The following is a 71716-nucleotide window of genomic DNA, read 5'->3' as shown; positions in this document are numbered from 1 at the left end:
AGTTTCACTAGTTTATTAGTCATTTCCTTTAAAATTTCTATATGCAAGATCATGTCATCTGAAAATAGAGATAGATTTCTTCTTCCTATCCAATCTAGATAACTTTTATTTCTTTTTCTTGCCTAATTGCTTTGGCTTGAAATTTCAGGACAATGTGGAATAGAAGTGGTGAGAGTGGACATCCCTTGCTTTGTTCCTAATCTTAGAGAACAAATGTGCATTTCACCATTAAGTATGATGTTAGCTGTGGCTTTTTGGAGATGCTCTGTATTGTGTTAAAGAAGTTTGCTTCTATTGCTGATCTGGTGAGAGGTTTTAGCACGAATGAGTGTGGGATTTCGTCAAATTTTTTTCTACATCTATTTTGATCATCATGTGTGTTCTTTATTCTATTAATATGATGTGTTATGTTAATTTATTTTCAAATGTTCAACTAATTTTGCATTCTTGGGATAAACTCCACTTGGTCATAGTGTATCATCTTTTTCAGATGTTGCTGGATTCAATCTGCTAAATTTTAAAAAGAATTTTGCATCTATATCTATAGGGAATAGGATCTATGGTTTGTCATATCATTGTCTAGCTTTGGTACCAGGTAATAGTGGCATCATAACATGAGTTGGGAAATGTTCCCTCTTCTTTTATTTTTGAAAGAGTTTCTGTAGGATTGGTATTATTTCTTTCTTAAGTATTTGGTGGAATTCACCAGTAAAGCCACTTGGGTCTGGGCTTTTCTTTGTGAGAAGATTTTTAAGGATTAATTCAATTCATTAACTTGATAAAGTCTATTCCTTTTAAAGCTTTCTTCCTTAGTGAGTTTTTATAATTTGTGTCTTTCTAGGAATTTTTCCTTTTCATCAATCTTGTCTAATATGTTAGCATAAAGTTGTTGATGGTAATCTCTTATAATTACTTTTAATTACTGTAAGGTCTGTAGTAATGTCTCCTCTATCTTCTTGATTTTTTTAACTTGTATCTTCTCTCTTTTTTCCTGCTCAGTATAGCTCAAGGGTTAGCAAACTATGGCACAAGGGCCAGGTCTGGCCTGCAGTCTGTTTTTGTAGAATCAGGAGGTAAGAATGGTTTTTACATTTTTAAAGAGTTGTAAAACAATAACAACAAAAAAGAATATGCAGCAGAGATCCTAGATAGTCTGCAAAGTTTATAATATTTATTATCTGGCCCTTTACTGAAGAAGGCTGCCAATCTCCAGTTGATCAAATTTGGTGATCTTTTCAAAGAACTGACCTTTACTTTCATTGATTTTTCTCTATTCTTTTTCTGCTTTCTATTTCATTGATTTCTGCTTTGATATTTACTTCCTCTATTCCGCTTATTTTAGGATTGATTTTTTCTTCTTTTTTTATCTTCTAGAGTTCAAAGCTTAGCTTATTGATTTTATATTTTACTTCTTTCTAAATATAAGCATTAAAGTATAAAGCTTCATCCAATAAAAGTTGATATATTGTGTTTTCATTTTCTTTCAGTTCAAGAAATTTTCTAATATCCCTTGTAGTTTATCCTGGCCCATGGATTATTTAAAAGCATGTTGTTTAATTTCCAAATATCAGGGGATTAGGTTAAGGAGGTTTCCTCCTGTTACTGGTTTGGTGAGATTTCTTTCTATTATTGATTTCTAATTTAGTTTTCTTTTAGTTGGAGAACATACTTCATACAATTTCAGTCCTTTTAAGTTTCTTAAGACTTCTTTATGACTTAACATATAGTCTATCCTATAGAATGTTCTAGACACATTTGAAGAGAATACGTATTCCTCTTTGTTCTGTGGAGTATTCTATGCATGTCAGTTCGGTCAGTTTGGTTCACAGTGTTGTCAAGTCTTGTATATCCTTACTGATCTTTCTGTTCAACTGTTCTACCAATTATTGAGAGAGGAGTATTAGAATCTCCAACTATAAATGTTGAATTGATTTCTTATTTCAAATCAAGTTTTATTTCATGTAATTTCAGGCTGTGCTGTTAGGTGCATATCCATTTGTCATTGTTATTTCTCCTTGATGTAGTGACTCTTTTATCATTATGAAATGTTCCTCTTGGTCTCTAGGAATATTATTTTTCTTGAATTCAATTTTTCCTGATGTGAATATAGGCACTCTAGCTCTCTTATGGTTACTATTTTCATGGTATATCTTTTTCTATCCTTTTATTTTAACCTGTTTTGTTTTTAAATATAAAATATGCCTCTTGAAGATAGCGTATCATTGAGTCTTCCTTTTTTAATCCATTCTGACAATCCGTCTTTTGATCAGAGTGTTTAGTTCATGCACATTTTATATTTTAATGTTGAAGTTGGATTTACATCTACCATTTTGTCATATATTTTCTATATGTCTCCTTTCAGTTTTGTTCCTCTGCTCCTTTTTCAAAACAAACTTTTTATGTTACAATAGTTTTAGATTTACAGAAAAGTTGCAAAGATAATACAAAGCGTCTGTTCCCTTTACTGTCTTCTTTTGTGTTAAATATTGGTGGGTGTGTCATTTTTATTATTTTATTTTTAGCTATATTTTTAGTATCTTAATTATTTTTAGTGGTTGTTCTTAGAATTGCAATATGCATCTTCAATATATCATAATCTTCTTCAGGTTACTTCTAAGTTCCAGTAATATATGTCCACTTTACTCCAGTATAAATCCATTTCTTTTCCACTTTTTTTGTAGTATTATCAATCACATTGTTGTATTTTAATAATTGCTTTAAACACTATTACATCTATTAAAGAAGTTAAGAAATAAAGTCTTATATTTGCCCATATATTTACCATTTCTGGTGTTCTCTATGCTTTCCTATGGATTTAATTCCTTGCATTCTGAAGAACTTTCTTTTATATTTCTTGTAGCTCAGTTCTCAATTTTTCTTTATTTGGAAATGCCTTAATATCACCTTCATATTTTAAGGAGAATTTCACTGGATATAGAATTCTTGGTTGGCAGCTGACTTTTAGCATTTTGGCTATGCAATTCCATGGCCTCCTGTTTCTGATAAGATGACAGACATTAATCTTATCAACGGTCCACTATATGTGAGGAGTCATTTTCTTTTGCTGCTTTCAAACTTTTCTCATTTCTTTTGCTTACAACTGTATGACTGAGTCTAGGTGGAGATCTTTCTGTGCTTTTCCTATCTGAGTGTTGTTGAGCTCCTTGAATCTACAGATTAATGTTTCTGATTAATTTAAATTGTGACGTTTTCAGCACCTTTTTTTTCAAATATTTTTTTCCCTCTTCTCTCCTAGTAGGCTTGATTTTGTCTGGTAGAGCACCAAGGCTCTGTTCATTTTTCTTCAGTTTTATTCTCTCTGTTCTTCATATTGAATAGTTTCTATTTACCAATCCTTGAATTCACTGATTCATTCTTCTATGATCTAAAATCTTCCGCTGAGCCCATCTAGTGATTTTTTTCATTTTGTTTATTTTTTCAACTTTAGAGTTAACTTTCAATTTTTTTGTAGTTTCTATTTTACTATTTTGAGTCTTTATTTGTTGAGTCATTTTCATATTTTCCTTTAATTCTTTGAACATATTTATTATAGGTGCTTTGAAATCTTTGTCTGCTAAATCCAGAATTTGAGCCCATTCAGAATCAGTATATATTGCTCTTTTTTTCTCCCTGAGTATGTCACACTTTCTTCTTTTCTTTTCAGTCAACTAAATTTTTAAACTGAAACTAGACGTTTCAGATAAAAATGGTAGCACTTCTAGATTCTGTTCTATTGTTTTTTTTTCTTGTTCATTATTGCCTGGACTTAAACCATGAATCTGTCTCCCCCATGGTGTTCTTATGGTGTTTTTGTTCTTATATTTTTGCCTGCTTTTCCTAAGGGCTGCCCCTGTGTCTGCATAGCTCTATGGCCAACCAATGCTTTAAACATAGCATTGTGCTCAGTTGCACAAGTGTTCCACAATTGAATAAGTGCTCAAATGCCTGGAGTCTGTAAAGCTTACATCCTCTGCCAAGGGGCCTATGTTTGGGTTGGAGAATGCATTTTGAGTTGCAGCTGTACCTTAAGTTTCCCTGGACTTTCCCTTTTTATCAAGCTTTCTTGGATCTTTCCCATGCTGAATAGTTTTCCAGTCACCCAGGGATGTGTGGAGGGCTTATCTTAGTCCCTCTATGGCTCTCTCTTTTCTAGGAGTTCCTTGTTAAATTTCTGGTTGGCCTGCTGTTTGCCCTAACTGGGTCCTTAGTGTCAGGCCAGTGAAGCTGCAGGTTTTCCCTTGGTAAAGAAACAAGAGCTGGACAGTAGTCAAAGTGGTAAAAATAGATTTTTATTCAGGAACAATTGCTACAGGGGAAAAGAGACTTCAGTGTAGAACTGGACTCAATCATGAGCGCAGTAAGGACAAGTGGAGAATTACAGCAAAGAAACAGGGTTATGAAGATCAGTTAATGGAAAGTTACCAAGAGGAGACTTCAAGGAGGAGGACTTGCTAAACTGACCTAACAGAATTCTTGCTGAAAACAGACTAGGAGTGATCAGATGTCATCTGAAGGATGGCAAGGGATAAGGAATTTGATCAGATAGTGGGGGTGATCAGATATTGAGAGTAGGGGATCCACGCTAAACTGACTTAGCAGGATTCTTGCTAAAATTTGGCTATGTAGGCCTGAGGACAAGCCCCAGGAATGAGGCCCAGGTGAGAAGAGCTTAGAGGAACCTGATGAAAGTTTGGTCAAGGATAGTCTTTGTCAGCTTCTTCATTCCCAATTGAGTCGACCACTTTTTGCAAACAAAGTCATAGGGGGTTTTCACCATAACCCCCAAAAGAATGTCCATTCTGGCAACAGAGCTGCTATTTTTTGCAGCCAGCCCCACACCAGTCAATCTACTATTCTTGTCAACTGAGCCGTGGGTGAGACTATGGGAGCATCCCCAGGCAACAAGACCACAGACTTACTCAAAACTTTAGGATTTTTTTCAAGAATGCTTCTAAATTTGTCATCTGTCTTTGTTTGATTTTTAGTACCCTGAGATTGTTATCAGATAATTCTGTCCAGTTTTATATGTGTTTTTCCAAAGAGGAATCGCCAAACTCTTCATGCTGTTATAACTGGAAGTCCCTCTAAAGGTTCTTGGTCAGAGTCTTTTATATACCAAAATGTTTTGTAAATAACCAAGTGGACAATGCAGAATTCAATGTTTTTAAACCAATGGCAGTGGAACTCCTTTTTTTTAAGGAGCACCCTGAAATATACATATAGTGTTTCTCAATGTTTAATGTGCAGAAGACTTACCTGGGGAGATTGTTAAAATACAGATTCCTGGGCTTCCATCTCAGAGATTCTGGTTTCATAGATGCGGGATGCACACATATGGCTTTATACAGGTTGTCTGAAGACCACACCTTGACCTTGGTTCTGTAGATTGCTCCAGTTCTCAGGGTCCCAGATTTTCTCAGCAAGAGGCATTTACTTCTTCTCACAGCTTTTAAAGAGACTGATGCGGAAGAGACGGTGCTATGTGTTCACCAAGTCTGTTTTCGTATCCTTCCTTGATAGGACCCCATTAAATTACACTTTTCAGCCGCTTGTGGTTGGGTGGGGCCATGTGTTAGATCTGGCCAAAGATTTATGCACAAAAGTGATGAGCAGATCGCTTCCCAGCCGCAGCAGTGAAAAGCTCACGTGCTACGCTTCAATCTCTCGCCTCCCTTTTGGCTGCGAGGGTGAGCGTCTTATGTGAAGATGGTAGAGTTATGAGTTGACAAAATCTCGATCCCTAAGTCTCGGATGGACACAGCTGCCTTTGGACGATAAAAGACTTTGAGTGAGCAAGAAATGAGCTTTTAAGTGCTAAGCCGTTAAGATTTGGAGCAGTTTGTTACCACATCATGAACCTCGTCTAGTCTGACTTAAGGTTACAGGAAGGGCAATGGTGAGATTACCTTCTGAAGCAGCTCAAAGGATTGAGGAAAAAAACGTTATTAACAGGAAACCTACACTCTCAAAAATGGCTGACTGGCATACCCTCGTGTCATTTGATCCACTTCCTTCCACAGTGGGGTAATATTCACAATCCACATGCCTTTCCTGCAGTTGTTAAGGTCTGACCTTTTAAGTGGAAAACAGTGTTGTAGACCTAATCCAAAAGACAGATATAATTGAATGTCAATTAACTAGAGCCCGTCTATCCAGAACCTTCACCTGTAAAAATATTTTCAGCAACCGGTGTGAAAACAAGAGCCTTTCTATTTTAATCTTCAGTTAACTAGAATATTTTGTTAACTAGAATCCATAGCCTAAACCCTCAACCTTCTAATTATTTGAGGTTTTACCTTATACGCAATGATTTTAGCAATATGTAAACACTAAGAAGGAAGAAAATAGATGGTGCACTTTATAAGAGAAAAAGAACAAACAGAATTAGTAAAATTGCTTTCAGCAGGGAACTATTTAAAGCTCTCTTTATATCTAGGAAAGACACCAGTTAAATTAAATGTAACTAATTATATTTTATCTTTAAACACTGAATATTAGCCTTAAAGATTCATGGCTTTCTCAAGCTTGCTTCCTGCCACCTGCCCCTACACCAGCCTGCTCCTCACTCACCCTCAACTCCACTCGCCCATCAGAAAGGAAAATGGGGAGCATGTGTTCCTACCACTGAATTAATAATTGGGGAGCATGTTGGTTTTAGGGTAGAGGAAATTAAAAGCCAGCTTGAAGTTCATGGAAAATATTGTGAACCTGTTTGCTGAGAATAACATCCACTGTGAAAGTGAAATTGTCAAACTTTCCTGCTTTGCCTCTATTAACTTTGACATTTACATGAAAACTGAATCCTGGTTTCCTGGGGGTTCATCTGCTCCTGCAGCTTCGTCCTTACCTGAAGGCTTAATCCTCTGTTGGTGACATGATAATCAGGTCTCCAGCAAGCAATTATGATGTCACAAAGAGGCAATTATCACTTCAGGTGAGAAAATAAACAGCCCACACAGATGATCACTTGAAATTTTCGTGAGGATCTTAATGCAATTTTTCCTTGCAAAGACTTAACTTCATATGAGAAAATGACTATAAGCCTAGAAAAAGAACCCATCAGGCAATGGTAAAAGTCTGCATTCTAGGCCCTACGCCACGTATTAGTACGAGTCTGCGAAATCCTTATTCAACAGTTCTCGGAATATCTTCTCCCCTCCTCTGATGTCCTTTGCAAAGTGTGGTTTACTGAATCCCCATGGAGAGCCATCTGTTGGACCTAAATGCTCCTTCTCTTTCAAAGCAAAGTGAACAAAAGTGGATCTAATCGGAATCATGTCATGAAATAATACCACTAATTAGGAAAAAATTTCATTGCACAAAACCTAGACAATGCATATAAGCAAAAGGAAGACAATAAAAAATCATCTAGAATCCTCCCACCCAGAGAAAAACACACTATTTTGGTTCCAGTCTTTTTTCTTCCATGTGTTGGTGTGTGGGTGTGGTTTGTTTCACAAGATTTAAATCACGAAGTACATAGTGATTTGCAATCAGCTCTTTCATTTGACCATATGTCGCAAACACCTTCGTACTGCAGTATTACATTTTAAATAGAGGAAACCAATGGTCTTTGTATAAGACGTACTTTGGATGATTTTTCAAGGTGGCTAAAGAGACAATGTTTTATTCTGGCCAACCAGAGTGTTAAACATACTTGGTGGTCCCTTGACTGATAACCGGGCACTTGAGTCAAGATAGGAGTGCCTAACAGTAACCACCCATCAAGTGGGACAGACTGAAGTAAAGAGGGCCCTTTAGGCTAAGAACATCTGAAAAGTGCCTGGGGCTTAGACCATTGCAGTCCCAATAGGAAACTCTATTCACCAAATCCCGCCCAACAGGAGCCCCTGTTCTCCGTAAGTGTTTTCTTTTCTAATACATGATCACAATGTTTTGTCAACTTTAAAAGGCTTCTATAAGTGCTGACTTCCCTTTGGAATGTAATTACCTTAAAGGAAGAAGCCTTCTCTATAAAACTATCTACAGATTCTCAACAGCTGGAGCAAAAAAGTAGAGAATTTTGCCCCAAGAGCTTATCACATGGCTTCAAGATTTTCTTACCGTGCTGAAGGTGCCTGACACTGTAGGATTCTGGGAGAAGAAGTCCCAGTACCTAACACAGGCATGACTATGTGGGATAGAAGGAGGAGGAAAGAGAAGAACCCACTCGGGCCTGGTTTCTGAGAGAGCCAGGGGTAGAAAATCAGAGTGAAAAGCGTAAGGAGTGAGAAGTGCTGGAGCAGTTGCAGTAGGAGAGCCGTAGAAGAAAGGAAATTTATAAAATTGCTGCTGGGCAGAATAAATTGGATCTCTTAATATTTTTTGAGGGAAGCAAGGAAAGAATGAAATTACTTTTAATATGCTTTTGGTTGCTGGACCCAAAGCGTTTCTTTGAATATAATGCTGGGATGAAACTGGGCCATATGGAGCCTTGGTTTCCACCTAGGCTTCTTCAGTAGAGAACAACGAATGTCTGCAATGGGTCAGGGTAGACACATCATGGTTCTGTTACACCATATTTCACATTGTCCTGCTATTATTTGCTCACAAGGCTACTATTTCCACTAGACTCTGACCTTTTCCAGAGTGAGACCTTTTTGTTATTAATGAGTCTGTCTTCCTCTTCCCCATAAGCACATAATTAGGATAGTCCAGGTGGTTATAAAAAAGACTATCTAAAATATAGCTATACAGAGCCTTATATAAGTTTGAAGTTTATTTCTTTTTCACATGTTTGTCAGGCAGTGGGGAGTCCAGGGCTGGCTGGACAGTTCTGCCATCCTCAAGATACAGCTCTTACCTCTGGGCCCCAGGTGGTTTCTTCAGCTCTTGTCATCACATACACACCTGAGCCAGCAGTAAGCAGAAAAAGAAAGAGAGGGGATATCCTTGTATTTTAACAGCTCACCTCTTGTCGACGAAAATAATCCATAACCAAACTATAAATGAAAATTTGGGAGAGTTTATTCTGAGCTAAAATCTGAGGACCATGGCCCGGGGCCTTTCTTCCGGAAGGAAGAAAGGGCACCAAAGAAGTGAGGTATACAGAGTGGTTATATAGTCCCAAACAGGATATTTCACATATGATTGAAATGTCCCTCCTACAATAGTCAGGAGATTGCCCTGTCGGCACAGTGCTTGATGGACACAGCAGGTAGTGGGTCTGCTATCTCGGAGGGCGTAGCAGGAGGCAAGTCTATTGTCTCGAGCTGGGTGGTCACAGGTGAGCACAGCAATCAGTTTCTAGCCTAAGGAAAGATGCTTAATCCTTAAGGAAATGCCAACGTTGGGAGGGGGAGGGGAGTTGCACCTTCATCTCAAGGGCATTTGTTCTTGCCATAGGGAATGTCTAAAGCAGATATACAACGCATGCTCAACGGCCATGGTCAGGCCCTTTTGGAAAGACAAGGTCAGGCCGAATTAGGTTTACAGCAAATGTCTTCCTCATATACTCCAATATATCCTATTACTTGCCATTTTTATTTGTCACTCTGAATTTGTACACATCCCTCTGTTCACATCCCATTTACCAGAACTTAGTCCCATGGCCACACCCAACAGCAAGCCAGCCTGGGAAATGTCACCTTTAGCTATTTGATCTAGTGACCAGCTAAAACTTGATTACTGCAGAAGAAAGAGTAGATATCAGAGGGACAACTATACGTCTTCCAGAGTCCATTTCGCGTCCAACCTCTCCCCAATGCCTTCCCTAGCTGTCTCCTCAATGACCTCCGTGCTCTGAGTTCCTGTGCACACCCCAGCCCCGAGCATATGTGCCCTCACTCTGGGTACCTTTCCTCTATTTCACATATAAGGTTTCATCCCTTAACTTCTATCTTGCCGATTATACCATAATTTGCTTTAAAGGCTTTTCATGTAATTTACTGTAGGACTGACTCTTTGGGTTACCCCTCAGTGCTTAGCACAATGCTCAGCACCAAAAGACACTCAAGACATACTTGTTGACTGAGATGGTGGGGAAATTATCAGAGGGCCTACAGAGCATGAGGCATTTGAAGGAAACTGAGTCCAGTGACATACCCACCTCTACGTACGTGTGCTTTCCTTCTCCGAGGTGACGACTCTTTGGGTCAGCGAATGCAAGCTCTTTGGTTTTGGGGCATCCATCCTGCAGCCCTAACTGTGACTGTTTTAGCCCTGGCAATGATTTCGGTTAGTCAGATATTAAGAGACTAACCCAATTATGGTCCCAGCTGTGACGACGGGTGCCTGCCTGTGCGACACTTGCCTCGGTTTTAGCAATCAATTTTTCCAAATGAATTAACTCTTGGACAGGCCTTTCTAACCTCAAGTTTTGTATTGTGGAGCCATAAGGAAACTACTTTTACATTTTTTTTATTCTTCAAAGGCAGAAGAAATATTCCACTTGGACTTTTCAAATCTCTAGTGAAAGCCTATTCTACATTTGGGGGCATTTTTGTGGAGTATATGGTACCTCTTTTCCTAGACTCCATTTGGGGTTGTAGTGTTCCTGAATTTGATAATAATTATCCAATAGAGGACAACTGAAAGTGAAATTTGTCCTGCATACGAGGTCTAGTATGCCAGCCAAGGCCCTCTCTTGGGCAGACACAGCGAGTGAAATCATCATTGGAACTAGCGACAACTGGTTAGTAATTCTAGTTACACCTTTACTAGGAGGTGGAACTTTGGAAAGTAACCTAACAACCCTGAGCCTCGGTTTCTTCCCCTGTAAAATTTTGACCATAATATATACCTTATTTTATGCGTTAAATTAGGTAAAGTGTGGGTAACCAGAACACAAACATAAAATATAGTCTTGAATTTTCCAATCACTATTCCTAATTATGTGGTATTGAATCTCTTTCTCCAGCTGGGTCATGCCTCCGTTAATGACTTCTTGAGAAGATTCTATAATTTGGCTGTCCTTTTCCACTATAAAAATTCAGTTCAGTTTCAAGGTAACACTTAAATCTTATATCTGATTCAAAATCCTCTTCCCCCAGCACAGGACTGATCTGTGCCTCCAGGACCCAGCGCAGGATGTGGGTTGGGCTCTGTTCCCTCACTTCCTGGTCTGGGCAGGGCTGGGGGCAGCCTGATGGTGCTCAGACGGGCCTGGCGCTGTCTGCTGCTCCGTGTGGGCGATGTGTGTGCTGTCCTTGGAGGTGGTCCTCAGCTTCCCAGCACCCCCACGACTCACGTCATGGCTCACCCTCAACTCCCGCTTCCGGTTGGACATCCCCTTCCTCTGAGCCCACTTCATCTCCTGGCAGTCAGCTCTTCCTTCCTTCTGCTGCTCTGCCCTGGGGCTCCTCTTATCTGCATCTCCCTCCATTTGGAGTCAGTCTCTCCTCAATAATCCAGGAGAGGGGAAATCTTTCCTACTCTGACTCCAAATCCAGAAGCAATATGGGCAAGATTGAACACTGAATTATATACAATTTTTTAAAAATGAAAAGTCTTCATATGACAAGAAACCCTCCAGGCAAAGAAAGAAGACTAGCAACAAACTGGGAGTAAATACCTGCACCTTATGCCTCAGACAAAGGGTGGGTGTCTCTAACATATAACGAGCTTCTAAACATACAGAAGAGATCAATAACCCTATAGAAAAGGGCGCCAGAGAAGAGAAATGCAAGTAAAAACTACAGAGTTCCCGAGTCTCACCTATCAGACTGAGCAAATCCAGAAGTCGAACGCCGAACCAAGGCCAGGGCAGAGGAGAAACGGGCCTCTGGTGCTCGGTGTAGAGGAAGGAAGTCTGACCTTGGCAATATCCAACAAAATTCCCTATGCATTTGCCTTTTGATCCAGCAACGCTACTTCCTGGAAGTTCCAAAAATTCACAAGCGAAAACCAAACAAACCAAAAAGACATTTGCGCAAAGGTCTCACGAGAACACTCTCTGTGGGGGGCGCATTTGGGGTCCATCTACACGGGGCTGGTGGAGGACTGTCCAGCTTTCAAAAGGAGGGAAGAAGATCTCTAAATCCTGCTGCACCGTGAGCTCCACGATATGCGGTGAAACAGAAGCAGCAAGCAGAGGAAAGTGAATAAAACACGCTGCCATTTATCTCGGACAGGGAGATATAAACAGACATTTTAATAAATGGAAGAATAGATCGTATAATGAATAAAGGGACTTGCCTTTAGGAGAGGGAGAGAAAAGATAAAAGAACAGGGAGAGAAGGTTGACTTTCTTCAAAATACCTTGTATTTATACTTGACGAAAGAGATACAAATTAAAAATCAAATCAGTAAAAACTCTGTAATACTAGTTTTGTAATTTTTCTTTTAAAAAAAGGGAAGAAACTGATTTCCTACATTTTTTTAAAGCCTGACTTTAGTGGGTACGTGGTAATTTATTACAGAGCTGCCCCACGATTTATTTAACAAATCAAACTTTATTTCAGAAGTATTTTGGCGTGATGGAAAAACATTCAATTTGGAGTCAGAAATCCTAAATTCTGGGCCAGCTTCCAGCTTCCACTGGGTTGAACCATATGCTATTGCTGTATTGGCCTCTTTGATCTGCCAACACGGCCATGCATATGGCCCAACCTCGAAGTTATTGCTCCTCTGACCCTGCGCGAGCCCTTGACCTCTCTCACCTCGCCTGAAAGACCGGGAAGAGTTCCGCCAGGCTCAGGGGATGGTTGTGGGGACCAAACAAACGCCGGGCAACAGGGCTTAGGTAAGATATTGCCACAACCGAGAAGAGGCGAGTGTGCGAGGTGGAATGAGAAGGTATGCGGGTGAATCTGTTTATAACTCCTTGCAGAACAATTCTAAAAATAAGGCTGAGATCTATTCCCCAACTGTGCCGGGGCTGCAGGCACATCCTAAATTATACCAGTTATGCACACAGAACTTTTTACAGGGCTAATTTGCAATTAAAGGACATTTGCATGGAAAGAAACTTTAGTTTTTTCTGCAGTGCTGTTGAAAGAATATCCTTTGAGCTGTATTCCCGACTGTGCAGTTTTCTCCTCTCTAAACGGCCTGTGCGCTTCCCACATTGGAGCAGCCCTGGCAGGAAGGTTCGGAGCAGCCCGGCTCGGAGAATTTCAGCAGAGGTTTCTCAGGGCTTCCACAGGCCACACGGACAGGAAACTGCCTTTTGGGACCCCTGCCAGATCCTCTGGGAAATGGGAACAGCCATCCTCCAGGGTAGATTTGGTTGTTCAGTGACCCGGGGTACCAGAAAGACAGAGAGCAAGTCTGCAGCCTTACCTGCCTTCCAAGTAAGGCAGTGTTGTGTGCACTCCACGCGGTAAGGTCAGCGCTCCTGGTGAGATGCTGTTTGGAACTGAGAGAGCCATGTCAGCTCGGCCCTTTGGGATCCTGAGGTACAGCTGACTGGAGGTTAAAGCTATGAGTGGAGCCTCACACCGCGGGGAGCAGGCCGGGCTGCTGGCCACCTCGCAGGGCGCCCAAATGTTGACAGTGGCCTGATAATGCTCCTTGCATTAAGACAAGGGCCATAAAACACGAATTAGCTGGAGACAAATGTGCCAAGGAGGCAGGAAGAAATCGTCAAGCAGATGTGTGTGGAAATTAATGGCATGGTGATAAAGTTTGAGCCCCGCACACACGGCCACCGGCTGAGGAAAGGGCCCCCTGCCAGCTGTTCGTGTTACGGGGCGGGGGGCCTCCTGGGAATGGAAGGCAAAGTCGGGGGTCAAGGCTTCTGGACTGGACGCACGAGATACATGTCAACGAGCTCCTCCAGCCTGTTCCAGAAATACGGTTTAACTGATGCAGCCAACAGCGTCTCTATAAAAGGTCCAATATTCATGGGAAAAAAGTGAATTGTCTCCTCCTTCTCTGCTTTTGCTCCTTCTCAGTCTCCTTCCTGTTTCCTCACTGTCTCCTTCCCAGGAAAAGAACCAGAGTGACTTAAGTGGAGGAAAAATAACCGGCTCAACCTGAAGGCCACGCTGCGGAAGGATGCGCTCCCGGGTCGGCCCCTGGCCTCCTCTGTGGCTGGACGTCCAGAGCAGCAGTTTCACAGGGAGTGTTGTAGGCTTAGCAACATGAATGCAGCTCAGACCCAAGCCGGGATGCCTGGGCAGGCTGGCGTTGGCGTCTAAAAAATCCTTGTTTGTACTGGAGGGGAAGAAAACAAGATGAGAAAGACACTACTTTGATGACTGTGACAAAACTCTGATATTTCAAATTGACACCAAAATATAGATTCTGCAAAGTGTAATTACATAATTGCAAAGTCAGAACTTTATAAAAAGTAATCCTTGTTCCCATCCTTACCCCTTACACCATGACCCCAGCTAACCCCAGGTTTCATTGGTTTCTGATTTAATTTTCCTGTGGTTCTTTTTGAAAAAAACAAGCAAATACAGAACTATTTGCTTATTTTCCTCTTTTATACACAAAGCATAGCATCTTATTTACACTTCGTATCTTGCTTTTTTCACTAAACAGTATATTTTAAAAGTCATTTCACGTTGGTTCAGAGGTCTTTGGCATTCACTGTTTACAGTTGTGGACTATTCCTTTATGTAAATATTCCCTCGATTATGCAGTTGGTCCTTTAAGGGAGGGCATTGAGGTCATTACCAATATCTGGCTCTTAGAAACAACAGCGCAATGGAGAAGCGTATAAACGTGTTGTTTTGTATCGCTAGAGGTCTACTTTCAGCATCACTTCCCGGAAGTAGGATTACTGGTTCATAAAGTCGACATAGGTGTAATTCTGTTAGATATTGCCGGGTTCTCCATGTTGATTGCACAGTTTGTCCTCTGTCCAGAATACATCAGAGTTGTGCCCTCGCTGCCTCCTAACAGAGCGTGTTGTGCTTTGAATGTTTGTCAATCTGTCAGATAAAAAATGGCAAGTCAGGATGGGTTCACGTGCATATCTCCTATTGTGAGTGAAGTCAGCCATCTTTCATATGTTGAAGGAACATTTATATGTCTTTTTCTATGAAGTGATTGTTCACGTCTTTTCCTAATATTTCTATTGGATGTTTAGGGTTTTTTACTTCCCTATTTCTAAGAGCTCTTTATTTATTATGGAGATGAGTCTTTTATTTGTGATGAATGCTGCAAATATTTTCTCCTTATTTCTCATTTGTCCTTTGACTTTGCTTATGGTATTTTTCTTACGTAGTTAAATTTATCACCAGGTTATGAAAAAATTTCTTTCACTTTTTAAATATTTAAAACTTTGATTCCCTTGGAGTTTATCATGTTACAAGGCATAAAGTAGGGATCAAAAAAATTTTTTCCCAATGGCTATCCACTTCTGCTAACAGAATATACTGAAAAAGTCTGCCTCTTCCCCGGTGATTTGGGAAAGCACATCTATCACGGAGTGAACTTCCACATACATTTTGGTCTACTTCCGGACTCTCTGCTCTGTTCCGTCAGTCTATCTGTCATGTACCATGCCGTTTTAGCTATAGAGGCTTTACGTTATGTTTAGATATCTGATAAGGCAAGTCCCTTGTGGGGAAGTTTTTGTTTTCTAGGGTGGCTGGAGATTTCACTGGCTTTTAGGAGTTAGGGCCTGTGTGTTAGATATCTGGCAAAGCAGAGGACTGTCCTGTACCATGATAAAGCACCCAGCATCTTGGACAGTTTTCAAATGGCCACTGGATATCATGTAGATGAAAACTGTTTCTAATTATCGAAGTCTAGAACCTAACTCTGATGTACATATAAACACAAAGTATTTTTTGCATGGTTTTAATGTGCAATCTACATTCCAGACTTAAAAAAAAAATTATCAAGCATCATCAGGATTTCAGGAAAATGATGTCACTGCTGGTGTGTGAAGTGACTACTCCAACAGTCACTAACAGGACACAGCTGAATCCCTTTGTCCTGGAGGCCGCCGGCCCAGGAGAAGTCTTTGTTGGGGTGCAGGTATCTGACTACCCTATTATGTTTTTTAGTGTAGTTAATTCTCAAATATTTACTATGAAAATATATGCTATTTTTTTATTATAAATTACTTTCCTTTTATTTCTCTTTTTGACTATAGTTACGGAATTATGCTGATTTCTTAAAATTATGTCTATAGATAGCATGTAATCTATGCATTTCATTTCAGGGTACTTTGTAAGTTACTTGTTCTGTATAAGGAGGGTTTGGAGTCTGATAGGGCTAATCAAGCCTAGACTGAATCCAGCGCTTTTAGCCGTTTGCCAGGGCACACTCTGATTTCACCGCAGGGCCAGTGGGAGAATTTGAGTGCATCTTTGCAAACCCACTAGTGATGCTGGAAAAACAATTCAGACTCACACTCATCTGATGTGGATACAATCGTTTCCCCTTGGGTACCAGGAATAATCTATTTTTCAGACGGTAGAAGAAGATGTAAGAGATGAGGACAAAATCCATAACTCAATTCCAGTTCCCACCCCAAGATAAACACTGTTTTTAGTTTGGTGAGTGATCTTTCAGACTTTTAATCTTTTCTACACCTTTGCAAATGTATGTGTGTGTGCATACAAAGAGAATGCTGCATGGAATATGGCTCAAATGATATGCATTGAGCACCTATTATCTAGAAAGTAGACACCAGATACTAGATACTAAAACACAGCCCCTGCCCCCAAGGAGCTTGTAAGTGACACAGAACACCAGACAAAGTAGAAAGCAATGGATTAGAAGCAAGCACATACTGCAGGCAATGGGGATTGGAAGGGAGACGTCAAAGGAAGAGAGCGAGCCCAGCCATGGAGGGGTGGCATTCAACAAATGTTGAAGGGTAATGTGGTGACCTCCAAAAAGAAATGTCCACATCCTAATTTCTGGAACCTGTGAATGTGACCTTATTTGTAAAATGGATGTTAAAGATGAAATTAAGTTAAAGATCTTAAAAAACAGATCATCCTGGATTATCCATTTGGGCCCTAAATCCAATGGCAAATGTCCTCGTAAGAGACAGAAGAGGAGAAGGCAGACACAGAGGGGAAGGCCATGTGAAGACAGCAGCAGAGAGGGAGTGACGCAGCCGCAGCCACCAACCTCTGGGAGAGGAGAGGAAGGTCCTTTCCTGGAGGCTCCAGAGGGAGCACAGCCCTGCCCGCCCCTCATGTCGAGCTTCTGGCCTCCAGGCCGGGGAGAGAACACATTTCTCATGTTTTAAGCCACTTAGTGTGGCAGTTTTTACAGCAGCCACAGGAAACTAATATGGGCAAGTTGGTTTCTGTTTTGTTTTGCTTTTTTACAGTTTAAAATTCTAAAACATGCCCGTATAGAAAAGTGGACACACTGCAATTGCACAGCTTAATAAAGAATTGCAATGTGAACACCATGTAACCATGATGAAAATCACAGCACAGAGCGCTGCAGCTCCCCAAGCCCCCGTGTGTCCCTTGGCTCTTCCTTACAACCCCCTCACTCCCTCGTGTCTTCGCGGCTGTCACTCTGGGCTATCACCTATAGTTTCATCACTATGTACGCATTTCTAAGCAACAACGTACTTTTGTTTTCACCTGCTTTTGACTTTATAAAGGGCACGCAGCCTGTACTCCTTTGTCTTCTTTCGCTCCAGGCTGAGTGTGCACAGTTCCTCACGTTGGTTTGTGTGGCTGTACTTGTTCATTTTCACAGTGACATAATGCACCATTGTGTGGGCGTGCTGTCATCCATCACCCGGTCTACCTTTGCTGGGTATTTGGATTGTTTTCTGTTTCGAGACATCACATTTTTATGCCTGTACCCTGGTGTTCACGTGCTTGAGGGTCTCTGAGGTACACCCAAGAGTAGAGTTTCTATGTTTGATCATGTCAGCTTTAGTGGATAATGTCAAATTGTTTTCCAAAGTGGCAGTATCCATTAATAGTCCCTTCGGCCCACATCTTCATCCATCCTCGGTATTGTCCCACTTTAAAATGGTTGCCAGGGGGCCGGCCCCGTGACGTAGCGGTTAAGTTCCTGTGGTCTGCTTCAGTGGCCTGGGGTTCACCGGCTGGGATCCCGGGTGCAGACCTACGCACCACTTATCAAGCCATGCTGTGGCAGATGTCCCACATATAAAATAGAAGAAGATAGGCATGAATGTTAGCTCAGGGCCAATCTTCCTCAGCAAAAAGAGGAGGATTGGTGGTGGATGTTAGCTCAGGGCTAATCTGCCTCAAAAAAAAAAAAAAAAACTGTTGCCGGTCTAGTAAGCATGCAGTGGTATTTCACCGGGGTTTGTGTGCATTTCCCTGGTTATTAATGAGCTTGAGCATATCTTCATGTTTATTGGATATTTGGATATTCTTTTTAGTGAAATGCCTAATTACCCATTTTTATTGGGTTATTTGCATTAACCTTATTCACTTGTGGGGGCTCTTGATAAATTCTGAATATGACCCTGCTGTAGGTTGCGTTCCCCGGGAAACAGACTCTGAGAGAGAAACGTGCCTGCGGGAAGTTTATTGTGTGCCTTGTTTCAACACCTGTAGGAGGGTGAAGGGAGAGGGAGCGGGCACAGGGAGAAGTCGGGCTGTGGTGGAGTCACAACAAAGGCTTCAGCCACCCCCATGGCAGCTCAGGCTGGATGGCCTTGCGGAGCTGACAGGAGTTGGGGCAAGGCGGCGGCTGAGGCTTCATGCTCACACGTGGACTAATCCTTGGGAGCAAGCTCTTGCTGGGAAAAGCGCATGATCTTAGGTCAGGGGCTCTTCAGTCGTCAAGGACAGTTCCGGAGGCTCTCGGCAGTGAGAGGAGTGAGCTCTGCTGTCCTGGTGGTGGGTGGGGCGGGGAGTCTGGGTGGCATACGTCAGCATCCACTACAGAGCCCTTTGTCAGCTATATGCATCGACACTGGTTTTCTATTCTGTGTCTTGTCTTTTCTCTCTCTAATAGTGTTATTAGGGTCTGAGTTATGTCCATGTTTTTGTCTTTGACAGACTGGACCCTGGACCCAGGTCTGTCCCACACTTGGGCTGATGCACCATGACCTCACGCTTCCTGCTAGCTCCCACTCTCAGTGTCGGCTGAAGTCTGACATGAAGGTCCATTGTCAATCAATTTTCATTGGAATTGTTAAAATTTCCTTGCATCTGTATCTGAGTTGTTGTAAGTTGAATCATGTCCCCCAAAATTCAAATGTTGCGTTCCTAACCCCTGGTACCTCAGAAGGTGACTGTGTTTGGAGATGAGGTCTTTGTAGAGGTGACTAATGTAAAGTGAGGTCATTTGGACGGGCCCTAACCCTGTGTGACTGGTGTTCCTGTGAGGAGAGGAGATGAGGACACAGACATGCGCAGAGGGACGGCCACGCAAAGACACAGGGAGAAGACAGCTGTCCGCACTCCAAGGAGGGAGGCCTCAGAAGAAACCAGTCCTGCCGATGCCTTGATGTCAGACCTCCAGCCTCCAGAGTTGTGAGAAAGTACATTCCCATCATTGAAGGCCCTCAGTCTTTTGTGCCGTTACAGTAGTGCCAGCAGACTAACCCAGGTGTCTTTTCTTTTTTAATAAACAAAAGTTTTCAGTTTAATAGCATTGAATACATCGATTTGTCCCTTTATGCTTTCTATGTCTGTCTACGTCTTATTTAAAAAATTGTTCCTGCTGTGAGTTCAAGAAGATATTATTCTATGTTGTTTTCTAGAAGCTTTAGTTTTGTGGGGAAAGGACGGAATTCATGGTTGCCGGTTGGAGGGACAAGGAAAAGAGATGTTCCGGGGAATGGAGTAGAGGCAGAAAAGAGAGAACAAGGTTACTGCATGAGTTTCCTGCTGTCGTCATAACAACTTATCACAAACTTAATAGTTTAAAACAACACAAATTTATTACCTCATAATTCTGGAAGTCAGACATCTGAATTGGATCTCACTGAGCTAAAATCAAGGCGTTGGCAGGAAGTTCTGTTTCCTTGTCTTTTCTAGCTTCTAGAGGCCACCTGCATTTCTTGGCTTGTGGCCCCTGCCACCATCTTCAGAGCCAGCAGGGTCAGACTGAGTCCTTTTCATGCTGCCACCTCTCTGGTTCTCTCTCTTCTGCCTCCCTCTTTGGCTTATAAAGACCCTGTGATTGCATTACCCGCCTCTCCTCCCCTGACACACACATATCCAGGATAATCATCTCTCCAGCTCAAGGTCAGTTGATTAGCAACCCTAATTGCATCTGCGACCCCAATACGGCTTTGCCACGTAACCTGATACATTCACATTGCTTCCTTTCTTGCAGCCACCTCAGAGGAGCCACAATACTTTCCCAGATGAAGTCTGGGTGTTCTCTGCCCATCTGAGGAGGTTTTCTGCTCATTGTAGTATTCCTGGTGAGATCTGAGATCTCACACTCCTGAACTGCTGGCCTTGGAAGAAAAATGGCCCGTTGTCAGGGCTCCCTCTGCCTGCCCCGCATCAGAGCAGCGGCCACCAGGGCTCACAGTCGCCCCTGTGAGGATGGCGACAAAGCCAAAGCGGGAGCATGAGTTTCCTCACCTGGAACTGGGTGATTCTTTCACCCAACTCAGTTCATTCAGTTATAAATCTGTGAGTGCAAACTTGGGACTAAACTCCCTAAAACCAGCTAAGTTAGTCCAAAGTTGGAAAGAAAAGGGAGGAGGAGAGAAATAATTGTGATTCTAAATGAAAACGAGGTTGTCCCTTGCTTTCCACAGTTGAGATCTGGCTGTATTTCCGGATCAGAGTAAATAAGGCTTTCTGTGTTCTTCTGCAAGGTAAGAAGCAGACTTAAAAATGTGTGAAGAGATGGCTGCTCCCTCCTGTGCCTCGTCAACCTAAGCAGCATCGCTGACGTCTCTCTGGCGCCATTTGCCTCCTTCCCCACCTTGGGCTGCTCTGTCCTACGTGGCAGGCGTGTGCCCGAGGCCAGGGGGGCTCTGCAGTGCCTCAGGGCCTGTGAAATAGGGGCCCCAGGAGCACCAGGCATGCGGCTTCACTGAGTATGTGGAGTACAGAGGGACCCCCTCGGTGCAAGTTAATGCATGGAGCCCAGTTTAGCTCATAATGGTACGTCATTAAGCTCTTCTTACCTGGCGCTGGATTTCTAGATGTTTCACTTCCTTTCTTTACTCTCTTTTGTTTGGGGACGTGGAAGGGGGCTGCGGGAAGGAGACCCCGGGGGAGAGAGATCTTTCTTACTTGTTCAGTCATCTTCTCTCCTTCTCTCTCTCTCCCGCCTCTGGCTATAAACTAGATCTAAATTGTTTTAAATCCTGCTTTAACTTTGTGATTAACCACCATTCACTGCTTTGCATTTTTTGAAATTGGAAAAGCTGGGCGTATGTTCCCCTAGGCGCCAGGAAAAAGCATTTTCTTGTTCACAGAAATGTCGCCTCTTTTCCCGTCCAAAGTTCCGCCCTGGAGCAGAGCTCAGCTGTGCGCCTGAACAGAAATGGGACTAGAAAGTAATAATGTGGGCACTTTCTTTAAAACCGATGAATATTGTCTCCTTCAGAAGGGCCACTCTAAGGCTGAGCAGCGATCCCGGCCGCCTCCTTTCGGACTCTGACTTTAGACCCTGCCTCACGTTTGGGGGTAGAGTAATTCCCAGGATGAAGCAACCTTCCTCCCTGAGGAACGTTTTCTTTTTGGAGCCATCTGAAAGTTCTTTAGAGCCATGGTGAGAAAGGCCGGCCATCAGGCGTGATAATGCCACGCTTGATAAAGAAATGAAAGTGCCATCATTCCAGTGACTCTCAGAGGAGGCCACGCCGCCAGGGGCAGATCCGAATCCTGGGGGGAAGGATGCATACATTTATATACAATATTCTAATTTTATATTTGAAAAATGGGAAAAGATCTAACTGGAACTTTAAATAATAGTCAAGAAAGGCATGAGATTGTTTAGGTTTGTAAAAAGGAGAGTAAGGTTATTAATTTTTGAGAAGTTGCTGTAAAATAATAAAGGAAAAGTTCCTGTGTCGCCAGAAAATGAGCCGTGGCCGTGAGTCCCAAGTCTCCAGCTCGTGGCCACAGGAGCATTGCGGTGTAGCGCCCCTTCTGTGAGGCCAGTGCAGAAGCACAAGGTCAGGCACACGGCGACTCCGGAACTGCCCCACACGCAATCACCCCCGGGGCTGGTCAGGGCTCACTGACCCAATGGGCTCGGTTCTACGGGGAATTTTAATGGGGTTCATTGGAGGGGCCATGGAGAAGAATCTGGAACATATCGAATCTGTGGGAGAATTGAGGAAACTCACTTCGTGTCCAGTCTGGAGAGGAGGCCAATGTGGTCCATGACATCTGCCTTCAAATCTCTGACGCGGTTGATGTGAAGAAAACCATTTTGACTTATGCTGTATCTCTCCAGGGAGCATTTTCTTTCTTTCTCTCTTTTTTCCCTTTAACCTGCTTTATTTCAAAAAGTATTTGTGGCAACTAACAAAGATTCATATGATACAACACGAAAAAATGAAATTTCAACATTTAGGTGATAAAATTAGGGTAGAGAGAAATTAAAGTTTGAAAAAATACATAGAATAGAAGTGAGATTAGGACGCAAAGTGGGTTGTGAAATAGGCCACAAATTGGGCTCTAATATTTTCATACAGTAGAACAAGGTCAATGAATTAAAGAGAATTGAGCTTGGGAATAAAACAAAGAGGAACTTCCAAATGATCATTGTCCACTAACAGGGGGGTGTGGTGAGCACCTCGTCACGAGAAGGTGGTTACACCCAGCCTTGATTGCCCATGTCAGCCACACTGTGCAAGGGAACCCCATCCTGGAAGAGAAGAGGGGCTCTCAAGCTCATGGAGATTGTTGTTTAGGAACGGGCCTCCGTGTTTCACCGAGACCATGTTTTCCAAATATAGGTCAGCTGAGCGGTCTCTGAAACAGGAGAGAGATGGCAGTCCTCAAAGTCCCTCCCAAGCTCTCCCCAAGGCCCACAACCCCAAAGCCAAATACTCATTCCCTCAGGGGAGAGAAGGCTGAAATGCAAGACCCAGGAAATCGCAGCACGCTTTAAGAATCCACATCAAGTTGTAAACGGCTGACAGAGAGCCTTCCTGAAGATCAGAGACCAGGGGAAACAGAAGAGGCACGTGGGGCTCTGGGCAGCAGAGGGAGGGGCTTTAGGGCTGAATTCCATGCTGTCAGGAGACCTCTCACAGCCGGTCATGGGGACCATGCTTTTATCGGAGAAAACATGTTTTCAATGTTTTGAGAGCTCAAGGCATATCCCCCTGGATCACTGCATGTTACTAGCATGTCTTTGGTTAGTGTCCTATCCAGGGGGGCTAAATCTGGTCACAAACAACTTCTAAATCTCTATAGCTTAACACAGTAAAAGATTTTTTTTTTTGCTCATGTCCCAGTCAAATAAAGAGGCACCGCTCTCAAATGAGTGACTTGTACCTGCGCTCCTTCCATCTTCTTGGGCTGCCGTCTCCCCCTGACCTCCAAGTTTGCTACACCAGAGGAAAGAGGGAATGGAGGCTTATGTGTGGCCATACTCTGCTCACACCTCTGTCACCCACTTCCTATTCTAAAAGAATGATAATCTCACCGGCTGGCTCCAGACCTCTCAGAGAGCAGCTCTCTTGATTAACCAATAGGAGAAGGTGGGACGCAGAGGGAATGGCTGTGGGCAGGAGCGCAGGCTGCAACAGAGGCGGCTCAGGAGCCCTGCCTGGGAGGAGGAGAGACGCTTGGCTTTGCTTCTGAAGGGGAAGGAATGGCCAAGGAGCCAGCCAGGTCTGGTGATCCTGGGCTTCTTCAGGGTGGGGTGAGGATGGATGACTGGTGAGAAGTGCCTGCCGGAGCCTCCCCAGAGACCTGCGAACGCGCGAGTCTCGTGTTCACTTGGAATGTGCTTGTCTGCAGGGACGTGATACAAGCAATCCTCCGTTTCCTCCAAATCTTCAACAGGGTTTATTACACACGGAAGCACCAGCATCTAGCAGGGTTCCAAGTTGTAAGCAACAGAAACCGACTGTGGCCAGGTGAGAAGCAAATGAATTAGGAAAGATATTAGCTGGCTCAGAGATCTCCCAGAGTCCAGGGAAATGAGATGGAGACCACACAGGAAAGGATCATCCTCCAGATCCCCCCCAGAATGGGCCCCAGGAAGACCAGACTGCAGTCGTCTCTGGGCACAGACATCAACACCTCTGAGGGGGGCCACAGGTTCCTGCCCTTGGAGCCTGCTACCACTCTCTGAATTCTGGATGTAGCTGCCACCACCTGTGCTGGCCTCTCTAGCTTCAGATACAGTGTCTCGTGTGAGTTCATGGGGTTCTTCAGCTGAGACACTTGCCTGATCCCGGCTACAGAGAGGCTGGCAAATGAGCTTTAGGGAACGAGCTTCAGAATGTAGGGGAGGTCTCCAATCTAGGAAGGCTGGACCAAGATGAATGACAAATGTCCACTCTATGACTCTGTGTGGAAAGCAGGAAGAAATTAGTGGGGTTTTTTGTTTTGTTTTGTTTTTGAGGAAGATTGGCCCCGAGCAAACATCTGTGCCCATCTTCCTCTACTTTATATGTGGGTTGCCTGCCACAGCATGGCTTGACAAGCGGTGCTGGGATCCAAACTGTAAACCCTGGGCTGCCGAAGTGGAGTGGGAACTTAACCACTGTGCCACCAGGCTGGCCCCAAGAAATTGGTTTTATTTTTTACCTTTTTTTCTTTGAGGAAGATTAGCCCTGAGCTAACATCTGCCACCAATCCTCCTCTTTTTGCTGAGGAAGACTGGGCCTGAGCTAACATCCGTGCCCATCTTCCTCCATTTTATGTGGGACGCATGCCACAGCATGGCTTGATAAGTGGTGCACAGGTCCACACCCAGAATCTGAACCTGCGAACCCTGGGCCACCAAAGTGGAATGTGCAAACGTAAGCACTGCACTATGGGGCCAGCCCCCAATAAATTGTATTTTTTGCCTGGGTCAGTGGAGAACAGAGACATGGGACCTTACAGCACATGAACTGAGGAGGGAGGAGTAAATCTCGACATTGCCCCAATCCCAGGTTTTCTTGCAGAAATCTCAGGGATGTAAGAAATCTTATATCCACAGATTGTAGTGGTAGGGCGTTCACCCTATTCTCACCTAGGTCTCACTGAGGAAATGGACCCCAGATGTGGCATATGATCAGCCTTTCCAATAAGAAAATGCCTTAAATCCTCGCTTTGAAGATGAAGGAAACTGCCTAGTTAGGGACAAATATTCCAAACCATAGTTAGAGGGGTCACGTGATCTGTGACGTCTGTATCAGAGTCTGGCCCTCACTGACTGTGTGTCTATAGGAAAGCCATTTAACCTCTCCGGGCTTCTGTTAAATGAAGGGTTCGAGGGGAGTTGGATCTAATATTTTAGGCTCAGCGTTCAGTTTAGCCCATTCATTTTAGGAAAACTTTTTTTCCTATGCTTTATTGAGATATTATTTATATAAAGTACAGAAATGTAAAGTACACAGCTTAGTGACTATCTTAGTCGGTTCAGGCTGCTATAACAAAGATGCCGCAGCCCGGGTGGCTCAGACAACACACTGTCTTCTCACAGTTTTGGAGACTGGAGAGCCCGTGGTCGAGCAGCCCACACACTGGGCATCTGGGGACAGCCTGCTGTCTGGTTCAGAGACGCATCTTCAGGTTGTGTCCTGACAGGGCAGAGAGCATTGACCGGGAAGCAGGCTCTCGTGTCCCCTCCCATCAGGGCACCAACCCCATTGTGAGGGCCCCTCTCATGACCTAACCACCTCCCAAGCTCCCCCTCCAGATTCCGTTACATTTAGGGTTAAGATTTCAGCTTACGAATTGTAGAGGGGGTGCCAACATTCAGTCCACACAGCGACTTTTACATGTATACAAACACACACACATAACCACCACCTTGATCAACAGGCATGGATTATTTGCTACATCCAATCGCTGCTTTGTGCCCTTCGCAGTCAATGTCCCCCCAGACTTAGCTCCTCTTCTGACTTCCAGCACCATAATTTAGCTTTGCCTCTTCATGAACTTCATACGAATGGAATCATACCATGTGCTTTACTGTCTCTGGCCTCTTTTGTACAACATATTTTGAGATTCATCTATGTCATTTTAGGTAAACTTTAACAACTGGAGTTGATCATTTTGGAACAGAAAAATATTATCAGCTTTTAAAATAGATCCGTGGTGCACCTGAGAATGGGGAGATTTTCTAGGTCAGCAGAGGGTAAGGTGACGTCTGCTCAGAGATCTGTCACCTTGCTGTAAGCTGCAGAGTGTGACTCCAGGGCTGATTCCAGAATTCCAAACAGTAAGGAGAGGAGGGAGGAGGGGCGGGGAGGGAGGGAGGAGGGGCAGGCGGCGCCCCCCCCCCCCCCCCCCCCCCCGGCTGGCCGCAGGCCTCCGCTCTTCCTCTTCTTTTTCTGGCATAGACGTCCTCTCGTCCTCTCAGAGATGAAGCACAGTTGTGTAGACAGATCTGTGCTTGGAACGTAAGGAAGGAGGGAGGGGAGCCAAGTAAGGCAGAGACTGCTGGAAAACAGGAAGAACTTGCCTGAAATAGAGCAGCTCACGTTTCCAGGATGGAGCTTCTTGAGAACTCATCAGGCTTAACTAAAAATCAGAGTGCAAACAAAAGCATGACCTGGCACCATCCCGTTCACCCACCTGTGACGTCACTGTCCCTTATCCTGGCCCCACGTGCCAAACAATCGTGCAGCAGTGGGCTGACGGAAGAACAAGATAAGCTGAGGACCCGACAGGTGAAGAGCTCGTCATTCACTGGGGAGGGGGTGTGGCGTTGGCATGGGTTGGTATCTTCCAGTCCCCACCTGACCCCGCTGCTCTCAGCAGAAACGTGTCTAACTTTCAGCAACCGCAGAGGGTGTTGTATTTGTGAAATATTTCATGAGGGATGGAGGATGGATTTTTCACCTTTTGGATCTTTGTTCATGAACAAGTGCTGTACACAGTGAAAATGCCCCTTCGAACCATCGTCTCCCAATGTAACAGATTTTTGCCTCTTTACCTATATTCTCCTTAACTGTGAACATTTTAAGAAGGTATTTAAAACTTTTCGTTCACCCTGACCAAAGCTGATCTTGCGTTTCAGTCCAGTCTCTGGTCACTTCATTTTCCCCTGATCTCTATGCAAAACCCCCTTGAACAACCTGATGCTTCTGTTGACACACTAACAAATTCCCCAGGCCCAGGGACGGCTAAGGACAGGGTGCTCCTCCTTCCTAGGAGCCCTTTGGCCTTGCTGAAGTCATATCTTTAAAAAACAACGTAGAATCTAGGGCCAGAGGAAAATCGTTCCAAATTGGCCATGCTCCAACAGCGATTGCCGAAATGGAATGAACAATGAGATACCAGTACCTGCTTTCAGAATGGCTAAAATCCAAAAAACTGACAATAGCAATTTCTGGCAAGGATGCAGAGCAACAGGAACTCTCATTCATTGCGGGTGGGAGTGCAAAATGGTACGGCCACTGTGAAGACAGTCTGACAGTTTCTACAAAGCTAAACAAACTCTTAGCATGTGATCCAGCAATCACACTCCTAGGCATTTACCCTGTGATCTGAAAACTTATGTGCACTCAAAAGCCTGCACATAAATGTTTACAGTGGCATTATTCATAATCCCCCAAATCTGGAAGCAAGCAAAGTGTTCTTCAATAGGCGAATGGATAAACAAACTGTGGTACATCCATACAATGGACTACAATTGAGAGATTAAAAAGGAACGGACTGTCATTCCACTCAACAACACGAATTGACGTTGCATTATGTGACATATAAATGCAGTATGCTAAGCGAAGGAAGCCAGTCTGAAAAGGCTACATACTCTATGATTCCATCCTTAGGACATTCTGATAAAAGGAAAACTACAATGATGACAAACAGATCAGTGATTGCCAAGGGCTTGGGGAGGAGGAGGAGGATTGACTTAGAAGAAGCACATAGAATTCTTTTAGAGCTGTGAAACTATTTTGCATGACACCGTAGTGGTTGAGACATGACATTATGCATTTATCAAAACCCATGGAATCTTACAGCACAAAGAGTAAACCTTAATGTATGCAGATTATAAAAAAATCAATCAGGAGGTTAGAGATTTCAGAATGGAATACAGACTGACAAAAGAATCTAACTGTATTACAAATGTATGACAACCTCAAAGAAAAGGTAGGGGAAAGATGCTGTCCTGAATAACTTTGGGAATGAATGGAATCTGCAAGACTGAAGACAAAAGAAACTATTCACGTATACTGTACCGAAGTTGACAGAGTTGTTTCTTACAGGTGTATGGGTTAACAATTCTGATACTGCTATACTTGCTTACTTGGATTAAAAGAATTAATAAGATGGTGAGTGATGGGAACCAGGCTTCTCACTGTGGAGTGCCAGTTACAGATAAGCAAGGTGGAAGCCCAGAATGGACCATGTGGTATTCTAAGAGAATCAGTATGAGACATCAGCATGGACTCATGTTTAGATCAATCTAGGTACAGATGGATAAACATAGAAACCATTTTGGATATGTGTATACATACAGGCAAATACACACTCATATATTTCCAAGCTCTGTCTCTTGAGAGGGCCTAGAGCAATAACACTCCAGTAGCAGTGAGCACACCTAGTGCTCGGATCTTGGTTTCTAATACCATTCTTCAATAAAAGGAACCAGGGCTCCTTGGAGAAATGGCTGAGTCGAGGCAGGAAATATACTGGGAGATGAACCTGGAGCATCTTGTAGTGCCAGAAAATAAAGAAGAGCTCCAAAAACAAGATGATGGAGTTATGTCAAAAAGACACTGGCACCAACTGAAAGAATGGCCAAGGCTAGAACAATTTGACCAATGAAATTATGTAATATTGGATTATAACCCAAAGTATAAAATAATATCCGTGTCCATACTTATATAAATAAATGATTAAATAAATAAATAAATGGGGGAGGGATAGACAAATCTCCTGTGCAGAATTCCAAATAACATACGTAAAGATGCACCCTTCTCAAGGAAGTGGAGCATAACTCCCACCCTTATATACAGGGTGTGCTTAGCATCTTCCTTCCAAAAAGGACAGCAATGCAAAAACGCAGGGTGGGGGTGGGGAGGGTAGCTTTACGTGGAGAAGGCTGACAAACTACCTCAGCCAGGTGATCAAGGTCAACACCATCAGTACCTTTGACATGATGTGACAAGAAAGACACTTCACCTCTATGGTCTTCTTTCCCAAATTTCATAAACCCCCTCTAATCATGTGAGAAAAACACCAGGCAAACTTAAATTGAGAGACCTTCCATGTAACACTTGACCAGTTCTCCTCAAACTGAAAAGGGCATTAACAACAAAGAAAGTCTGAGAAACATCACGTTCTAGAGGCGCATAAGAAGACACATTGACTCAATGTAACTTTGTTACAGAAAAAGGACATTATGTAAAAATGAAGGCATCTGAATAAAGCAAGGACTTAGCTAAGAGTGATAATGCATCATTGGTGTATGTTAGTTGTGACAAATGTCCCACAGCAATGTAAGATGTTAACAATAGCGGAACTGGGTGTGAGGTATGTGGCAACTCTGCATTAGCTTTGCAACTTACTATAAATTTAAAACTATTCCAAAATACAAAGTTTATTTAAAATGGAATGGATGAATATAACTCATACTTACACTGAGGTAAAGAAAATTTTTGTTCACCAGAATTCCTCTAAACATCATCAGAAATCTAATGGCTCGTTTGAAAGAGATGCTTTGACAAGTGCTTTTGGAATCAAGGGTGAGACTCCATCCTCCAGAGGACCCAGGAGAATCCTCCTCGCTAGGTGTGAGATAAGGATAGGCATATGTTTGGCACAAGGATATATTCTGCCCATGAGAGGGGTCAAAGCAAGAAGTGGGAGAGCGGAGGCTGGTGAAGCCACAGGGAGGACGGCAGGGAAATTACGATGAGGCAGGAGACAGCTTCCTCGGCCCCCAAGTCTTCAGCAAAGTGTCCTTAGTCATGAACTCTTAGTGAGGGTAAATTTTTAAATTTCTACCATAAACTGGTGAAAGGGCTGGGTTTCATGGGGGGGGGGGGCGGTTGGTAAAGAAAGAGAAATGAAGGAAGTCAAAGCTTTTAAGCCATTTTAAAGATCGCCAATGACTGGAGATCCCTGGAGATTAATAGGGAAGTTCAGCAGGGCACTGAATTACCCAGGCCTGGAATTGAGGGTTTCAAGGTAATGGAACCTAAATGTCAAAGGGGCAGAAGGACCCCCAGATGATGTCCGGATAGATATTATTTTAAATTGTTCACCCAAACTGAAAATTATCCCTTCATAATTAGAAGGTGGGAGCTGTCTCTGCACATAGGAGGATTATTCATTAAGTTAAGAGCATCATTCTGGACCAGGGCTATTGCTTCTCTCTCTCTCTCTCTCTCTCTCTCACACACACACACACACACACACAGCATGGCCAAGCGTTGGCAATTTGTAAAGCAAGCTAGTGTCAGTTTTAGTTTTCTTTCCCCATCCTACCTATGTTTAATGTCCTTCTCCCCTCACTTCCTCCATATACTCAATTTCCACAGTATTTCTTACATCTTCTTTAAGTTATGAACATCATAATTTCAACAGTTAGGTTCCAATGGCATTTGCCCTAAAAAAGTAAAACCAGGGAAAGGAATCTAATAAATTAATTTCTAATGCTTTTAGACTCTGCAGTTTTAACTCGGATTGGGAAACGTACTTTGGTGAGCTCCGGGGGTTAAAATCATACGTTAGTGCTGTGACTCTCCAGGTAGGGTCCCTGGACTAGCAGCATTGGCATCATCTGGGGACTTGTTAGAAATGCACACTCCAGGCCCCACCCCAGACTCTGAGTCAGCCGCTTGTGGGTGGGCACAGAAATCTGTCTCAACAAGCCCTCCAGGTGATTCTGATGCTCACTCAGGTTTTAGAACACTGAGTTCGGGACTCCCAATTCTTCCCCACAAATTGTGGGGTGGGGGTCATGCTCTACAAGTGGCTCCAAAATTTGATTGCACAGCACTTGCGTACTTAAAAAAGCTCCTCCTGCCTGAGCCTTATCCCTGGAGGTTCTGATTCATGTGTTATCTTTTTAAAGGCTCCCCAAGTAATTTTAACGTGCAGCAGTGCTGAGAACCGTGCTCCAGGATCCAAACCCAGGCTTTGTCTTCCCCTTCCTTCAGAGGACCCTGGCTCAAACCTGAGCTAAGAAGACCAAGTGCCAAGAGCAAGTCCCCTGGAGGCCTTGGGAAACTGCCTCCGAGTTTCCGAGGCAGGAGGTCTGGGGTGGGTTCAAAAGTTTGCATTTCTAAGACGTTCCCAAGGGAAGCCGATGCCGTTGGTCCGGGACCACACTTTGAGAAGCGCTGGTTGAGGGTTCCACCTGCGTGCACGACCGTCAGCCCACTGCCACTCTGCCGACCCTCCGTGTAGGCAGAGAGACTTCTGAGGAACATCAGGCTGGATCTGCTTTGAAATATGGCCTGTCGCCTCCCCATCTCAGCCCGGGCTCCTCCTTCCCCTTCCTGCATCCTGCAGGGCACACTCAGTGTGGTCTCAGTCAGGGTCCCCGAAGATGTCTGTGTCCTAACCTCTGGATCCTGTGAATGTTCTCTTATTTGGCAAAAGAGACCTGCAGATGTGGTTGAGTTAAGGATCTTGAGATGGGAAGATTGTCCTGGATGACCTGGGCGGCCCAATGTAATTGCAAGGGTCCTTATAAGAGGGAATCAGAGGGAGGTATGACACAGAAGAGAAGGAGATGTGACAACAGAAGTAAGATGCTTTGTTGGATTAGAAGCCAGAGAACCGAGCCTTGAGCCAAGGAATTCAAGGAACACAGCTCTAGAAGCTGTGAAAGGCAGGGAAAAGGGTCCTTGCCTGGAGCTGCCCAAGGGCCAGCAGCCCTGCCGACTTTTTGATTTTGAACCAGTGAAGCTGAGGGGGCACTTTTGGCCTTCAGAGCTGCAGGAGAGTAAATGTGTATGGAATTAGGCCGCCGCATTTGTGGTAGTTTGTTACAGCAGCCATGGGTAATTCACACCCCCACACACAAACACACACGCACACACTGCAAAAGGAGCAGGAGGCCACGGGAGGAATCAGAAATCACCTATGGAGTTTTCCAGCATGTTTTCCTGTAACTCACTTTCTCTCCACAACCCTGCAAGTAAGCAAGGAAGGTACTGGTGGTGTTCCCATTTTACAGATGAGGAAACAGTTTGGGCCACTGTCCCATTACTGTCCCAAAGTATCTAGGAGTTCCAGGACTCAAACCCAGACCTTCATATGCCAAGCCCAGGGCTGTGTCTCCTATTTCTTCCAGATTTCCCCTCTGCTGGTTTAGCACATCCCCAAACTTAATTTCCTTTTTTCAGAATAACGATTTATTTTCTGCTTGTCACCTGCGAGGAATTACTTGCAGGGCCTCCTTCCGCTGAGCCGTCGTTCATCACTCTATCAGTTGGCGAGAGTTAAATCTTTCCTGCTCAGAAACTGCCAGGACACCTGCTTGCAATCACCATCTGCAGGGAACCGGGCTTTCTGACACTGTGGTCACCCCTCTCTCCAGCCAGGGCCCAAACGTCCCATGCTTTTGGAGACGTTTAGGATAGGAGTTGGGATGGAAGCAAAATGCTGGACAAAAACTGCCTTTCAGAAGACTTCACTGTTCAAAACTGAGAGTCCAAGGGTTTTAAACACTTTCCCCCAATAGCCGGGCATTGCTTGTCCCGCTCTCCTGAATTCAAGGAGCCTTCGGGTAGAGAGGAAATTGTCGTGCAGCAAGCAAGGTCATTTCTGCAGGCCAAACAGTCAGGCAGGAACAGAAATGGGCTGTCGTGGATAGAAATGATGGGGGTAAGGAAAGAGTGAGAGCAAGGGGTGTTTATAATGTTCTGGTGGGCCTCAGGGACTGCATTAACACGGACCTGCTGTGTCCGCGGAGGCCAGAGGCCCTAGCATGGCTTTGAGGATGGCAGGCTCTGATCACAGGATATTTCTCACTAACAGCAGACATGCATGTGTAACAGACTTCACCTATCACTTCATGGGGTGCCCCCAACAACCCGACCAGCAAGGCCCATGCCCTCATTTCGCAGATGAGGAAGCGAGGCATGGAGTCTCTCAGAAACTTGCCCATGGCCAAGCACTGGCTGGCAGGGCTGGGGTTTGAACCCCGAGTGTCTGGGTCAGAGCTCCGATCCACGTCAACACAGCCCTTTCCAATAACAAGCAGAGCCCTTTCCTCTCACACCTCAGCCAATCCTTTGCCATCACCCCGAGAGCTGAGGAAGGGGATCTCGAATCTCTGCCCCCTCCCCACCCCCGACCCCTGCTTTCTTTCCATAGGAAGCCATTTGCCTCAGAAAAAAGAGCAGAAAGAGCTGAGCTGCTGAGAGCTTAAAGGACTTGTCAAAAGTCATACGACCCCACAGACTCTGAGGCTTGGCTCTAAGGCCCACACTCTTAACTGTCATGCTAAATGAGGGATAAAAATAGAGTCTAACATTTAGGAGTTTCTTTTTTTTCTTTTTTTAAAATTTTAATGAGGAAAACGTAGTCAAGTGCTTACTTTAATGACTGCCACATAATGAGCCCATGATAAGCACCAACTAGTATTATTACTACCATTAAACATTAATACAAAATTGCCATCTGAACTCTACCGGGTTTTTCCTGTCTTCTATCTTTGCTATAACATGTCACTTCTTATTACTGTCTGATCGTGTTCCTACATTTTAATCTTTTATATTACGCACAATTCAAAGGCCTCCTAGAGGAGACGCATTTTGCATTGCCTGTCTTGGGGCACATTTGTGCCTGGTAACCCGGCAGCCCGGCCGCAGCTGTTGGCACCAGGTTCGACACCTGACCCAACCATAAATCAGGCTGAGCCAAGCAGACTGTCTCTCGCAGGAGTTGGGAATCAGGACTCCGAGACACGGAGTGAAGATGGCTCTTGAACTAAAAGGCTTTGTAGAATTGGAGCTGGTGTCAGCTCCTGGGTAAATCGAGGCCACCTTGACACCAGCACTGTGGAGGAGCAGGGAAGCAGCGGCTCACCCTGGCCGGCGGGTCCTTGGAGCGGTGCAGGAGAACGCCACAGACGTGGGCAGAGAAGAGAAGCCACAGGATCCACTTGAGGTGAGGGATTAGCTCCAATGCTCCAAGTTCAGCTCCAGCCTAGGGGCAGCCTGACTACGTTTCCTGTCCCTGGATTTCTGAGACATTGCCTGGGGGAAACTTGAGCTAGTTTCCTTCTGGCCTGAGTTAGTTTGAGGGGTTTCTCCTCCTTGCAACATCCCTGAGACTAGCTACACCTCTCCTGCGGAGCAAACTCTGAGCATCAGGACGGCTTTCACAGGATCTAAGCACTTAAAGTTGGGAGGGTTATCAAGGGCAGTGGTGTTCCAAGGGAGGTCCGCAGACAACTGGGATCCCTTCGACCTTTTCAAGGGATCTGCAAAATCAACAATTTTCTCATAATAATACTAAGCATGATGTTAAAAAATCATGAATGAGTAAAAGATCTGTTCAAAGTGCGAGATAGGTCGATGGGTTTTTAGTGTGACAGTATGAAAAATTTATTGATATGATTTCAGACTTCTCATTGCAACTAACCTTTAAGAAACTACCACTTTTGGGGCCGGCCCTGTGGCCGAGTGGTTAAGTTTGCACGCTCCGCTGTGGCGGCCCAGGGTTCGGATCCTGGGCGCGGACATGGCACCGCTCGCCAGGCCACGTTGAGGTGGCATCCCATATGCCACAACTAGAAGGATCTGCAACTAAGATATACCACTATGTACCTGGGGGGATTTGGGGAGATAAAGCAGGAAAAAAAAAAAAAGATTGGCCACAGTTGTTAGCTCAGGTGCCAATCTTTAAAAAAAAGAAAGAAATTACCACTTTTGAGCTTTGGTGTAGTATCAAAGAAGAATATCCACAATTACCTTAAAAAGAGTATGTAGAATTCTCCTCCTATTCCAACCACATATCTAGTGAGGCTGGATTTTTTCATGCACTTCAACCAAAACTACATACTGCAACAGATGGAATGCAGAAGGAGATATGAGGGTCCAGTTCTCTCCTATTAATTCAGATAGTAAAGAGACTTGCAAAAATTTAAAACAATGCTATAAATATATTTCACAAATGTTATTTGTGCTAACATGTAGTGGGTTTATTGTTTTAAATGAATTGACAAATATTTTAATAAAATCTCAGTTTGAATTTTGAATACGGTAAATGTTGATGGATGTGACCTACATAAACGAAGGCTCTTTGGGCTTCTCAATAATTTTTGAGCGCTTAAAGAGATCTTGAGACCAAAAAGTTTGGGAATGACTGATCTAGTCCAACCAACCACGTGGTTCCACAGTGCCTTCTGCAGCATTCTGAGAATAGTCATCTGTTCTCGGCCCCATCTTTTTCTGGAATAGGAAGCTTGCTAATTTTCCAGTGGTCTCGTTCTGTATATTGAGCTGAAATCTGTGTCCTTATAACCTTCACCATTGGTCCCGCTCCTAGCCTCAGCAATCATGCAAAATAATTTCCTTCAGTTACCTTTGCCCATTTGAAGGCGCCATCTGACCTCCCCTTTATTGCGGCAAGGTGGCCCATCTCCTTCTGCTTTGTCTTCTGACTCGGTTAGCGAATCCTTCACCATCACTTGCCCTGATTTATCCCCATTCTATTTTTCATTGTCCCAAGGGCCTTTCTTTTTATTACTTCCAAGGTTAAGGATACTTCTTGGATGGCTGATGTTTTTATAAACCTGATCCTTGAAAAGTTGAGTTTCTACAGTAATGTTGACCACATTCAACAATGAACTTACATGTTCTCTGACTTCTCTGTATACTTCCATAAGTATTTGTAAGTCCACCCTCCCCCATTTTTACTGAAGTGATACGAGTACGAACTCCTCCTTCCCCAGCTTGGCTTCACGTGGAGGCAACTCTACCACCAAGACTCTGATCTGTCCAAACTCCCTCACCTCCAGGGAAGGAGACTTGTCCAGCCCCAGGTGAGGGAGGCTTGTGGTTTCCAGAGGTGCCCATGACCGGGTGGGTAAGTTCCACTCAGGGGGTTAGTATTAGCAAGCCCATCGATGACCACATCTACACTCCTTCTCCAACCTAGCCTTGATCTATAGTGACAGCGATATTTTGATCTCCATGTGTCTCACTTCTGTGTCTCTCTCTCATTTGGTCCCATAACCAGACAAGGAAAAGGGCATTTTTTATTGGTTTCTCACAAATTCCAATGCCTTTTTTTTTTTAACCACGTCAAAGGCTTAAAAATATTAAGCTAAATCTTTGAATTAGCAAACATTGAATGATCATAACCTCAGGAAAGCACATTCTCTGGTATCTGTCTAGACCATTGGTGAACTCCTTTGGACAGCAGTTAGGGAATTAGTTTTCATATGAATATGAGGACAGTTTAAGAACAAGGTAGATTTGGTGAAAGGAGAGCAAAGACACAGCCTCCGGAGTCAGGAGGGGACAAGGACTATCCCCATCCTTGAGAACAAGGCACGTGACACCTGTATACACAGAGGAAGCCACGTGGAGGAGCTGAAATGCAAGTTCTCTGTTAGCTAGCATTCAGTCCTACCTTCTTGACTCGGACAGACTACCTGTCTTCCTTTTAAAATCCTAGACTGAAAAACTTCCTTCCCCGACCCCCTGTGAGGGTCGTCTCGTGTGTCCTTTTTTCTTTTTTTAATTTGTGATTCCTGAGACCACAGCAGCCACAGAAGCTGGAGAGGTGAGGCCCAGCCATCCAAACTTGGTCCAAGATGCTGACCTCAAGATAGCCTGTCCCTTGGATGCAGAGATAGAGGACAGATTCATGAATATTGGGCACTTTAAAAGCATGAACATTGTAAAATCAGCAGGTTGTCACTCAAGGTTAAAAAGGAAGAGCAAGAACAGAGGGTGTCCAGGGCAAGCCCTGTTGTACAAGCCAAGAGAGGAGGAAATGAGGAGATGACAGTAGTCATAGCAACGATAGTCACAACTACGTATTAGAGGTATGAACAGGAATCCCACTCTGCACCGTGAAATCTTATTTGTGGTTACCATTCAGGGGCCTCTGAATTAGGGGCGCTCATTTGTGAACTTCCTGCAGCTTGCACTCTGTCCTGACTCTCACTGATTTCCCAGAAGCCCTTGGTCAAGTTTCTTGTCATTGGCTGTCAAATTACAAAGAGCAAATGCAGCTGGAGGCGGGGTTCGGCACAAACTGCTACAGAAAGCTGGGACGTTTGAGAGGCGCAGGCCGGCTCCCCAGCAGTCTCAGGTGTCCTCCCCGCAAAGGTCCAGGCGAGAGTTACGGCAGGGGCAGGCATGTGCTGACACTTTCCTCGCACTGAATGGCAGAGCCACCGCGAGCTGACCTTTACGATGACCAAGCTCTGCCTGAGGGAGGCAGCCTCCTGGGACTCCACAGAGACGGGAATACAATTTATTATTGTGTGGAAAGTCATGTGTGCTGAGTAATAATTTATTAATCTCTCTCCATCTACACTCTCCTCCTCCTGTACAATTTCCTCCCAGGCTTCAGAGAGGTATTAAAAAGGTTTAATGTAATTCAGACTAGGTTCAAAAATATTTTAAAGTTTGGATGGAACTCTTTGAAAGCACAATTCTTTATGCAACAGTGGGAAAACGTGGGCTCAACATTGAAGACCTGACGGTAATCTACACGCGTCCACCTACTGCGGGGCTCCGCGCCTCAGGCCCGGCCTCGGTCAAACAGGGGTAATTGCCCACCGTCCGTACTCGCTGTAGAGGCAGTATTAAGAACATATTTTAAAATGCCTTGTACCGGGTGGGCACATAGACGATTTTCACTTCTTTTATTCTGCCTCTCTATTTTGTTCTTCTCTCTCCTCTGCCTTCTCCTTCTTTCTCGATTCTTCTTTTTCTAACCCTCCTCCTGTCTTCTTGCTGGTGATCAAAGGAATTATATAGCCAGACCACACTGACCTTGAATTTAGTCAAACAAATAGTTGGTATATGTGCTTTACCGGAAGAGTAGTAATAGCCATAACCGATATTTATATCGTGCTGCGTACTGTAGAATGTGCCTTCAAGTACATTATCTAATATTGGGAATTTTGTCAAAACTAAACAAGCTAAATCTTAGTGCCACCACATGTCAGACCCCATCTTGGGAACTCAGTCATGTACAGTGAAGCTGTGTCAGGAGAAGCCTACAGTTCTTTCCCCCTGTGTCTTTCCTTTACTTTTATGCAGGACACTTGAAACACTTCTGACACCAGATATATGGGGGTTTTCCCCACACCGAAGAATTCCCCATGACACTAGCTGGTGGTCCTCAATTCTGACACTGTCAACGTGGAAAGAGTGTCAGACCCCACAGGTGAAGGGCTCAGTCCCACAAGACTGGCCCCACTTCAGATGACAATCACAAGTAGCAGCTCCCCGGGTTACCCACAACTTCTGTCCGACTCAGCTACAAACCGGATGTTCCCATGACCTCCTCCCCTAGGATCCGATTATTTGGTAGGCCAGCTTAGAGAACCCAGGGAAATACTTACATTTGCCAACTTATTAAAAGATATGATAAAGGATGCAGGTGAAGAGATGCATAGGGTGAGGTCCTGAGCACAGGAGCTTCTGTCCTCATGGAGGTGGGGTGCGTCACCTCCTGGTCCGTGGATGTGTTCACCAACCTGGAAAGTCCTGAACCCCATACAATCGGGCTTCTATGACACTTCCTCATGTGGGCATGATCACTCATTAACTCCATTTCCAGTCACTCTCCTCCCTCTGGAGGATGGCGCTGGGACAGGGATGAAAGTTCCAAGCTTCTAATCGTGGCTTGGTGTTTCTGGTGACCAGCTCCCATCTAGGAGACATCCAGGGGCCCACAGAGTTCCTTCAACAGAACAAAAGATGCTCCCAGTGCTCTTATCTCTTACAAGGTTTTACAGGAATTTACAAGGATTTTAAGAGCCCTTTGTCAGGAACCAACATACACATTTCTTTTTATTTCTCAGAAGCCATCCCTACTTCTTGCCAGATCATCTTGTCAACATTTACTTAGGCAGTGTGAATGCTAAATATGCTAATAAATGAAGAGTGTGGCTTATCAGATAGTTAATTCACTTAACAACATGCTCTTTTCTTGGTACGATGTTGAATCCTAATTGCTGACTCTGGACAGAACAGTGGCATGGTTGAATTTGTCTCTGGTGTCCTCTCCATTCCACTCTTTCATTGATCTCTCTCTATTTAAATAATTAAGGCATTCACGCTTTTTCCTCTCAGGAAAAGAAACAGTTGGTACACTGTTTTATACTGAAGAGTTAGTAATTTAATGATCCGTTTTGGTTTTTTGGTTTTTGGGGGTTTTGGTGAAGAAGATTGGCTGTGAGCTAACATCTGTTGCCAATCTTCCTTTTTTTGCTTGAGGAAGAGTGTCCCTGAGCTAATGTCTATACCAGTCTTCCTCTATTTTGTATGTGGGATGCTGCCACAGCATGGCTTGATGAGTGGTGTGAGATGAATGTAGGTTTGGGTCCAGGATCCAAATCCACAAACCCAGGGCCGCTGAAGTGGCGCATGTGAACCCAACCACTATGCAACCAGGCTGACCCAAATGATTTGTCTTTTTCTAGGAGTATATAAATTTTTGAAAGGAACCAAATAGTCTCCATCTCCATCTCATTTCTAGGTTTCTTTTTGGATATTTCCTTAAATGTAGGTTTTCCTCTAGGCTCTGTTCTAGGCACTCAACTTCTCGCTTGGTACCATCTCCCTGGGTGAATATCTCAGCTTCTGGAGAGTCAGAGATCCTATGCACCGACAGTTCCCCGAATCATCTGTAGCCCAGTCTCTCCCCTGACCTCCGCATCTACCAGTAGATAGCCGACGTCCGTGGAGCATTTCCACTAGAGCATGTCACCGGTCTTGCAAATTCAACATGTTCAAATCTTAGGTCATCTTCTCGGTCACATCTAGCTCTGCGTCTCTATCCCCCCTCTCTGTGAATGTGGCACCATTCACCCAGATGCTAAAGCCAAAAACCTAGAAACCATCTTGTTCCTCCCTCTATCTCTCCACAACCAATCACCAAGTCTTGTCCATTCTATGTCCTAAATGTCCTTTGAATTCTGTTCACATCTCTCTGTTCCTACTAACACCACCCTAGTCAACCTTCCTTCATCTCTCACCTGGAATATCACAGGGCCTCCCAATTAGACTCCTGCTTTCCTATTAGGCAATTCAGAACACTATAGCTAAAGTGATTTTTAAAAGTCACTTTCTTTTTCTTTATCCCTTTGTATGACATTTTGAGAGAATTCCTCAGCCTAATCATCTAGCTCATGAATTCTCTATGCAGCAATTTATTTCCAATATATCTAATCAGCTCTTGTTTGAAACCTTCTGCTATTACTCTGAGAATATAAATTATATTTATTTTAAAGCTATGTTCTATTTGTTCTATTAACTCAGTTTCCTAAGTCAGTTTTTTCTGTTAAGTGTATTATCTCTCATAGTGTTAATTCCTTTCAAATTTCTAGTAAATCTTGGCCGTAGGCTCAACTTTGCACTTGGGAATCCCTGCTGGATGGTTTATCACCTCCTTTCCTAGTAGGGAGGGGGCGGAATAATCTGCTAAAGTTGATGCTCTAGATTGTTTTCTGTGTAAGCAGAAGAAGCCCAGGCCAGGTCATTGGGCTGGGGTGACCCTTTCCTTGAAGGCCTTGCCAGATACTAGAGGATTGCCCTGTCTCTCTGATCCAGTCACTGCTAGACGTGGTAAAAGACACTCTTTTTGCTAAGGCCTAGCCTATGGCAGGTCTGTGCTATAAAGGAGTGGACCAAACCAGCAGGCAGAAAATCAGTAAGGACACCATTGAACTCAACAACACCATCAGTCAACTGAATATAACTGACATATGTAGACCACTTCATCCAATAATAGCAGAATACCCGTTCTTCTCAAACTCACATGGAACATTCACCAAGATAGAGCACTTTCTGGGCCATAAAATGTACCTTAGCAAATTTAAAAGAATAAAAATCATACAATGTCTACTCTCAGAACACAATGGAATTAAACTAGAAATCAAGAATACAAAGATAACTGGAGAATCCCAAAATATGTGATTAAACAACACGCTTCTATATAACACATGAGTCAAAGAAGAAAACTCAAGAGAAATTTAAAAATATTTTGAACTAAATGAAAATGCAAATGCAACTTATCAAAATTTGTGAGATGCAGTGAAAGCAATGCTTAGAGGGAAATTTGTAACGCTAAATACAAATATTAGAAAAGAAAAAAGATCTAAAATCAATAATCTAAATTTTCACCTTAGGAAACTAGAAAAATGAAAGCAAATAAAATCCAAAGTAAGCAGAAGAAAAGAAATAAGAAGAATTAGAGCAGAAATCAATAGAGAAAATCAACAAAACCAATGCTAGTTATTTTAAAAAATCAATAACATTAATAAGCTTCTAGCCAGGCTAACTAAGACAGAAAGAGAGAGGAGACAAATTACTATTATCAAAAATGAAAGAGGAGACATCGCTACAGATCCCGTGGATGTTAAAAGGATAGTAAAGGAATACTGTGAACAACTCTATGCCCACAAATTCAACAGCCTACATGAATTGGACCAATTCCTTGAAAGACACAATCTGCCAAATCTCACACAAGAAGAAACAGACAATCTGAATAGGCCTATATTTCTTAAAAACATTGAATCAATAATTAGTAACCTTCCAAAACTAAAAGCACCAGGCCTAGATGGGTTCACTGATGAATTCTAGCAAACATTTAAGGAAGAAATTATACCAATTCTCTACACTCTCTTTCAGAGAAAGGAAGCAAAAGGAATACTTCCAAAGTCATTCTATGAGGCATTGTCTTAATACCAAAACCAGACAAAGACATTACAAGAAAACTATAGACCACTTATATCTCTCATGAACATAGATGAAAAATCCTCAACAAAATATTAGCAAACGATTCCAATAATGTATAAATAGAATTATACACTACAACCAAGTGAGATTTATCTGAGGTATGCAAGACTGGTTCAACATTTGAAAATCAATTAATATAATCCCTTACATCACAGGCTAAAAAAAGGGGTTGGACTGACCTGGCTATTAAGGCTGCAGCACCCCACCTAATCTCCCTGGGACCTCTTCCTTGCTTCTACCCCTCTGATGCTGGGGCACCATTGGTGTTGCTGTCATCTGTTGTGTTTGTGTTCTCCTGTGGTCTCCTGTCCTACACAGCCAGTTCTTTCTTTAATCCAACCTCCTTTGCTCCTAACTTTTGGCCTTTTACATCATCTTAATATCTTTTGAAGAACAGAAGTTTTTTATCTTGATAGAATCCACTTATTTTTTATAGTTAATGCTTTTTGTCCCCTGTCTACGAAGTCTTTTCTCTACCCAAAGGTCCTAAAAGTCTTCTCCTACTTTTTTTTCTAAAAATTTCACATTTTTTACTTTTCTTTTAGGACTGTTATCCATTTTTAGATAATTTTCTGTTGATTTTTCTTTCTATGTATAACTGATAATCATTGAACAATTTTTCAAGAAACTTATTCTTTCCCCCATTGAATTATCTTGGCGTCTTGGTCCGTGAATGTGTTCACCAACCTGGAAGTTCCCTGAACCCCATGTCCCTGAAAATCAACCAATATATGTTGTTGTTTTCCTATACACTCATTCTGTTCCATTGGTCTGTATGTCTTTCTTTACACCAATACCACGCTGACCTATCTACACAGCTTTGTACTACATCCTGAACTCAGATAATATAAGTCATCTAACTTCCTTCTTCCTTTTGAAAATTGTATTGGTTATTCTGGATCAGTTGCATTAGTTTATAAATTTTAGAATCAGCTTGTCAGTTTCCACATAAAAGTCCTCTGAGATTTTGATTGGGATGCCGTTGACTCTATGGATCACCCCCTTCACAAGGAGGGTGAGGACTTTTCAACAAGACACTTGCATTTTCCTCTCCCACTGTTTGGGACATGGTTGTCAAATATTTTACTTCTACATATGCTGTAAGCTCCGCAATATTGTTACTTTCATGTTAAACTGTCAATTTTCTTATGAGGAAATTTTTAAAAGAGAGGAAAATACTCTCTTCTGTTTATTCAAATATTTTACTGTTTCTAATCCTCTCCATTCTTTTTTAATGACCTGAGTTTCCCTCTGGTATCATTTCTGTGTAAATCTGAAGAACTTCTTTTAATATTTCTTAAAGTATAGGTCTACTGGCAATTAATTACCTCAGCTTTTTTCCTTTGTCTGAAGAAGTCCCGTTCTCCTCCATTTTTGAAAGACTTTTCTCTGGATAGAATCTAGGTTGACAGGTTGCTGTCTTTCTTTCTTCCAGCATTGTAAAGATCCCACTGTGTTTTGACTTGCATCAAAATATTTGGAGTCTTAGCCTGTGAAAAGCACTACAATAGGCCCATGGGACATTAAATACTTGTGGATTAGTTTTGATGTGCACAACTGAACACAAAAATGTGCAAAATAATTTCTCTGATACTTTCAATTGCTTTAAGCTCCTTAAAACACTTATGGGATGAGCATCTCTGTAACAGGGAGAGTCCGCTTCCCAACTCTCTCCTGTAGTTTTAATTTCCATCACATAAGAACTTCTCTCACTAAGGATTTTGTTGTTGTTGTTGCTGTTATGGGTGTGTGTGTGTGTTCTTTTGTAACAGAACTTTATTTGTGTGGCAGTGCACTGCAGTTTCTACACTCACTCCCTATTCTAACAAGCATTTGGCTGAAGCCTGCCATCCACCCTCACCACATTTGGGCTTTTGCCCACAGCAGCGAAGTTACAGTATTTGCAGGACTGTTTTGGCTCACTCCATAACAGGTTTTGACGACATGTATCTTGCCACCCAATGTGTATTTACTGATTATATTCCTGTCCCACATTTTCTTCTCCTTGAGTTTCTGCTTTGCTTATTTTTTCTTTTTTAGATGGTTGGTGTTTTGGTTTGTCTTCAGCTCCCAATGTTACTTCGTCCTGTTGTGCTTTCTCTAGTTTAAGTTGACAAGGTTTGGGGTCGGCTATATTTATTTATTCATTGACCTTCATTACGGGTCCTTTGGGCCCAGCGCCATCTCACCTAAGCTGGTCACGGAGAAAAGAGAAGAGTGTGTGGTGCCCTCCCATCCACATATTAAAGCTTTTCTCCTCACGTGACATTCTTGTTTCTTGACCCTCCGGATACCAGAAACAGCTCCCCAGTTCAACCCTGGGTTCACCCTCCCAACAGAGCTCCTCCCTGGGCCTGGCAATGTCCTTTCTTCACCACCTTTCCCATCTCCTCACCAGCACAGCTGAACTATTCTCCAGACCAGTTATTCCAAGCTGTGATCTCACCTCAGAAAGCCAGACTGATCGTACAGACAGACAGTGGCTTTTATGCATGGCCTCCCAGCAGACCTAGGGACTTAGGACAGGAGCAAAACCCCAAGGAAATGACTCCCGGTCAGCATTTCCGGCACAAGGGGACGTTAAAGGAATCATTGTGGAGACAGCTCTTCACGGGACCTTCTCTATTCGCTCCTTCATCTGTGCCTCTTTCATCTGATCCCAAATTCAGAGAACAACCAAACCTACAGTTTACCAGAAGACAAGTAGGTTCTATGAATGAGTGTAGTAACTAACAGTACGTTTGAAAGCCCAAAACAGTACTCTTGGACGTGACTATTTTACCATTCCAAAGATTTTGCCATTCTTGTTTGATATGAAGTTGGTTATATCAGTTAACAAGCTCTAAATTCCCCACAGACAGGGGGATGGGGTGAGGGGTTGATCTGGAAAGCGTTGCCTGGATAACTTTAACGGTTGACGTTTAAATAACCTCCAAAGTGTTTGACTGTCCAGCGCATTCGGGGAAATTCCCAGGCTTTGTCTTGTTGGCAGGAATAATGGGATGGGCAGCCACAGAATACGAATGACTAAAGTCTTCTCTAGTGGGCTCTTTCCATTTTTGCCATCACCAGGAATTTTGATGAAAAAACAAAAGCTGATCCAGAAAAAAATAATTTGCATCTAACTAATTATTAGTTTCACTTAAATCCATTGTCAGTGGTATTTAATGAGTCTTTTTCATCAAGATGTTTGACAATCAATCTTGGGCCAACTAAACATTCAGTTGATTTAGATATTAAACTTCCATGGCATTGAAGCAGATTCTTCTTAAACAGAGCACATTTTGGCCAATGTATTTTTCTCTGAAATTCCACCAGAGATATATATTTTAACTCTCCCTCAATACCAGAGGCAGGAGTGACTAAGCTGGTTGGGGTTGTAAGGAAGCATTTATTTTCTGGAATTTTAAAAAATTCTTACAGAGTATCTGAATGCTTATAGCCCCTTTCATGCTGTGCAAAATATGACTTGCTCCATATAAAAAACAACTAGTACAAGAGACCAGAATGCTTGGTGCAATCAACACGAGCTGCTTATATGTGGGATCTTAGAAGACAGAACTGCTGGTTGGATTCAAGTCTGATCTTGAGCTTACGGCGCGGGTCCGGGTGTACGTGAGGTGAGGAGGGCGGTTGGTGGAAAGACTCCGCCTGACGTGTACAAAGGGCATTAATGTCAAAGTTATACAAAGGCCCCGGCCATTCGACGAGGAGCCTTGTTGCTTCTTGTTCATGGAAATGCATTCTCTTAGTTTTCCCCGTCAGATTCCAGCAGTGCTAGCTGTACGCTATTCAGAGGATCTGAACCCTCCCAGATGCCAGCCTCTGCGGGTGCAAGACAGGAAGTGCAAAGTGGTTTTGGCCCAAGTACAAAAATGTGAACTATGACAGAGCGTGCTCTGTGGGAAGGCCTCTATGATCTTTACACTCTTTCAGGCTCGGTGTGGAGTCATGAGTAGCCTATCTCTGCAGAAAGTTTGGTGCAGCTGGTCACTTTTGGTCTTAAGTGACAAAGTCCTATTGAACGAATTAAAGCAAGGACATGGATTTATGGGAAAGGTTGTGGCACATCTCACAGGCTCAGGAAGGTCGAGGACTCGGCAAGATCCACCCGACAAGATCTGTAGGACGCCTGCCTCTCCCCTCTGCTCTTTCTCATGACTCCACTCCTCTCCCTGCCTGCAGATAGATGCTTTCTCCGCATCACGGCTGACACAGCTATCAGCAGTCTCTGGACTTCTCCTGGCACAGCTTCGGCCACATTGAGCTATGCTGTCCCTGACACAAGTCCAAGGGTCCCAGGGAAGGGATTTGGATCAGCTATCCAACTCCGGGGTCAACCAAGTGAGGCCTGAGAGCAGATCACCTAAGAAGGGGACACACATGTTTGGAACAGGGGAAGGGCATTCTTGTTAGAAGCAGGTAGAAAGGGGATACCAGTAGGAGAGTGCTGTGCGGTTAAGACCACTCCTCACCACCCGGGCAAGAGGAGCATCTGTCCTAGACCGGTCCGTGAATCCAAATCTGGTTCGTCAAAGACTTTCTATGGTTTTCTACCCAATATCATTCTGATATGGTCATCATTTAATTGGTTTAAAACAAAACAACAGCAAGCAATGTTCTAACCCATCTACAGCTTTCTCCAGTCATGGAAAGAGAAACAGTGTTTTGTGGTCTTGGTTGTGTGGTTTCCCACCACCTTCCAAAGCAAAGAAGTGGCAAAACGCATAATGAAATTAGACAGCATGTCTGTTGAGGGCAGGGAGCGTGTCCTGTTCATCTTGGATGCCCTGATGTGTGGGAGAGCAGTGCCTTGCACACAGGTACTCTATAAGTGCTTGCTAAATTAAAGTTTTGGAAAAAAATGTTCTACCAAGATGGAGGGCAAGAGATAATAAACAGCCGCAACAGACCCAGTGTCGATGGTAGAAATGTGAACAAGTGGTTAAACACTGGAATAAAGATGTTCTTAATGAAGTACCACCATAGAGTAAAGGTCTGGAGTTCACTCCGCTGAGAGACCAGAGCGCCTCAGACAGGAGGGGCCTGTTAACATCTCTGTGGGGTCTGGTCACTGAGAGACCAGTGGGCTGGGCGTCAGCAGGAGGCGGAATGAGTTTGTGGTTGACTTGCTGTGTGACTCTTGGAATTTTATTGCATTCCTTTGGTTTGGAGTTCTCACGGCTTTATATTAAACTGCATGTTGTCACAAAAAATAACTTTAAAATACACCAAGATTGCTACAGAGGTAAGATGTTACTCATGCCAAAATTTACCGTGTCCTGGAAACGACCCGTGCCTGTTGTGTGTGCTGTACAGTTTCACACGTGTGAGACATACCTCATCGTACTGAGCCGTGGAGTCTGCGTGTCCCTGAGTCAGACCTGGAGGTCCTCCCAGCACGTCCACCCCCCCGCCCTGTGGCCCCCCACAACCCGCGCAGGCCCCAGTCCTTCATTCGTTCCTCGAACACTTTTCCCTCTGCTGCTTTCTTTCCTCCTGGGTTTATTACTCCCTCTTTTCTCCACAGGTCTTCTTGAGCTTTCTCCTGCCTCTTTTCCCTGCTCCTCTTCTGTGTGTCTGCCCGTGGGACTCTGCCTCACGGGTGTCCCTCGGGCCCTGAGCTGAGGCACCGTTGAGCTCTGGGGTGATGCTCAGATCAGAAAAGGGTACTCTTTGGGCTAGACTGCCACATAACAAACCATCCAGACTCGGTGGTGCCAACGATGACGACGCCCAGTTACTTCTCACAACTCCGGCAAGCGGGCGCTAGGGCCCCCCGGCCTCGGCCACCGGGCCACACTCCATTGTGCCTGCCCTGGCCGCAGCGCCCACTCTGCCTCAAGCCACAGGAGCCCCCCGGCAGGGCAGCCAGACTTCTTCCACAGCAGCTGGCTTCCAAGAGAGGAGAGAGGGAAACCGCCGGTTCTCTTAAGGCCTGGGCGGAGAGGTCCCCAAACATCACCTCCACTATGTTCTTAGTGACAGGGGTGGGCAGACTTTTTCTGTAATGGACCGGCTAGTAAGCATTTTAGCCTTGAGGGCCAGACGTCTCTGTCACTACTCAAACCTTGCCACTGTAGCATGAAAGGAGCTGTAGATAGTACTGTAGATAAGTGAAGGAACTTGGCTGTGTTCCAGCAAAACTTTATTTACAGAAACAGGCAGGGGGCCGGACTTGACCTGCCAGAGCTTCTTGATCCAAGCTACTGGTCACAACAGTCCCAATGCCGGCCCAGATTTAAGGGGAGGAATGGCATGTGCATACAGGAAGGAGAGGACCCGATGGTGGCCGTCTGCGAGACCAGCCAGCATAATGCCAGGCCCAGGGTCTCATGGGCAAGTTGGTGAAGGGCAGAGAGGTCAGCGGAGCCCATCCTGATGCTGAAGGGCAAGCACACGCTCAGAAACTTGCCGCGCTCCTGAAGACAGTGCTGGGACGGAGGGAGGGAGGGCTGGCTTTTCGGCCTCTTGGTAGCTTAGCTCTGAGTATGGGAAAGGCACCCCACAGAGCAAACATCTGCAGGGGCAGCATCTGCCAGCGAGGCAGGGTCTGTGGGCTTCCCCCACTCACCCCACTCTTGAACCTCCAAGGAACGCCTCCACCTGCCCACGGTGTTCTGCTGGGGATGGTGCCGCTCTTTGTTTTCCTAAAGAAAGCGAAACCAAGAAGACTGAAATGCAAGTGTTCTCCTCTGATGTATTCGTTTATGAGTTTATATCAATATTGCTAATATTAGAGCCAGTCATACTGAAGGAGAAGGTGGAGGAAGGGGGGAGACAAAGAGGGAAGGCAAAAGGCAACCTTCGGTGGCTGCTCTGGGCCAGGAGCAGGGGTGCGTGGAAAGCTTGTAGTTGGGGGGCGAGGAAGATGGTGAGTCCTTGAAATACAGAATACCTTATGCCTGTCTCTCTGTCCAAGGCATGCAGTAAAGTAGACAGTAGTGAAGAAGTAAGGGTTGGCTCTATAAACTGTCATTAACAACTAAAGCACAGGGTTACTGGTTGGTGACGGAACAGTCATAGAGGGTGGGGACGGCCGCTCACCAGGGGACACAGGCACTCCATTAACAGGGTATCAGTTCAGCCTGACGACAAACCTGGAGTGAAATCAGGACCCTCCTGGGGCCAAGCCCAATAATCCTCAGAGGAAAATACCAGGAGGTAAGCTGGGAACGCCACAGAGAAGGGGAAGAGAGGAAGCCATCCTGAAAGGGTAGCCTCATATGGCCTCAGTGGTATCAGCCAGACTGGGACATGGCAAAGGAGAAGCTGGCTGACACAAATGAGAGCTGAGAAGGGTCTCTTAGGCTCAAGGGCTGTGGGAGAGGTGAGGCTGACCAAGAAAGCCCTGAGAGATAAGAGAAAATGGGCAGCAGCACAACAGGGAAGAACTTTCTAACGATTCCAAGACGGGAATGGCTTCTCCCTGGAGTGGTGAGTCCCCAAATCAGAAGATTCCCGCAGAGGTGTGGAGGGATTCCTGCTCTCAGCAGGCTTAGCGACAGGACTTACCAGAGCCCACTAAGCTCACTCACTTTCCTTCCAGGGGTTGAAGCTCTTTCCTGGGAAATGGCCCCCGTGGAGCTGTGGGCCCCGTGAAGGCAGGGACTTCCTGGCTTTTGTGTTCCCTGTGCCCCTACACTTTTCACTATTCACTACACACCATTCACACTTGGTGAATGAACAGATGGCCTCACACACCCTTATCACCACTGTGGAGGTGACAACATGTAGCTAAAACACACTGCCATACGGCCCACCATTGCCCACCAGGGATTTACCAAAGAGAAACGAAAACACGTCCACACAAAGATGTGTATGCAAACGTTCACAGCAACTGTGTTTGTAATGGCCAAAACATGGAAACAACACAAATACACACCAACTGGTGACTAGATACATACCTATATTATGTTATATCCATACAAACATCAATAAAACTCATCAATAAAAAGGAACAGACTACTGATAACACACAACAGCATGGCTGAATAAAAAAACTTCATGCTAAGAGCAAGAAGCTGGACGCGCAAGAATGTGCACTGTATAACTCCATTTACATAAAATTCCAGAAAAGGCAAAGCTATAGTGGTAGAAAGCAGGTCAGTGGTTGCCAGGGTCCAGAGGGCGGGGGGGTGGGGGGGAGACTGCAAAGGGGAGGAGGGAGCCTTTGGGTGGAAATACTGTGTCATGAGTGTGTGCTGGTTACACAGCTGCACGTATTTGTCAAACTCTTTGAATTACATATTTTAAATACGTGCAGTTTATTGTACTTCAGTTACACTTCAATAAAGTCAATAGAGAATATACATGTTTTAGACTCGTTTTCAGGCTCGTGACAGTTGGGAAAAGTTGGAAAAAGTTCTAGTTAAGTAACTCAGCAGATTGCACGACAGGGAGCGGGGCTCCAATAAATCCTTTACAGCTTGGGTCCCGGGGCTGTGTTTCCAGTGACGGTGCCCGGAGCCCGTCTGGACAGAGGAAAGAGGGCTAATGTGCTCACCCACCGTGGTCACAGGTGGCCGTCATGTGGCTGTGCCCTGTGACCGCTGTTGCCCGGCCTGGGGCAGGAGCTCCCCTGGTCTCAGGACCCTCAAAGTAGAAGCACGACTAATGGAAAGGGCCACTGGGAGCAACCTCTGTGACAAATCCTCCACCGCCAGGCCTGGAGCCGCTCCAGCACTCAGGGCTGCTCCAGCCCTTCCCACCTCTCCAGGCGGTTCTCCAGGAGCGGTCACTGGGGAGGCTGTAAACAACGACTCAGGAGCCCGGGGGGTCTGACAAATGCCATACAAAAAATACACGCCATCCTCACCCCCTGCAACACACACACACAGGGGAGAAAACATAGGGCGAAGACGGAATCTCCCAGGAAAAACCAAACTGTTTCAAACTGATACGCCAGATGATGGGAACAGCATTGTAACCACCAAAGGGGAAAGGAAATTTCCTACCTAAATATCTTGAGTGAGACAAGATTCTTGAGCAGAATCTTAAGATGAAGAGCCGGGTTTTGGCAGAGGAATGACCTCACCCCTGAACCACGAGCCTGAAATAATGAGCTGTACGTGAACTTTACAAACCATCAATCAGGTACATGAACCTTCATCACGCTTGTTCTGACAGCTGCGAAATCTAATTGCAGTCTTCAGCGCCTTCTCACCTCAGTGCTTTTGTGCGGCCTCCACAGCCAGCCGGAGACACCCCGAGGACCAGAGCCGGGCTGCAACTTCCCCGTGGACGGCATCCAGCAGCGTCTTGTCTCTGGGGAGCCAAGGACGGAAGGCCCAGAGGAACGCGAGAGCACCGGCCTGAGTCGGAAAACAGAAGCTGGTGAAAACCGCCGAGTGGCAAGCACAGCCTCTGACCCCAGGTTCTTGGTCTGGAAAATGGAGGTTCTGTTCCTGCTCACCCTGCAGGACCCGGGAGGGTCAGACTGGAAATGGTCAAGCGCAGGTGAAGCGACAGGCTTTCCCTGACCTGGGCAGCCCTTTGTACCCAGCAGGCGCCCGTACCACTGGGGGGCGGTGGGAAGCTCGTGGGTGATGCCGCCGTTTTCCCCGCAGGAAACGAGGCTATTTTACCGTTGTTACCTTATCAAAATATTTTTATTTAAACAGAGCGTTTTGGAAGGCATGAGTCTCTGATGCAGGCGTGGGGGCGGAGGGGAGCTAGGTGGAACTACATTTCACTCTGTACTTACATGGCTGGCTTAAAATTCCATGCTCGGTAATGAACAGTGTAAACAAAAGGAAACAACACTAATAAAAGGAAATTAACAGCAACAGTCTGGGGGGCTCTGGATTGTGTGGGTGTCGGATGTACTTAACTGCTGACGCTCTAATTATTTGGCCCCAAATAGAACTCCGTCGGGCTCTGTCAATGATGCTCCAAGATGCAGAGAAACAACGCGGCCGCAGGACCGCTGCCCCGCCTCTTCGGGACCCGGATGCCTGTCAAAGCGGAAGGACTGTCCGAGTCATTCACAAAGCGAGAAATCAGTAGTGCCGCCGGCGCCCGTTAGCTTCTTCGGCCTCCCCTGCCGCATCTGTGCTGGCCGTAGCTTGGCCTGGCCCGGTCCTGGCTGATGAGAGTGCGGCCTGGTGTACCCCAGAACTGCCCGGACAGCGGGCCCCTGGTGCTGGTACCATCGCCGCAGGTCTGGAGCCGCAGGTCCCCACTAGAAAGCCATATTCTGTGTCCCGGTGGTTGAGCTGCTGGTCTGGGTTTTATGTTAAGAACCCACCGTGGTCCTCTGCCCCATGGGGCAAAGGAATTCAGGAAATGTGCGTGCGGAGTTGTTCTAACGTGTTGAGCTGTGTGGTCCTGCACCAGTGACAGTCCGGTCTGTCCTTGGGGGTCTTCTCAGCTTGCAGGATCTTTTTGGTTAAAATGCTGCAAATTGAAGGTATAAAAAGACCAGAAACTGTTCTCATTCAAGGTCTTAATCTGTTTTAGTAACATCATTATTTTACCAGAGGTCCCTTAGGGACACAAAGACCATTTCTTCAAAACTCTGGCAGTCTCCAGACCCCCTAGCTGGAGATTTATGCCCACCCCCAGTAAGGGCCACGTGTGTCTGCAGAGTCCTGGGAACTCCCACTAAAGGTCACGTCTGTCTGTGGATCCTGGGCACCTGCACTAAGGGCCACATCTGTCTGTGCATCCTGGGCACCTGCACTAAGGGTCACGTCTGTCTGTGCTTCCTGGGCACCTGCACTAAGGGTCACATCTGTCTCTGCATCCTGGGCACCTGCACTAAGGGTCACGTCTGTCTGTGGATCCTGGGCACCTGCACTAAGGGTCACGTCTGTCTGTGGATCCTGGGCATCTTCACTAAGGGTCACATCTGTGCATCCTGGGCACCTGCACTAAAGGTCTCGTGTCTGCAGAGCCCTGGGCACCTCTTGGCAGCCCTGCTCACAGAGCCTGTCAGGGAGCCAGAGCTGTGCATAATAAAGACTTTGTGCCTCTCAATGTTTTTTAGACCGAAAGGAAACTTTGCTGCTTTCTCCTCCTTTGGCTTCAGTGAGTTATTTGAAATGGCAAACGTTATTAAAATTCCAACATGGAAATATGCTTAATAAACAGGAAAGGAGCTTTGAGGACCCACCACTGAGCATGGAAATTAACCCAGTGGTTGCCAGTCCTGAGGTGCAGAGCATTTCTCTGGCTGGCATTTGGCAGGGCTCTCTGTGCAGCGTTCTTTCCTTATTCCTGTGACCGGGCTGCTGCTGGTCATTTGTCGTGTGTAACAGTATAGCTTTCTACTATCAAAGTTGAAATGAAAGACATGCAAAATAATCTCATTCATACAAGCCCTCTGTAACCACAGATTCACTTTAGATGGCAACGTTTATTCATTCATCAAATATTTACTGAGTATTCAGTTCTACGGGGTAATGACAAAAAGAGACCAAACAAATTGAGGAGCTCAAAAGCTTAAAATCCAATGGAGAAAAGAGAAATAAGTACACAAAAATTCAAGGCAAAATGGGGACACTTTCAGGGAGAACATAAGGGTGGCGGAATTTCAAAACAAAGTGCGCTCCTGACCCCAAAGGGGGAAGCGGGACAAGCCTTCCAGGGGAGGTGGTATCTGGTCCTGGCCTTGAAAGGTGCGTGTGGTGGGTTAGAGATGGTCACGAACTCTTTGACGTCCTCCCATTGAGAAGTGGGCTCTTTGTCCTTCCCCCTGACTGTGGTGGATTCTGGGACTGCATCGGTCAACAGAATATAGTGGTATCGATTTGTGTCCGTTTCTAGGGCAAGATTTAAGGTACTGGCAGCTTCCTCTCTTGTCTTTTGGAACAGCTGCTCTTGGAATCCTTTCTGGCAGCCTGAGCCCCCCTGTAGGCCCCACCCTGAGACCCGCATGCTGAAGAGGCCACATGTGGCTCTCCAGGGGACAGTCTCAGCTGAGCCCCGCCTTCCCAGCTCAGCCCACCAAGGCGACTGAGCAGACCCCTGTGGGCTGTTCAGCGCAGCACGTCTGCCAGCGCAGCACTGTTGAGTGAGCTCCGGAACGTCAGGTGAGCAGCACGACGCCCAGCGGAGCCCTGCGCTGATAGGCGCCTGGAAAAGCAGGGTCTGGTTAGCAAGGAGGAGCGCCCGCCGGCACCCCAGCGAGGGGCAATGGGGTGGGCAAAGCCGTGAAGTGCAGAGGAGATACTCAAGAATTGAGTTTTGAGGGAATTGGGGAGCCTACAGGATGTATATTTAAAGGCTAGAGAGTCTGAAGGTCATGGGTATGTTATATACTCTATGGTTGATAGAGCGCCACTAAGATTCTATATTTCTTTTAGCTTTTCCTTATGGAAATTTGTAAATATACACAGAGAAGAGTGTTATATCCTCTGACACGTCTCAGTTGGGGCTCAAGCAGTGTCTAGCAAAAGAATTATCAATATGTGCGAGTCTTTTTTCCTGAAATATTTCAAGGCAAATCCCCAACATCATATCATTTTACCCATAAATATTCCCGTATGCAGCTCTAACAGACGAGGCCTTAAAAAAGGAACTGTAAAACTATTTTTACTCCTAAAAAAAGAACAATCTTAATGTGGAACCAGTCCATGATCGGATTTCTCTCTTTGTTGTCTTATTCCTGGTTCGTCTGAGGCAGAGTCGAGCTGGGTCCAACACTGCATTCGGTCGGTGTGTCTCCAAGGCCTCTGGAATCAGTGGCCGTTCCGAGTCAGGCCCTGCGCTCTTTCTCACACTATTTGTGCCTTCGGCTCAGGGCACCCTCGCCGGGTCTGTCACTTCGTATGCTCTTCTAGCGCTGTATTTCCCGTGAACTACAAGTGAGAGAGAGGGCCACTTGGATCTGCAGTGTTTTGAGGTGGGGGCACCATGTCAGGGCTGTTGGGGAAGGTCCATCTGATAATGTATGATAGTGACGTGTGGGGTGGACCGGGACCCATCCAAAATGAAGGTTCCCAAGCACCTGACCTTGGCTGGAGGGTGAGGAGAGGGGAAGGCGCGTGAAGGCATCACACAGGTCAGAGCACTGTGAACGGAGGGAGTTTTGGTAACGATCACCACTCCTAACATTTGCTGGGTGCTTACTGCATCACTGGCTCTGTACATCCTGGGGTTCTTATCTCAACTTGCTGGATAATATCACCTCCATTTCACAGACCGGGCCTGGGCAGGACATGTGCCTGACTCACACGCTAGCACGTAACACAGAGAGAACTGGAAGCTGCAGTCTGCGTTCTGAGTTACTGTGCCACATCACAGAGGCAAAGTCCCTAGGCTGCCACGGTAAACGGGGAGCAAATGTACACTGCTGGGTGAGCAAGGCCAGGCGGAGGCCAAGGGAAGCCGGCGAGTTTGTTAGAGAGCTGAGGGCGCTGGTGGTCTCGGGGTGCAATCAGCTCAGCATCTCCTAGAAACCTCTTTGTTTAAAAATGCAGACTCCTGGGCCCCACACAATCAGAATCAGACTAGATCAGAATTCCAGGGAGTGTGGCCCAGGAATGCGCATTCCCAAGCACTTCAAGATTTTTAGACTAAGTTTAAGAAACTCTGGAATAAAGAGTGTGACCAGCTTTGGCAGAGGGAGAAAGAACAGCCATGTACTTGAGGGGATGATGGATTTCGGTAAACAGGACTTTCACAGCACCTCATGTGTCGTTAGTGTTTTATAAGGAAACACTGTTGAACAAATGGAAAGGAACTTCGACACCAAGGACTGACAGTGCCTGCAACTGGAGCATCTGAGTTTAGCAGCCCCTGTGAAGGCAGAGTGAGTGGCCCTTGCCACCTCCCACTCATTGGTTACTGCCTTGTGGGAACATGGGCTTGCATCACACCTTCAAACCTCTTACTGAAAGAAGTGGCAGGCCCATGGGGGCCTGATCAAAGCAGCCTTTCCTCCCCGGCCTCCTCCACAATGGGACCCTTCCATGTTTGGGTGGAGAGAAAGACACTATGGAAAACAGTATGGAGATTTCTAGGAAAATTAAAAATAGAAATACCATACGATCCAGCTATTCCACTTGTGGGTATTTATCCAAAGAACGTGACAACACTAATTCAAAAAGATACATGCACCCCTATGTTCATTGCAGCATAATTCACAACAGCCAAGACTTGGATGCGACCCAAGTGCCCATTGACTAATGACTGGATAAAGAACATGTGGTGCATATGTATATATAACGGAACACTACTCAGCCATAAAAAAGACAAAATTGTGCCATTTGTGACAACGTGGATGGACTTTGAGAGCGTTATGTTAAGTGAAATAACTCAGAGAAAGACAAACAGCATATGATTTCTCTCAAATGTGGAAGACAAACACATGAATAAAGAGAACAGATTAGTGGTCACCAGAGGGGAAGGAGGTGGGGGGCAGGCAAAGGGTAAAGGGGCACATATGTATGGTGATGGATAAAAACCAGAGTACTGGTGGGGCTGGCCCCATGGCATAGTGGTTAGTTTTGGCACGCTCTGCTTTGGTGGCCTGGGTTCACGGGTTTGGATCCCAGGCACAGACCTACACCACTCATCAGCCATGCTGTGGCAGTGACCCACATATAAAGTAGAGGAAGATTGGTACAGATGTTAGCTCAGAGCTAATCTTCCTCAGCATAAAGAAAAAAACACGAAAAACTAGACTGCTGGTGGTAAACATGATGCAGTCTATACAGCAGCTGAAATATAATGACGTACCCCTGAAATTACACAACGTTATAAACCAATGTGACCTCAATAAAATAATTTTTAAATAATCCCTGCTGAGTAAAAATCTGAGTAAGCCTAGACTCGGCATGGCGGGCAGTGGATGAAAGCGAGACGGGTGGATGAGCCTGTCTGTGCCGGTCTGTTAGTGCTGAGAAAGTATGACTCACAAGACGTGAGGCAGACAGGACCCCCAAGCCGACGGCATTTCAATACTGTCCAGGAGAGAATATCCAGTGAGCATTTTGAGAAACAGATATTGATACAGAATTGAACTGAACTGAACTGGATTGACATGGTCATGAATCTTACGCTTTTAACACTTCTTTTTATTAATCAGTGTTCCTATTGGTAACCATAAGTCTTTATGTTGTGAGGGTTTTTTTCTTTTTAAGAAAATGAAAATCAAGGACAAATGAAATGTTTTTAAAAGAAGCTTTCTTCAAACTAAACTATTATGTTCCATGACACATGGCAGGGAGGGACAGGGCCCCTGGAGTGATGCTAATGTGGTTTCTTCATCATTATGTTGCATATTGGATCTCCGCACTTTTCTGTATGATGTTATATCTTAATAAAAATTTTACGTGAAGAGGCCATCTCTATTAATGGCGGAGATGGCGCATTCCATCATTATTTACATTGTGTGATGTGCCACGCATCTGGGAACTGTAAATCTCCTGAAACCACTCTTGTTTGTAAAGCGGGTAAACATTCCAGCGAACATCAAAGCTGTGCAGCTACCAGACCGGTCCTTTCAGCAGACGGCGGCCACTTCCATCTTCTTGGTTAGAAAGTGCAGACTTCGCTTCAAAGAGAAGACTCGCCCTCAGGACACTCTTCCGGCCACGTCTTCTCATCTTCTCCGTCTTCTCCTCGCTGTCCCTCCTGTGGAGGGTGCTGCTGCTCCCCGACCCGGTGTGGACAGAGCAGTGCGGAGGCGGCAGGTGAGTGAGCTCACCTCCGACCCTTCCCTGGGGACAGGAAGCAGGGCCGAATCCTCAGGAAATGTTTTCTCACCGTATTGGCGATTATTTTAAAACAATTTTCTGTAGGACACTTGATTTGTCTTACCAATTCTACGTCAAAACAGTAATCAGGATTTTAAAAAAATAGAGGCTCATAGAAAATTAGGATTCAATATTTACTTTGTTTTCAAATCCTACAGCTGTATGAGCTGATTAAAGCAGACATTTTTCCCCTTGGGATCTTTGAATTAACAAAGTAGAATCGCCACTCTGCCTTTTCAGCTGCAAAGGGGAGGGCTGGGTGGGAGGGCGTGAAATGTCGGCCTCCTTCCAAAGGAAAGAGAAGGAAATGAGCCAGGGAGGGGCTCCCGCAGCCTCTCTCCGACCAGACCTGAGTGAGCAGAGGGAATGTAAGCGCACATTAAAAGCAAGCACTGTTGGAGATGCGGAGGGAGGGGACCATCCGCAAGAATAAAGGAGAGATTACCGTGAAGATCTTCAGGCTGTGTTCTAACCCATCCAAACAGAACACTGGTTTTCTACGTGCTTTGGTTTTCTTCCAAATAGTAAATTTCTCATCCTTGGGCAAAAGTAAATACATCGCTTTTCTTAGTTGCTTTTTTCCATCCTGCTCCCTATTCCACAGTTTCCTCAAGGTCCCTAATCATTTCCCCGCAACCACTGATGTGTAACCTCGTGTTTCAGCCTCTCTGTGTCTCCTGGGACCCTGTGCAGCTGGAGTCCTCGCGACTCTCTCAGATTCACGTCACATCGTTTCTTTAGCTGCCATCGTCTGCCTTTGCTTGCTAAGTAGAAACATACTTGTTCCATTGTCTGCCGGAGAAATCCAACTACATTTACTCGGGGAACTAATTATACGGTCAGACGCTAAGCATTTACCCCTGGAAGGTATAAAAAGTGAGAGATCAGAGGAAGAAAAGGTAATCAGCTGAGTTCAGAGCAGATCGGACAAGGAAGGGTCCCTACAGGCAACTTCAATCGCTCCGCCCTGTCCTAGACCACTGGGAGAGATGAATCAGGTGACCGGCTCAAGGTCAGTTGGGACAAGCCCGCCTCAATTTTCCTTCACCATACCACACGGCCCTTCATGAGTCCTCTAACTTGAATAGGCCTGGTACTGGGATGGGACCTGCGCGTTCTCACTGGGCCTCACTTTAGTGTCGCTGAAGCGGGCGCGGATAACATAGCGCAGCCTGCGACGCGTTTGTTCCGCGAACACTTACGGAGCTCACGGACCCCTGACATGAAAGGCTTTCCTGTTGGAGTAGTTTGGGGTGAGAGGTTTTCCTGGACTACAGCTCTGAACCCAGACTGTGGAGTCTTTCAAAATACCACAAAACACAGAGCTGCCAAGGGCATCTTTAAGCTCAGCCTTGGAAGCAAGGAAATTCCAGAGGCCACGTTATAACCCAAGGCAGGAGCAAGGCCCTGCGCCAGGAGTGGCGCGCTGCGGAGGAAGGGGAGGATTGAGAACAGCGGGGCAGTGGGCCAGCGGGGAGCGGGGCGGGGGAGAGGCGGCGAGACCCGATCTGGCACCGGGCGGTCCATCCCCATCTCTTCCCGGGGCCGGAAGGCCTTTTCTCTCCTGGTGCCTCCAGCCCCTCGGGACGGCCAGAACCCCGCTTGTCCCCGCCGGTCACCCTGCGCCCCGCCCCCGGCGGTCCTCGGTGGCCCCAGCAGCGCGAGCATCCCTGGCTTTGGAAGTTCGGAGCCCCGCTCAGCGCGGCCCCTTGGCCCGCGGCCCGTTGGCTCGGCGCCCGCCCGGCGGGTCCCGCCCAGGCAGGGATGCTGGGAGCTCCCTCCCGCAGGCCCCTCTCTCCCGCGCCTAGTCCTCCTGCGCAGCGGCTCACGGTGCGCGCGTTTCCCTCCTGCCCGCTGGGTGCAGCCATGGCCTCCTCCTCCGCGCGGCCCGCCGTCCTGGCCATGACCGCGCTGGCGCTGCTCCTGCTGCTGTGCCTGGGCCCAGGTAAGTGGGGAGATGCCAGGGGGCTGGGGAGGGAGATCGGTCACAGGGTGGGGACGTAGGGACTCATCCTGAGCCCGGGCAAGGGCCAAGGGGTGATAGGGGTCTTGGATTTTGCACTTGCACGAGCGGGCAGTAGCGCGCTTGGGCAGGCAGAGTACCCGGGTCAAGGGCAGGGTCTTAGAGGTGCGTGATAACCCAGGGAAAGAATGAGGGCTGAAGGTCCGCAGGGGGGGGGAGAAGTGTTCCTGGACCAACGGAAGGGGCCCTGGGCTACTGGGAGCTTTACGCGGCGGCGCCCTCCGGGACTGAGGGAGCCAAAAGGCGGCATCGCCGAGATTCCCTTCGGGCGCTGCTCTTCCAGGCGCTTCCCAGCTGGGTCAAGTTCCAGGTCTGCAAAGCTGGAGCAGGCCTCACATCCCAGGTGGGGGAACGCTCTTAAAGGAGAACCGCTCAGCCTCCTCTACTTCGTGGAGCCCTCAGTGAGTCCATTGGCAATCCCGGGTTTGTTCCCTATAAAATGTGCGCGTTCACACACCCGCCCCAAATGAAGCGGTTTGGTGAGTGTACAGACAGCTGAACCCCGACATTCGGCGGACCCGCCCTGAGAAGGGCCATCTGAAGGAGCTGTTTTGTTTTGTCCTGGCTGCCTCCTGCTTGCTCGGTCCTTGCTGGTTCCCTCGCGGCCTGCTGCACACATGAGCCCTCTGAGGCTCCCAGCTCTGAGAGGCAGGTGTGGGGACCCCAGATCCGCTGCTCAGAGCTCTGGGGTCGGAAGGCACGAGGTCACTTGCCCAAGTCCCTGAGACGGTGCTCTGCCTACTACAAAGGTGGACAGAGCCCAGCTGGGCGCTGTCTAACGCAGAGGGAGGACTCCCTCGCCGCCTCAGCATCTGTATTCTGCTTATTCAAACAGGTTGGACGACCTAGCTGTGGAGGGTAGGGGGGAGGCTGCAGCGGGAGCCCTGGGGTTGGAGCCCGGTGCCAGAACAGCAGGGGACCTGGTCCCTGAGGAGGATTACTGTTGTCCTAAATTACCACCACAGGGGCAGCTGATGAATACTTTCCCCTTAAACGATTTATCTGCCTCTCCCCTTCGTTCCTCCCATTCTAAGAAGCACATCCGAACAAAGCAAGTGAGCATTGGCTATAAGCCGTTCCTTTAAAGTAGACGACTTGTATTTTATTTCGTTCATACCAAGAATGTGGGGATAAGAGTCAGTTAAAATATTATTATCATTGAGCTGGAATGTGAAAGTCCTTATGATGTAAAAAAAAATCTTTATGTCTATAGAAAGTCCCAAAGGTGGTTCTTTATGGCACTCAAACACATTTAATGGAGAAAATGATCATTGCCCCCTCTTGATCAATTTATTACTAGTTAGCACCTTCAAAGGGGCCTCCTGCAATTCTGAGTCTGCTGGGAGATCTAATGTCAGGTAACTAGATTTGATAAATTCAGGAGTGCCTATTATTGCAGCTCAGAAATAGTGACTGATGATGTTGGGGTCAAAAAATCCATATTACAGGAAAAAATCTCAGCTATTCATTTGTCCTTTATTCCTTTCTTCAAACAAATTTAGCCTGGTGTCTGATTATGTGTATTAACATTTATAGTTCAATGTGTAGTAGTTGGCACAGTGGCAACATTAATAATTCATAATTGAGGACTTGTCCATACTTTTCAGTTGTATAGCTGAGTTTGGCGAGGTTTTCCTTTCTGGAGTCGCAGTGACATAGATTTGCTACAAGAAATTGCAGCTTCATCGCAAATGCCTAAACTCGATGTCTATTTCAACATCAGGCCACGTTTCACTTATTAATTATTAAGTGGTTTTCAGAAGGCACACAGATGGAGGAACAATACTTAATTCCGTAAGTGGGACCCTGTGAGTTATTGGAGATCGACAAATGTGAAGACATTAACGAATGCTAATGTTAGTGCCAAGGAAAGTATCCTTCCGCGTATCCTTCCGCTTTGGCAAACGTCGTAGATTTCCTCACTGACTCTTGAGGTTGGAACGGAAGTATAGCCTTCAAGAGTAGCCCCCCACCCCCATCTAATTAATACTCCCCTCCACTGCAGCCTCATCAGGAGCTTACCTCTGCTGACTCTGGCTCAGCTGCCTCCAGCAGCTGTTGATGTGGAACCCCTTGGAGCGACTTATTCCATCTTTGGGTGGTGGCCCAGGTGTTGGAAACCCTGATCTATGGCCCAGTGGCCCCTTAGAACCATAGCTCTCCTCCCAGAAGCTTCGTTTCTCTAGATTAAACGTCTAAATTCCCTTAATTTTTTCTCATATGACACATATTTGGGCCCTTTGCTCCCTGGACTTTTTCTCTGACCACAACTCCAGTTTTCTGTGACCTTCCGAAAGCGAGATGTGGTCTGCACCAAATAGTAGAGGGGTGGTCTGATCACAGGAATGACAGACAGGGACGAGACAATTAATTTCTTTCTGCAAGATGCTAGCCTTTTATTAATGCAGCCTAAAATTGCAATTGTTTTCTAAACAGCCGCATCGCTGTAGCCCTACATGAGCATAGACAGCGAGAACTGCTCACTCTCCCAAAGGCCGCTGCGCTGTGCTAATGCTGTAGCCCACTCTCCTGCAGACGCCCGGCCCTCCTGTGGAGGACGGGAGAGCAGCACTGCTTGTGCCCCCCCCCCCAGCCCCCCACCCCCCACCCCCACCCCCCCACCCCCGTCCTTCAGGGCGGTCCCTAGCGATTCTTCTCAAACCAAGTTCCCTGGCTGGCACACCTGTTCTAAAGGCAGTTGCACTCCAATTCAAATGCCTATAGGGGGCCACTAGGTAAAGTGGCTGTTTGTGCACCATGGGGTGTGCTGAGTGGCTTGGCCCAGAGGCATTCAAACTCATGAATTGGGCATACTGATAAAATGCACTTGCAGGTAAAGTTCAGCTGTGGGCAACCAATTTGTGACCTTCACCTATGAATGTGGGTTTTTTTCTCCAACCGCGTAGTAAATTCTTTAAGCAGGGGTTTTTAGTCTTATTTGGGTCCCAGACACTTTTGAAAGTCTGCCAAAAGCCATGGCCCCTATTCCCAGAAAACTATCTTTGCAGATGTAGACACAGGCCTTGGGCCTGTCAGTGGATGGCGAGGTTAAGGCTCTGCCCGGGAAGGTGGGCACCACCACCACGTGAGCATCTCCATCCTGGGGCCAGCCTCCGGCTCCTTACACCTGAGGATGCTCTGCTCACTAGTTCTGAGGCTGGGCTTTTTCCCGGGGGCTTGGTTCTCCCTTCAGGGACAAGCCCACGTGTGGTACTTAAGCATCGGAGGCTTCGATGGGTCCTCAGACCAGCTCACCAGGCAGAGGCGTGTCCTTTCAGGCCAGTCATGTTATTTTCTATTAAAACAATGGGGCTGATTAGAAACACTTTTAGACCTGAATAAAAATAACAGCAAATGGTACTAATAATGCCTGCTTGTAAGGTGATCGGAGCAAGCTATAAAACTGGGCTGGGCTCACGTTTTAGAGGTATGTTCCTTGGCTGTGGCAGCATAGCTCTCATTTCTGCCTGCCTCTGTGCTCACGTGGCTGCCTTCTCTGCATCCTCTCCTCTTCTAATATGGACACCAATCACTGGATTTAGAGCCCACCCTAAATCCAGTATGATTATCACCTCGAGATCCTTAACTAGTTGTGTCTGTAGAGACCCTATTTCCAGCTATGTTCCCATTCAGAGTTTCCGGTGGATGTGAATTTTGAGGGGGCACTCTTCAATCCGCTATACCGTGAAAAGTGACAATCTGCAGGAAGGTGCTGATGGCAGATGGTGGACCCTCACACACAAGGGCTGAAAGAACTATGTCACTTTTCCTAGAGAATAGCTCAAATGGTATTGTCCTTGGTCAGCCGTGGTCATTGTCACCATTTTTGGCCAGGGACAGCCTGAATTCTTTTTGCTGCACAGCAGAGAATGCAAAGCATTAAACCCTGAAATACTACCAAGCTGCCAAATCAAGATGTGGGCATTCAGGGAGCCTTTCCAACTCTGATTTTTGCATTTGAGAAAGTAACGGGCACAGTGCAACTCTGAAACAGATTTCTGTTTTCATTCCTTTAGGTGGCATAAGTGGAAATAAACTCAAGCTGATGCTTCAAAAACGGGAAGGTAAATAAACCCCAACTGGATAAGGGTTGCATTCGTAACTGGGTTGAATGAAATGGCAGTGTTGACTCTGCTCACTGGAGGCTTGCATTTGGGAAATCAGAAGTATTTACTCCTTAAAAGGTAGCAGATCTGAAGAGCTTATTCTGTGGGTATGCGGTGTGCTATTTTATGAGATAAATATTATCGCCAGTAAATATCTGAAGGTTGTTTTTCTGAACGCTGCCAGTGTGGACTCAGACATAACAGAACAGTGCCACAGTGTGAATTGAACGCTGAGTCGTTCAGCAGGCAGTGCCCTTTGGAGCATGGGTCTACACTGAGAGCACATCCTTTAGGGCACAGACTTCACTTGGTGGGGTGCACACAGTATTGCTGGGGTGCTCTATACCCAGTTAACTACTGAGGGGAGGTTACACAGAACAACCTTTTTGTTACTGACACCTGTTGTGAAAAATAGTCCTAAGATAGCGTGGTGGACAGCAGCAAAACGTCATAGAAAGGGAACAGTGTGGGAGCCACACGGTGTGAGTTCTGGGCCCACTGCAGTCGGACCGGGGCACCAATTGTGTGGTCTTGTGAATGCCACTTTCCCTCTGGGAACATTCTCTTCACCTGGAAAATTAAGAAGTTACCTATCCCTTACGAGGAATTGTGGCCACGTTTCTGATGTGAACCTTTAACCACTTGTTCTTGCCCCTTGTTGGCGGGGTTCCAGAAGCCTCAAGTCTGCTCCCCGACATGCGCCCTCTGGCGCTTGCTCGCACACCTCCCAGTTGGCCCTCAGAAATCCCCCACAGCCGCTGAGCACCCAGAGCACCTCGAGGGGAATGGGGCTCCCGGGGGAGCTCCCAGCACCTTTCCAGCACGCCTGGCCTGGTCCATCCCTGAGCCCTGACGTGCCTCAGGGCCACCAGGGGCGACGGAAGCCTTCTCGGGGTCAACCTGTCAGAGGTGAGGGCAGAGAGCAAACCGCCGAGAAGATCTCAACTCCTGGGTATACGTCCTCAGCTTTTGCTCAAGTCAGGCCAAGAAACACATATTGAGTACCTACTGTGTACAAAACAGTGCTAACAGGCCCTGAGGGAAATACGCATGATCAAAAGTGAAAAAACAAATGCGGTGATATTTACCCATGCGACCAGCGCACACACAGGCACTTTCCTTCCATTATCCCATGCAGCCTCCCTAATGGCACTGAGCCAGGGTCTGTCAGTCCAGTGTTACAGATGAGGGGCAGAGGCTCAAAGCCAGACACCAGGGCCAAACGCAGTGGCACAACCGCTTCTCTGAGCACATCCTGCAAAGGTAGTGCCTTTTAAACAGTCGGGGCCACGTCCGAGGGAGCCGTGCTAAAGCAAGGGTAGGACCGGTCAAGACTCAGTCATATCTCCCGTGAGCAGACGGTGAGGCCCAGAGGTGGTGGCCCACGGTGGCACTGTGTGTTCCAGCAACCTGATGTGGGAACTGGCCAGAGTGCTAGGCTGGGCCTGGTCTCAGCCCACTCAGGCTGGTCATTCCAGTTCCTTTGTCTTCCTAGTTTGCAAAGCAAGCACAGCGCTCTCTGGTTTGCATATATAGTGAATACACACCAGCGTGGCACTAGACATCCCGTTGTTTGCTGAACGCAGAGCCCAAGCCCCTAGTGCCTGCACGAGGCCTGGCGTCTGGGCATGTGGCATGGCTGCAGAGGTTGAGCTGAGCCTCGTCTCTACCCTGCACCCTAGAAGTTGAAGGTGAGCCCAGGCCCCTTTACGTGGCTCTAACCAAACAGGAGAGCTTCCTGACAGGGAGCGTGGAGACTGATGATCACAGGCCATGCAAGGATGACCTTGAGAGTCAAAACCATCCTATGCATGGGGCGACTGGGGGAGTGGGATATCTAATAATGATTCACCCCAGGAGGAAACGAAATCATTCTTTGTACTTTGGGTGGGGAATTCATCATTTCAGCACCTGCTCCAACCAAGACTCCAGTGGCTGTGGATGAGAGCAAAGCCAAAGAATTCTTGCGCAGCCTGAAGCGCCAGCGGCGACAGCTGTGGGACCGGAGCCGGCCGGAGGTGCAGCAGTGGTACCAGCAGTTTCTCTACATGGGCTTCGACGAGGCGGTGGGTGTGCGCTCCCGCTGACACCTGGCTCCGCGGGGCAGTGCGCTGGGGACGGAGGCGCGGCCGGGGACAGAGGGCTCCAGGAGTGTAGGTCCCCATTCCATGTCCAGTGCTACCCAGGCGCTGGATTACATTACCACTGGGATAAGGACACCAGCTGGAATTTTCTGTCACACTGCAGTCAAACGAGAGTCTCCCCCAACTTGTTTGGGAACCAGAATTCCAGAGAAGTCCCTGCCCCAGATGGCTGGGACTGAGAGCCATCGAGGATCTGATTTTCCTGGGAAGTCTTTTAGCTTATCTGTACAGTTTTGCCTGGGTGTCCTTAAAATAGCTCTCAACTTCCCAAAAACATTTTCAGCTTTACCTCAAAAAATGTCAGAAACAACAAGGTGGATGCAAAGACCCATGGGGATAATGGAAAGAGATGAAAAGTGACTGTTAAAGAGACATGAGTCTTTGCAGATGTTTTTGGGAAAATTTGTCAATGGATTTGCAGGAAATGTGGTTCCGTCACGTGTCCGGGTGGCGTGGGTGGACGCGTTCACTGTGTAAGGAAGGAGAATGTTCCCAATCACAGACATCCCACTGAGGAACAGGTGCAGGTGGGGCAGCCGCAGAGCTCGGGCGCTGAGTAAGTCTGCAGGGTGACGGCAGGGCTGGGACAGGTGCCGGATGCGAGCCTGGCCATTCGGACACTCAGCCTGCCACCCCAGCCAGGAGCAGGTGAACGGAGCATCTCCAAATGGGCAGCTGGGAGTGTTTTTCCAAGCAGGCCCTTGATTCATCCTGTGAGTAGAGGGGGTACACAGAGTACTGTACAGGTGAAAAAAAATGAAACTCTTCAGAGACATCATTTTTAACGGCTGCATAAAATGCAGTCAGGTCGCTGGATTATCATTTTCTTCCCATTCCAAACATTGGACTTATGGGTGGTTCCCTAATTATCTTTTTGCTACTCAAATATAATTTTTTTGCTGTGCAAATAGCTAAACACAGCCAAACTCTGTGCCAGGATGGTTCTAGTACTTACAGGAATTAACTTACTTAACACTCACAACAACCCAAAAGGCAGGGACGTACTATTATTTGCATCTTTGTGTGTGGTTTGTTCCTTACTTAATATTACATTCTGCCCAGTGGAATTACTGGGGCAAAAGGTAGAATCACATTTGAGGGTCTTTAAGTTTCGTCAAATTGCATATTCCCATAAGCCATGTATGAGAGCATCAATTTTCTCACATCTTCAGCAGCATCTGATATTCTCAATGAAAACTTTAAAAAAATAAGTTTACTTATTTGATAGATGAAAATGCGGTACCATCTTTTAGTAAGTTGCGTTTCTCTGATTACCAGTATTTGCAGTTCATGAAAATGGGGTATTAAGAGTTTAACATGGGGAAATGGCTAAAATAATGACTGATGACAGAACCAGAATAAAGGTGAGGATCAAATAAGATTATGATAACTAAATATGCATGGAAAAGACCAGAAGGAAATATATCACAATGTCATAGTGGTTGTCTTTGGCAATGGAAATATGATCCCCCCTTTTTTTTGTCTCCCACATACATAAATTTTTAAAATATGAGTGTGCTTTATTTCTGTAGTCATAAAACATTTAAAAAGATTATTTAAAAAATATATTTTAACCCAAAACCTCAAACAAGATTATAAAATGAGAAAAACCAAGGAACGAGATGACTTCATTATGAGAAGAATTGTTGTGCCCTCTTTTCCAAGGCAAGGCTGAGGGAGGGCTCAGAAGATGCGGAGGTGAGGCGTGGAGTTGTGCTCCTCAGCGTGGCACACTCGGGCCCCTGCTCACCCAGCGTGCAAGGCCACGGAGAAGACCACTGCGGGCGGGCCACGGCCTCTAGCCTCACGCAGGGCTCAGAACTCAGTGTCCCCTGGCAGTCGTGTTAAAATAAACATAGAGTCCTGAGACCCGACCACCAGAAAATTCGATCCAGGAGGCATGACGTGCCTGAGGGTCTGCATTTTACAGCATCCCTAGAGGTTGGGGTGCAGGGGGGCACTGGCCACACTTTGAGGAAAATTGGTCCTCAAGCCCAAAGTTTTGGACATGCCGCCTCCCCAGGCCATCGTTCTCTGCTCCTGCCCTTTCGCCTTCACACAAATCTCTCACTAAGTCCTGAGCATCGACCCATGTGGGTCCCAATCAAATTCATCCTGCATCTTCACCACCACCAGTGCAAAGTTAGTCTCTCCTTTAAAAAATGGTAGCAAAGGCCAGTTGCCCAGGCTGTAAACTCGAATGTCTTTCTACGTTTCTCACTCACCTTCAGTGCTTCTCCCTCCCTTTGAGTTTTATTAACTGCAGTGTCTGTTTTCAGGTGTCTCAGGAGCTCTAGGCTTCTGGAGGGCAGGGACTCTGTCTTACTTGTTGTGGGTGGCCCTCCAGTGCCCAGCACAAGCCCGACATGTTATGCCCATTTAATAAGCGTTTGTGGAATGAATAAGTGCTCCTGGGCGTGCTGTCACCAACACCACAGGGATAAAGGAGTCACCGCCAGGAGGATCCAAAATGCCCTGCCCCGTGGCGGGAAGACACCAGCGCAGAGGCTGATTTAACTCAGCCAACATTTGTTAAGGATTGCTGTGTGCACCCGAGTGGGCCAGGCACAGGAATGGGATGGAAGACGAGGCTGTGTCTGCCTCAATAAGACATGTACGGTGCCTGGGGGTCAAGCCAAGTTGTGACTGAATTTGGCAGATTCTGTTTTATTTACCAAAACAGAGGAAAATTGTTTAAGTCTGGGGTGTATTTGGAACTCACATGACAGAAGTTTTCATGGGTATGCGTGTGTACTCCTGTGGGGAAAATCATTATATCGGTATTCGTTAGCTGGCTGTGTGACCCCTGAGCGCAGGAGTACCCTAACACGGAGTTATTCTTAGTGTCGGGGTGGTTAATCATTGAAGAACCACCCCAGAGAGAAGCCAGAGGTAAAATGTGGCCTGGGGGCTGTCCTTTAGTCCAGTCTCTCTTGTTTTCTCTTTTCCTTCAGAAATTTGAGGATGACATCACTTATTGGCTGAACAGAGATCGGAATGGACATGACTACGACGATTACCACCAGCGTCACTATGATGAGGATGCTGCAATCGGTCCCCGGAGCCCCGACAGCTTCAGGCACGGGGCCAGCGTCAACTACGATGACTATTAGCTGCCTGGCCGCCCGGCCCAGGGCCCAGAGGCCGGGCGAGCCTCTTTGCGGCCATGCCCCGTTTGGTTTCTGCTGCGCTTTATTTCAGCAGTTCTTTTCTACCCGCTTTCTGTGACCAGAAAGGAAGTTAAAACAAAGGATAAATGCCTTTTGATATTTCATGCGAGTGCCTTACACTGCATTTCATTTAAGAATAGAAATAAAAGCATTTTGTTAAAAAGAAAAGTCTCCGAGTTCACTAGGATGAAAATTAAGCTGGTGGCAGTTTTCATTCCCTGGATGAAGCCTGAAGTCTGAGGCTGAAGCCTCATCTGGGAGGCACCTCTGCATTCTCAGCCCACGTGGGACCTTCCGGCAATCCTTGCCACCACTCCAGGCAGACCCTGGGCCTCAGCCAGGGGTCTTCAGTGGGTTAAAATCCAGCCCACACTAGATGCAAGATACAAAACCAGCAAGAAAATTTAGTTGAAAATTATTTAAGTTTACAGAACTAGGCTTTCTGGGTTCCAGGCCCAGAAGTGGGGCTGGACCTGTCTAATATTGCCATCCAGAAAATGAAGGATAATAGAGAAAACTATGACGTTTGGTAGATTTCAAGCCTCACTTATCTTAAAAAATTAAATCCTGTCCAATGAATTCCAGAAAGATTTAAGAATATACTTCACATCATATTTAACCCATCTGAGAGAACCAATGAAAGAGAAGAGCGGTGTTGGGGTGGGAGAGGGGGGAAGAGGACGGGAAGCAGATGGGGGGTGGTGAAGGATCCAGCTGCACTGACAGGAGGGGGTCTCAGCCTGGCGATGCTTGACTGCTACTGGGCTGTGTTAAAAATGCGGAGGGGGGGGGCGGGGGGAGGGTGGCGGAGAGGACATCTTAGCCTCATTCCTAACCTTAAAGGGAGTGCTTTCCATGTTTCTCCATAGACTGTTTGCTGGATTTTTTTTGGAGATGTCTGTTATCAAGTTAAGGAAATTTCTTTCCTTTCGAAAATATGCTAAGAATTTTTTTTAATGTCATATATGGATGTTGAATTCTATGTTCTTTTTCTGTTGAGATAATAGAACTTTTCCTTTTTAATCTGTTAACTAATGTGGTGAATTCTATCAAGAAAATTCTAATATTAATCAACTGAATGCCTGGAGTAAACCTAACTTGATCATGATTTTTTTACTCATTGTTTCTAGTTGGGTGATATTTTTCAGAAGTTTTGCATTCATGTTGATGACTGTTTTCTTTCCCATTCTCTGTGTAAGAATGGAGTTGTCTGTTTCCTGAATGTTCAGTTGCATTCAGAGAAAGCCCCGTGGGGGTGGTGTTTTCCTCGTGGTAACATGTTTGATTGTTGACTGCGCTTCTCTTACAGCTCAAGGATTATTCTGACTTTGCGTTTCTCCTTCATCTGTTTGGCTAAGTTCTGTCTTCCTGTGTAGTCATCCATTATTTCAATGTTTTGAAGTATGTTGCGGGTTGTTCTTAATATCCTCTTATCTGTTTTTCTCTCTAGCACCTGTGGTTATGTTCTTTTTTTCATTCATTTTATTTGTACCTTTAAAAAAAGTGAATCTTGTCTTTTCAAACATGCAGTTTTTGCTATGCTGGTCTCTTCTTTTGTATGTTTCTCTATTTCATGAATTTCTGTCCTTTTAATTTCCATCCTTCTGCATCTGTGGGTCTTTGATTTATATTAGATCTCAGCTCCATTTTGAGGCTTCTCATTTTTTTAAAAGCAAACACTAAATACTGTTTCCTTCCAAGTGTCATATCCCATGAGTTTGATGTGAAAAGTTGCATGATGAAATCTTCTAATTTCAATTATAATTTCTCCTTTGACCCATGAGTTGATTATGTATTGTTAAATTTCCAAGTGAATGGACTTTTCTAATTATCTTATTGACTTTGTTTTCTTACTTAATTGCATTGTGGTAAAAAAAAAAATGTGGTCTGTCAGATCACGATCCTTTGAAGTGTACTGAGGCCAGCTTTATGGCCAAGTGTGTCAGCCTCGGCAAGTGTTCCACACGTGCTTGAAAGGAATGACATTGGACGCAGTCAAGTCCATTAGGCTCAAGTTCCATAGTTATACTGTTCACATTTTCTATTTTCTTACTTTTTCGGGGGTCTATTTGATCTACTGATTACTGGTAAGTGTGTTAAAATCTATTATGATGGATTTGACAAACTGTTCCTTTAATTCTGCCGGTCTGGCTTTATGGGAGTCTGTACGCAAATTCACACGGCACATGCGACTTTAGAATCGACACATCCTCCCAGTGAATGGAATCATTTATCATTATGCAGCAAATTTTCTTATTTCTGGTAACGCTTTCTGCCTGAATTCTCCTCTGATATTAATGACCATCCTTGCCTCCTTCTGGTCACTGTTTGCCTGGGCTCTCTTTCCCATGGTTTGCCCTTTTATCTTCATGTGGCTTTAGCTGTGTCTTGTGAAGAGTACACAGCTGAAACTTGTTTTAAAATCTGGTATAACTGTGACGGCCTTAATGGGAGAAGTTAGCCCACTTACGCTCACCGTGATTAGTGATTAGGTTTTCTTTTAACACTACATTTTGAACCTTTGAGTTGTCCCATTTCACTGTCCCCTTCTCCTCCTCTTGGGCCATTTTGTTTTCCTTTGCTTATTGGTTCTTTTCCCTTTCCTTCCTTTGCAGTTGCACACTGGGCCTATTTTATTAGTGTTTGCCCCATTTAATACATATTTAACAACAGTTACCTGTAATCAATAGCCACAGCTTCTCCTGGACAATACAGGGACCT

General features: G+C 45.6%; 1 protein-coding gene and 1 long non-coding RNA gene across 2 annotated transcripts; one reads left to right on the top strand and one right to left on the bottom strand.

Moving 5' to 3' along the window:
• Positions 1 to 47979: 47979 nt before the first annotated feature.
• Positions 47980 to 51410, bottom strand: LOC103564190 (uncharacterized). Its single transcript, XR_548012.2, has 3 exons — positions 51264 to 51410; positions 51015 to 51162; positions 47980 to 48498 (listed from the first exon to the last, which is right to left on the bottom strand). It is a non-coding gene; the product is annotated as an uncharacterized lncRNA (long non-coding RNA).
• A 7926-nt stretch (positions 51411 to 59336) lies between these two features.
• On the top strand, positions 59337 to 69163 carry ECRG4 (ECRG4 augurin precursor). The gene is made up of 4 exons (XM_008539773.2): positions 59337 to 59497; positions 63592 to 63639; positions 65590 to 65747; positions 68780 to 69163. Exons 1-4 carry the CDS (start codon positions 59419 to 59421, stop codon positions 68936 to 68938), a joined length of 444 nt encoding a protein of 147 aa, XP_008537995.2. The 5' UTR covers positions 59337 to 59418; the 3' UTR covers positions 68939 to 69163.
• The last annotated feature ends 2553 nt before the right edge of the window (positions 69164 to 71716 follow it).

Source organism: Equus przewalskii, chromosome 14 (genome assembly GCF_037783145.1).
Source record: "Equus przewalskii isolate Varuska chromosome 14, EquPr2, whole genome shotgun sequence".
NCBI classification, from domain to species: Eukaryota; Metazoa; Chordata; class Mammalia; order Perissodactyla; family Equidae; genus Equus; species Equus przewalskii.
Note: the sequence above shows the minus strand (reverse complement) of the source record. Positions and strands in the feature narration are given on the sequence as shown.

Coding starts and splice junctions, on each gene's coding strand:
- ECRG4 (XM_008539773.2), top strand. CDS start 59,419: ATGGCCTCCTCCTCCGCGCGGCCCGCCGTCCTGGCCATGACCGCGCTG. Junction 59,498..63,591: donor GCTGCTGTGCCTGGGCCCAG/GTAAGTGGGGAG, acceptor TCATTCCTTTAG/GTGGCATAAGTGGAAATAAA. Junction 63,640..65,589: donor GATGCTTCAAAAACGGGAAG/GTAAATAAACCC, acceptor TCATCATTTCAG/CACCTGCTCCAACCAAGACT.